We start from the raw sequence: 72089 nt of genomic DNA on the forward strand, positions 1-72089 counted from the left end.
AGAACAGGTAAAAATCACATATAAACCTAACTTAATAAGATCATCTTAGATAGTGATAGTCACATAAAAAGGGAACATGATAATATAACCGATAGACAGAGGGACCTACATCTAGTTTGTGTGGTCAGGAAAAATTATCTCTTAGGAGACACTTGCCCTGCGGCTGGATTTAGAATCCATTGAAAGATTTTATCTAAGGGAGTGAAATAACACAATTTACAGTTTCAAAAAATCAATCTGACTGCTGTGTAGAGAATGCCTTGAAGAAGTTTCAAGATTATAAGGAGAAAGACCAGTTGTTGCCTAACTCCAGGAGAGAGGTGGCCTGAGCCAGGATGATAGCAATGAAAGTAGAGAAGAGATAGATTATCTACATTTAAAAAAATATGACAGGATTTTGAGGTGAGAGAAATGGATGAATAAAGAATAGCTTCTGACTATTATATGAGTCTTGCTAACATTTTGTGAATTGGAGAAGACTCGGACAAATGTGTTTTGGGATATAAATCAATAATTCTACTTTGATCATGGTGAGTTTGAGATGCTTCCTAGATAATAGAGTTAAGTAGGCAACTGGTTATGCAATTCCTAAACTCAATCAAGAGATCAGAGTTGGAGACGAATATTTAGAAGTCATTGAAATTTTAGGCAGTATGTAAACCACAGAGTGGATATTACCCAGAATGAAAGTGTAGATAGGGAAAAGCAGTGAAGGGGATGGAACTCCAGGGTATTCCAAATTTAGAGGCCAAGTAGTAGAGGTCGAGAGGGGGAAAAAGTCTCTAGGCAGGCAGGCAGAAAACACAGAAAATCATGTTACACAAAGGAAAGCGAGGGTCTGAATAAAGAAGGTATATTCAACTTGAATGCTACCAAGAGTTTCAATGGTATGAACACAGACAAGTGGCCATTATATTTGACAGCACAAAGGTGACCTTAAGACGAGCAGTGTAGAACATAAGCCAACATGGAATGTGTTGTAACAGAGAGTATGAGTCATGAGGACAGTGAATAAACAATCACATTTTGAAGCAGGCTTTGTTCAAAGAGGAGAGATGTGTGATGGTAACTGAAGAGAAATGTAATTGCAGGGATGGATATACACATACAAATACATGTGTATATTTATATATATAGATTTTAAAATTTTTGTTCATTTTTTTAAAGATGCGAAGTATTATTAGAGCATGGTCTTCTTTCCTAAGGAAAAAAAGGAATACACTAAAGACTGTAACAGTTATCAATTTATTTTCTCTCATGTCCAAACATTCCCTTCAATATACTCTCTGCAATAATGGACAGAATTCTCTCAAGCATGCCTCCTGTACAATGAGCACATTGTTTAGCTTTCTCAAGAGAGGGCACTGGAAAGACATTAGAGGAGGAAGGTGCTATCCTGCTATTTCCAGTGGCTACGCAGTGGGTTGGTGTTTTGGGTGTGGGACCATCTGGTGGAGCTCTTCCCCAGGCTTGCTCCCAGAACCTATCCATCATTTGATTGCCTTGCAGACTTGTTCTGAACTAGTGATAATCTACCCTGGCCTTTCCTACACAGAAAATGATGCCACAAAGCTTCCTCTCTCCAAAGACCTCCTCCTTGTCTGGGCACTGATTACTTCTGCAGGTCTCCTGCACAGTTTCCCTGTGTTCCAGATCCCCACCTGCTCTGCATGCCCATGCCTCTGCTTGCCACTCACCTGCACCCTGCCCACCATCACCTGTACCCAGAAAACATACAGAAGGTGTTTTCTGCTTGCCTAGCAACAGCCCATGAACTGTGGTCTGGGAAAACCAACAATCTCTGTTACTTTCACCAACAAGGTCTGACCCTCAGCCATGGGAGGCTCCCTTCCAAGTTGCTCTTTCCTTGGATTCCCTCCCTCTAAGAGTACCATATGATTTCCTTATATGTTACAGTCACTCCTTTACCAGAGTTTGATAATTCTCTAGATGGGACTTCCTCAGTTTAGTTCACTGTATTGTTTCTACCTTCTAATTGGATCCAAACTTACACAACAACGAAAGAGTCTAACTACAGGAATTCAGCACTAAGTGGTACTTAGAAAATACCAGTTTTTGAAACATTTTCCTTGGAAAGGTCCCCATATATGTAATTAAAAAATGCTTACCTTCTCAGTTTCTTCTCAGTATATTCTTTAACACCCTTGCCCCTTGATAATGGTTTCCCTTGGAAATATTCACCTCTTTGTTTCTTTCAGGAGTAGTTTTCCATGTGTAACAATTCATTCTATCTAAAAGGCTGGGTGCCATTTTTACCTTTTCATCCCGTTGGAAGACCAACTTGCATTTCTGGGTACATACTTGGCAATCATCTCAGACAGGAAATGACCACATCTAATGTCAAGGAGACATAGCAACAGTTACTTCTATGTTTATGATGATTCAGTTTTTGGAAGAACCAAAAGTGCAAACTTCTGAGAGCTGTTCTGAATGTATTGCCCTATCTGAGCTTACATTTCTCTTAGGATTTATATGTTACAAACATATTTCTCTTTCTTTTCTTAAAAGAAATCTCTAGGTCTCATTCTAATTTTTAGTCTCTGTTCTAAAATTATAGCCCTCTGTGTGTTCTCTTTAAAAATCTGCCCTTTAACATGCCCTCTTCTCCATTCTTCCTTCACTTGAAGAGTGATTGTGGAAAATCACTTTATTAATAGAAAACAACACATGCTGTTCCAGGTTTCCATGGTTTCACAACTCTTGTTCATTCTGACCTTAGCAACTGGAACAGTCTATGGTAATGCCCGAGTTAAGGTAACCAGTCCTTCCCTCCCTTACATTCTCTTTTCTTGCTCTATTGCTCCTTCTTTCTATTTTTCCATCCCTCTACTGCCTTCCAATTGTAATCAGGATAAAATTCAAACTCCTTGCCAAAGGCTACAGAGGCCATACATGATTGGGTTCCTGCTTTCCTCTGTAACTTCTCCCTCCATATTTCCTGCATTTCCAATATTCCAGGCATAATGATCCCTGTTCCTTAAATAAACCCAGCTCCATTATGTCTCTTGGGTTTTGCAATTGTCATTTTTTCTGTCCCTACTTTCTCTCATGGATGCCTCATTTCCAGTATTTTGATCTTACTTGAAGTGCTTTCCCCTGAGAGGCCTTCTCTAACTCTACTTGTCACCTCCATCACCATCATGCCATCATTGTGCATTACATAACATTATATACTTTGTTTATACTACTTTAGCAGGTCAGAATTATTTTATATCTACATTATTCTTATAACATAAATTCTTTCATGGCAGAGAATTCATTTGCCTTTGTGACCACTTTATCACTACAGACTAGAATAGTTCCTGGCGCATGATGGATAAAATTTTTGACCATCTGAATGTGTACTGGGCACTGAACTGTGAACCCTTGTTCCTGGGCAAATAAGTAAAAATTTATTATCCTTTACCCAGAGGAAACTGGATAAATAGATTTATGATGTTTCTACTATAATTGTTCTTTCCTAGAAGTAGCAAGAGTAGGTCAGAGGCCCAGAAGTATGTGGGCATGGTTTGGAGTGAAAAATTAAGGAAGAATATGATGCCAGATTGTTTTTATGATAATGATATTTCCCCTTCCAACTTAAATTCTATCAATCATTATTTTTTAAAATGATTTTAAATTTTAAATTTTTAAATGATTTAAATGATTACGTTTTGGGAAGGTCTGTTAAAATCCAAGTGAGAGATTAAAATGTTAAACCTCCATGTGTAGGTTACAGAAACCAGTGTTTTGATTATTGGTTTTCAAACAGTTTTAAGTAGTGGAGCCTTTTCAAATCAAAACCTTCCCAGAAGTCCAGCACACATATAGGTTAACATGGCTGATATGCTGGCTGAAATGGCGTAGCAGAACTTGTATCCTGCCCACCAGGCACCTAAGTCCTGTTCCTCCAAGCAGTACCTGAAGGACCACCCATAGCACCCAGATTTGTACAGAGCAAGGTTTGAAAATCACAAATCTTGGACCAACTCCTTTATCTGGGAAATAGGCCCAGAGAGCTGAAGTTGTCCAAAGTTGTAAAATTACTGTTGACAAAAGGACTGCAGCTCAGCTTCTTGAATGCTAGGGCACTGTGCTTTCACCTGCTATTCTATATTCCTGGAGGATAAATTCTATCAAATCAGGTTAGCTCCTAGCAGTGGGAGTTCTTAAAAGGAGAGAAAAGTCAAAGGATTTTAGTATCCAGGGGACCTCACTTGGAATTCTGCTCTTCTAGGACTGAGGACATGGTGAATTACCTCACAAGACTTCTCTTGCCACTTGGCAATCATCTTGAGTTGGTCTTTCATGGTAGAAAGAAGAAAATGGGACTTTCTCCAAATATTTTATGACTTTATTGCACTGAATGTCCATGAATCAGAAATTTTAACCATTTCTCCACATTCTTGCCATTAGAAGTATTGACTTCCCATTTGTGAAGAGTGGCAGGACTCTTATCAAGAAGTGTAGGTCCCTTTCATGAGCATTAAATTTTTTTTTCTCTTAAGTAGAAGCCCAATTAGAAAGAACTGATTTGGTTGAATTGGTGGTTTATGGATTAGCCATAGTGTAGATTATTTCATGCTGATTGGGAGTGCAGAGCCAAATACAGCATCTGACAGGACAGCGAATACTTCATAAATGTTTTTAATTAAGTGAATAAATTTCAGAGATGTTAGCTAGCAAATACAGTTTAACAATATATTAATTTGATTTCTGACTACAGATTGAGGTGGGTGGACACTATTTTGCTATATGCAATTGTTATATCAGGCATCAATGATGCCCACATAGAGATCTTGAAAAATGTCCTTAATGGCAAGATACTGGATGTAACCATGAAAATCACTAAATCTTTCCACATCGGTGTTTATCTCCCTGATGTTTTCTGCCTTGATGATAACCATAGTGTCTGGGCTTCTCAGAAGAGGACGCTGAACAGCTTGGTGGACATTGAGGGCCCTTCAGATAAAAACATCAGTGGGGAAGGGTATGAAATGCTGGCCCAGAGAAATAACAATGACGGTGTGTTTATCTCCTCCAGTCTGTCAATGACTCTGGCAATGTACTCAATTTCTTTCACTGAATAGGCCAATGATCCAATCAAGGGATAACCATGTTTTTGCCACTGAATGTTGATATTCTCATCCAAGTCCACAGCAAGTTAGTGTTGAAATTTTCCAGCCTCAGGCAGATCCATTGACTTCAGTGCTGATGACAGGTAATCCCCAAAATCAAAGAAGTGTAAAATTATAAAGATCATAAAGACAGAAGAAAAGGTTTGGTGTTTATCATAAGTTAATCATGACTGATTTATTACTGGTTCAACTGAAAGAATAGCTTTGAAGACTGTTTGAATCAAAAGTGCTACGCAGATAAGAAATTATACATGCTCCCTTGTAGAACCATGCAAAAGCAAATTGGGGATGGAAAAAATTCAAGTAACTTCACTGGAGTGTGATGTAGTTAATTTTTAAGGTATTATTTTTGTACATTTTGTGAGCTGTAGATTAAGCTTATTTGAGGATAGAGAAAGTACTAATTGAAGTATACATTTCAAAAACCAAATAAACCTAATACTCTGTTTCCTTAAGACTGGAATTATATTCTCTGCTTCTGCATTTCCTTTACCTATTCTTAGAATGGGATTGAGCATGTCATCTATAATAATGGTTTTACTATCCATTTGTGAAGGGCTTCATAGTTTACAAAGCACTTATTTGGATTTATACATTCATTCACCTCAAAGCGTGCTCCTCCTTTCCACACACATGTCCCCCTTATCCATTAAGAATACATTCCAAGACCCACAGTGGGTGCCTGAAACTGCAGATAGCACTGAACCGTATATATACTAGGTTTTTTCCTATACATACATTCCTTTGACAAAGTTCAATTTATAAATTAGGCACAGTAAGAGATGAACAATAAAAAGGAGAATAATTATAATATACTGGAATAAAGTTAGATAAATGTGATCTCTCTCTCTCAAAAGATCTTGTTGTACTGCACTCATCCTTTTTCTTTTCTTGTGATGATTTGAGATGATAAAACGCCTACATGATGAGATGAAATGAGGCGAATGATGTAAGTGCTGTGACATGGCCTTTGGCTACTACTGACCTTCTGACAATATGTCAGGAGAATTATCTTCTGCTTCCAGACCACAGGTGATTGTGAGTAACTCCAACTGTGGAAAGTGAAACCATAGATAAAAGGGGGTGAGGGGGGAACTACTGTGTCTACACACACACACACACACACACAGACACACACAATTTAACTACCATGTTATAGAAAACCAAGAGATGAAATGACCTGCTCAAGATTATACAGCTAGTGACAAAATCTGCACTTGAATTTGAACTTCCTCCCAATTCTTGTGAAAACAGTCTACCCAATCTTAGAACCTATGAAAATGTAATATGAACAGAATAAAATGATGTCCTTCAATTTTTCATCCCATAAATTAGACCTTTATCAGACTATCGGGGCCAGCTGCTTTGTAGTTAGAACTTCTGAGGAAAATATATATAAGAGGATTATTAATGCTTTGTAACAAGTGCCATCTTTGAAGTAAAGGGCTACATTTAAAGTTTTAACCCAGGGGGTTTGAAAATGAAGACACTGGAGCATTAGTTGAATGAAAATGGCAGTATCATTGTCTTCATTCTGCTGCTAATTTACTTCAATATCCTTGCCCAAAGCATGCTGTAAAATTTAACTTTTAACAAAATGTGTAACACACATTTTGCTACAATTTAAAAGATTAGACAAAGAGGGAGGTAACTCAGTAATTCAGTACTTTCTATAACCTAAGAGATCCACTGGTACTGAATGTGATGCTAGAGATTACCACCAGACCCTTAATTGTTTAAAGATTACCACAAAACTGAGGTATGGAGGAGTTCGGAGGTCACAATTTAAAACTCTCCCCTTCTGGTGGGAATTCTACATACTGCTTGGAGCCAAGGCCCTACTGATTTTATAATGGGAGGATAGCTTGCCTTCTAAGTTTGAGATCACAAGAGTGGCATCATTCCAGAAAGGCCATAATGGAGCCACATGAGGTGCACTGTCCCCAGTGATGACAGCCAGGACCCAGGACACAATGGGCAGACAGTAACAGTTTTATAGGTAAGAGTGCTAAGATCTACTAGTGAGTTCTGAATTACTTTTTGTGCATCCTTGGTTTAGTAAATAGAGACCGGGACTAAGATTCTAGCCACTGGATTCTAGCCCCAACCTGGATGTTAGATAACTGCATTGAAGTTTTCTAGGCACTTTCTATGTGTCTGTGTGCCTTGCAACGTGTTAAAAATTTTATAACTATTATCTCTTTTAGTATTTATAACTACCAGGTAGTATCATGTGGAGTTGATCGATGAGGAAAATGACGCACTGACAATAAGTAACATGCCAAAGGTCATGGCTCCTAAGAGGCAAAGTTTATATATGATAATACTTAAAAGCATGTGTTTTTTTTGTGCCTAATTCTAACTGATGCAAAGTCATCACCTTGCTCCTGGCATCTCTCTTTTCATGTAATGATACAGTGATGATAGCTTATACTAAAGAGAACTTCACTATGTAACAAACAATTCTAAATGCATTGTATATAATACTTCATTTTACCAGGTGGGTACTATTTTCATCTGCATTTTACAGATGAAAAAACTGCGGGGGACACTAGTTATGTAAATTGCACCAGATTATCCAGGTAGGACATGGAGAAGTCAAATTTTGCTTCCAGGGCAACAGGATCTAAAATCCACACTCTTAAGCATCATCCCAACTGTAGAAAATGGGCAATATCTTATGGTATTTTCAGCTCTGTTAACAATTTTCTGAGCATGCTGGATACAAACTGAGGCATGTATTCTGCAGGGATAGGAATGTAATAAACCTTTTCTATACTTGCTCCCTTCCAGTCAGATAAACATATTGTTTTAAAGGAAAGGGAAGGATGTCTGGAAAAGTTTGGGTATGTTGTGATTAAGAAATATGAAGAAGAGGCATTTCTTATTGCTACCTTGAAATAAAAGTAATTTCTTTAAGAGATATAAATAGTAGCTTAGACTGTGGCATACTGCTGATACTGTTTTTGAAATATTCCATCCACTGGCAGATTGTGGAATCTCCCATTAGATATATAAAATTTCCTCTTAGGCATTCTTTCATTTTGATGATTGGAGCCAAACTACAAGAGACAGGATTCCATGTGTCTTTCCAGACATGTCCACCCGGGATTGTGGATGCCATTCCAAACTCACATTTCTTTTTCATTTGAACTGTTTTTTCTGCCAAAGAATCAGCAAGATAGGATCTTCGAAATATCACCTTATTCATCAGCATTTATTAAGAATCTATTATGTTTTCTAAGTATCCTCTTAATAGGTCATGAGGGAGGGGAAAAAGCCTATTGAAACATCATCCTTTAAATGTCATAGTTTTTTTTAGTAAAATTTTTTTCTGATATGAATTTTCTAAGTGATGCCCATTAATGTTCATTATAGAGAACATGTTTTCTCCCCTTCCCTGCCTCCCCAAGAAAAAGAACACTCTGGGTAAAATTTAAGCATTTATTTGCCTTTCTATGAAAGTTACCAATTCTTGCTTAGTAATAAAAACTCAATTATTTTATCATTCTATCCCTCTTTACCCCCAAGTTTGCTACATTCTGTCACAGCACCTTAAATGCCGTCATCAAACTAAATTCTTTGAACAGAGGGTCCAGAACGGCAGCATAGGAAGACCCTGAACTCACCTTCTCCCATGGACACACCAAATCTACAATTACATATACAGCAATTCCTCCTGAAAAAGTGAGGGCTGATTGAACAGCTTCTGCATGACAAATGATAGAGGGACTACATGGAGAAGGGTAAAAAGATGGGAGCATGGTAACAATAGGAGCCTCATTCCCAATGCAACAACCTCATGGAGGGGCACACATACAGACTTCCCCATCTAAGGGCACAGCAAAAACCAGCTATTTAAAAGGCAACTAGTTTATAAGTGAAGAAAATGCATTAACTAATCCTAGATCATCTGCTAAATAGACAAGGAGCTACTGAAACGCTTTCTGGGGCTGGAGATGCTGGTAAGTGCCATTTTTTGCATTCTCCTTCCATCTTAATAGCATTGATGGGAGCAGAGTCCAAGTGCTCTAGCCAGCTTACTAGGGCTGCCCCAAGCAAGTCCTGTGCCCCTAGTTCACAACAGCTTCAGCTGCCCCTAGAAGAACCACCCCACCCTGCAACCCCCAGTTTGTGCCCTCCCCAGCTCCAACTGTCCTGCCAAGGGGCCCCAGAGTGGCACGCCACAGTATTTCTCCAGGCCATGCTTTACCCAGCCATCCTGCCAAGGTGGCCTAGACTGCCCTGGCATGATATACACCAGGAACCCCTGGCACACACCCACTCCAGACTCAGCCATCTTGTAAGGCACTGTGTGTGACAGGATCTCCTGGCCCAGGCCCACTCCAGGTCCAGCTGTCTTACCAGGGTGGCCCCAGCACAGTACACCCTAGAACCTCATGACCCATGCCTACTCCAGCGCCAGTCATTCTACCAAAGCCACCAGGCACACAGTTTACACAGGGGATGCTCCTGCACAAGCCCACACTGTTAAGACTGAGAGACATGATTATTCTGCCTATTTCATAGAAAAAAAAAAAAGAGTGAAACAAAATGAGGAACTGAGAATTATGTCCCAAATGAAAAAACAAAATAACCCCTACCCCAAAACCTTAATAAAACAGAGATAAGTAATGGTTATAATGATGATCAACAAAATGGAAGAATGGAGAACTTTAAGAGTTAGAAAATATAAAAAAAGCAGAGCCAAAGAATACAAACTGAAATGGAAAATAAATTAGAGTAAATCAGCAGTAGAGTATATACAACAGAAGAATGGGATAGCAATCTGGAAGACAGAATAGTGAAAATCACCGAAACTGAATGACACAAACACTGAAACAAATTAAAAAAATAAAAAATATAAGGATAGTTTAAGGTAGCCATGGGATAACATTAAGCATACTAACATTTACATTATAAGGATCCCAGAAGAAGAGAGAGAAGGAAATGGGCAGAAAAACTCATTTGAATAAGTAATGGCTAAAAACTTCCCTAAGCTGGAGAATGAAATAGACATCCAGGTCCAGGAAGCACAGAGTCCCAAACAAGTTGAATCCAAAGAGATTCATACCAAGACACAGTATGCCAATCAAAATGGCAAAAGTTAAAGGTAAAAAGAGGATCTTAAATCAGGAAGAGAAGGATAACCATATACATAGAAACCCCATAAGGTTATCAGCTGATTTTTAGCAGAAACTTAGTAGGCCAGAAGAGAGTGGAAGGATATAGTTGGAGTGCTAAAAGGAAAAACTTACAATAAGGATACTCTACCTAACAAGGTTATCATTCAGAATTGGAGGAAATATGGAGTTTCCTGGACTAGCAAAAACTGAAGAAGTTAATCACCACTAGACTGGACTTACAAGAAATGATAAAGAGAAAACAGTAGGTCCTATCTGTGTGTGTGTGTGTGTGTGTGTGAGAGAGAGAGAGAGAGAGAGAGAGACAGAGAGAGAGAGAATTTCATTAGTAAAGGCAAATAGGCAGTAAAGGTACTAAAGAGTCACTTAAAGAACTAGTATGAAAGTTAAACACAAAAACAGGTTAAGCCACTATAACTACAATAAGCATTTAAGCGATACACAAGATAAAAAGATGTAAAATAAGACATCAAAAAAAAAAAAAAAACAAAACCAGATGGGGGGAACAAAAAAGTAGTATTTTAGAATGCATTTGAACTTGAACTAACAGCTTAAAAAATATATATATATATGTGTGTGTGTGTGTGTGTGTGTGTGTATGTATGTATGTATATATATATATATATGAACCTTATGATATCCATAAACCAAAAACCTATAATAGATGCACAAAAGAGAAAGGAATCCAAATATAACTGTAAAGAAAATAAGCCAAAAAATAATAATAATTAAAAAAAAGAAAAGAAACCAAAAGGGAAGAGAAGAAGAAGAAAGGAATGGAGGAAACACAGAAAGAACCAGAAAGCAATGAACAAAATAGCAATAAGTACATACCTACCAGTAATTGCTTCAAATTTAAATGGAGTGCTTCAATGGAGAAAAAAGAAAGCACAAATTACCAATGTTAGAAATGAAAAATAAGATTTTACCAAAGATTCTGCAGACATTTAAAAAGTACCAAATCAATATTACAATAAAAATGTATGCCAGAAATTTTCAAAACTTAGATGAAATGGATCAATTCTTTGAAAAATAAAACCAAATCAACAAAAGATGAAATGGAAAATCTGCATAGTCATGTTCATATTAAATACATTTAAAATAAAACACTTCTAAGAAAAAAGAAGGCATAGGGTGGCAAAACAGATAAAAAATGAGACCATTTTTAAGCTGCCTACAAAAACTCACTTCAGATCTAAAGACAAACAGGCTGAAAGTGAAGGAAAATAAGATATTCCATGCAAATGAAAATAAAAAGATAGTATAAAATACTCATATCAGACAAAACAGACTTTAAAACAGAAACTGTAACAAAAGACAAAGGAGGTATCACATAATGATAAAGGAGTGAATCCAAGGAAGGGATATAATGTTTGTACTATTCATGCAACCCAACATTGAAGCATCTAACTACATAAAGCAAATATTTAAAGACATAGGGGGAAATTGATAGTAATAGACTAACAGTAGGAGACTTAAATACTCCACACTTTCATTGATGGGTAGAACATCCAGACAGAAAACCAATAAGGAACAGTGGCCTTAAATGACACATTATAGATATCCACAGAACATCTCATTCAAAAACTCCAGAACACCCATTTTTTTAAAGATGCACATGGAACATTCTCCAGGATAGGTCTCATTAACTTCAAGAAGAGTGACATCAAAACAAGCATCTTTTCCAATCACAACAGTATGAAACTAGTTATCGATTACAAGAAGACCTGGAAAAAACTAAACACATTTATTAAACATTTTACTAAACAACCGATGGATTAAAACAAAATCAAAGGGGAAATAAAAATACCATGAGACAAATGAAAATGGAAACACAACTCTCCTAAATTTGTGGGATACAGCAAAAGCAATTCTAAGAGAGTAATAGTAATATTACTCTAAGAGAGTAATTGTAATTGCTATAGTAATATAGCAAGTAAGCAAGCAAGCAAACAAAAATCCCAAATTAACAATCCAGCTTTATACCTGAAGAAACTAGAGAAAAAGAACAAAGCCTAAAGTTAGGAGAAAAGATGTAATACAGGTCAGAATGGAAATAAATGAAACAGACTGAAAAAAAATAGGAGAGATCAATGGATTAAAGCTCATTCTTTGAAAAGATAATCAATAAATGTCAAGCCAGATTCATCAATAAAAACAAGAGAACATGAAATCCTGAAATGAAAGAGGAGAGTTTATAAAATGATACTACAGATATAAAGTATCCTAAAAGATTACTATGAACAGTCACATGCCAAAAATTTGGAAAACCTAGAAGAAATGAACAGCTTTCTAACTCTGCATCATAAAGAAATAGAAAATCAGAATAGGCCATTACAGGAAATGAAAGTGAGTCAGTAATTTAAAAATTTTCAAAAACCAAGGGTCCAGGACCAGACAGCTTTACAGGTGAATTCTAATCAACACCTGAAGAAAAGTTAATACCTAGTTTTCCCAAACTATTCCAAGAAATTATAAAGAAAGCAATGTTTTCAAACTATTTCACGAGGCCAGCACTACCCTGATAGCAAAACTAGGCAAAGACACTGCCCGCGCGTGCGCGCGCGTGCGCGCGCGCACACACACACACACACACACACACACCCCATTACAGGCCAATATTCATGATCAACTTAGATGACAAAAATCTTTAACAGAATATTAACAAATAAAATTCAACAATACATTAAAAAGATCATATAGCACAATTGACTGGGATTTATTCCAGGAATTCAAGGAAAGTTCAGTATCTGCAAATTAATCAATGTGATATACCGTATTAACCAAACTAGGATAAAAATCCTAAGATCACCTTAATAGATGCATTTTGACCAAACTCAATATACATCTATGACATGAACTCTTAAAGTGAATATAGAAAGAACAGATCTCTACGTAAGAAAGGCAATATATGACAAACCCACAGCTAACACCATACTCAAAAGAGAAAAGCTGAAAGCTTTTCCTCTAAGATCAGGAACAAGACAATAATGTCCACTCTCATCACTTTTACTCAACATAGTATTGGAAGTCCTTGTACAGCAATCAAACAAGAAATAAATGTCATCCAAATTGGTAAGAACTATTACTATTTGGAGATAACATAATACTATACACAGGTAACCATGAAAGCTTCACCAAACTGATTTAATTAACATAAATTCAGTAAAGTTACAAAATACATAATCAATATTCAGAAATCTGTTCTTTCTATACACTAATAACAAAGTAGCAGAAAGACAAATTAAGAAAACAATTCCAATTATACTTGCATCAAAAAGAATAAAATACTTAAGAATAAATTTAACAAAGGAGATTTAAAACCTATCAACTGAAAACGTAAGAAACTGATAAAAGAAATTGAAGATGACAAAATCGTATGGAAAAATATAGTATGCTCACGATAGAAGAATATTGTTAAAACGTCCATACTACTCAAGGCAATGTACAGATTCAATGCAACACTACTCAAAATAAGAATAGTTTTTAAAGAACCAGAACACATATTCCTAAAATTTGTTTGTTACCACAAAAGACCCTGAACTGTGAAAGCAATCTTGAGAAAAAAGACCAAAGCTGGAGGTATCATAGTCTGATTTCAAACTATACTACAAAACTGTAGTAATCAAAACAGTATGTTACTGGCACAAAACAACACATAGATCAATAGAGTAGAATAGAGATACCAGAAATAAACCCACACTCATGTGGTCAATTCGTGTATGAAAACAGAGCCAAGAATATGCAATGGGGAAAACACAGTCTCTTCAATATATGGTACTAGGTTTCCTTTTTAAAGATTACTTTAGCTATTCGGGGTCTTTTCTGGTTCCATACAAATTTTAGAATTGTCTGTTCTAGCTCTGTGAAGAATGCTTGTGTTATTTTGATAGGGATTGCATTGAACGTGTAGATTGCTTTGGGTAGTATTGACATTTTAACAATATTTGTTCTTCCTATCCAGGAGCATGGAATGTTCTCCATTTCTTTGCATCTCCTTCAATTTCTTTCATATGCTTTCCATAGTTTTCAGCATACAGATCTTTTACCTCTCTGGTTAGGTTTATTCCTAGGTATATAATTATTTTTGGAATTGTAAATGGGATCACTTTCTTGATTTCTCTTTCTGCTGCTTCATGTTTGGTGTATAGAAATATAACCAATTTCTGTATGTTGATCTTCTATCTTGCAACTTTGCTGAATTCATACATCAGATCTAGCAGGTTTGGGGTGGTGTCTTTGGGTTTTCTGTGTAGCGGATCATGTCATCTGCAAAGAGTTAAAGTTTGACTTCTTCCTTGCTAATTCGTATGTGTTTTCTTTATTTTTGTATGAGGCTAGGACTATACTAGGAATTCCAGTACTATGTTGAACAGTGGTGATAGTGGACTTACCTGTCATGTTCCTGACCTTAGGGGGAAAGCTCTCAGTTTTTCCCCACCGAGGATGATATTAGCTTGTGGGTCTTTTTTATATGGCCTTTATCATGTTGAAGTGTGTTTCATCTATCCCTACTCTCTTGAGAGTTTTTATCAAGAAAGGATGCAGTATTTTGTCAAATGCTTTTTCTGCATCTATTGACAGAATCCTATGATTCTCATCCTTTCTTTTTATTAACGTGGTATATTATGTTGACTGATTTGTGACTACTGAACCAGTCCTGCGGGCCAGGAATAAATCCCACTTGATCATGGTGAGTTTTTTTTTTAATGTTTATTTTTGAGAGAGAGAGAGAGAGAGAGAGAGAGAGAGAGAGAGAGGCAGAGAGGCAGAGTGAGACACAGAATCCAAAGCAAGCTCCAGGCTCTGAGCTGTTGGCACAGAGCCTGATGCGGGGCTTGAACTCATGAACCGTGAGATCATGATCTGAGCTGAAGGTGGATGCTTAACCAACTGAGCCACCCAGGCATCCCTGTGAATAATTATTTTAATGTACTGTTGAATTCAATTTGCTAGGATCTTGTTGAGAATGGTTCATCAGGAATATTGACCTGTAAGTCTCCTTTTTAGTGGGGTCTCTGGTTTTGGAATCAAGGTAATGCTGTCTTCATAGAATGAGTTTGGAAGCTTTCCTACCATTTCTATTTTTTGGAACAGTTTGAGAAGAACAAGTATTAACTCTTCTCTTTAACTGTCTGGTACAATTCCCCTGGGAATTCCCATCTGGCACAGGACTTTTGTTTGTTGGGAGATTTTTGATTACTGTTTCAATTTCCTTGCTGGTTATGACTCTGTTCAAATTTTCTAATTATTCCTGTTTCAGTTTTGGTGGTTTGTGAGTCACTAGGAATTTGTCCATTTCTTCCAGATTGCCCAGTTTGTTGGAATATAATTTTTCATAGTATTCTCTTATAATTGTTTGCATTCTGTAGTGTTGGTAGTGACATCTCTTTCATTCATGATTTGATCTATCTGGGTACTCTCTCTTTTCTTTTGGGTAAGTCTGGCTAGGGGTTACTAATTTTGTTTATTCTTTCAAAGAACCAGCATTGGGAGGCCTGGGTAGCTCAGTCAATTAAGCATCTGACTTTGGCTTGGTCATGATCTCATGGTTTGTGGGTTTGAACCCCGTGTCAGGCTCTGTGCTGACAGCTCGGAACCTGGAGCCTACTTCAGATTCTGGGTCTCCCTCTTGCTCTGCTCCTCCCCTGCTCATGCACACTCACTCTCTCAAAAATAAACAAACATAAAAAAAAAAACAAAAATAAAGAACGAGCATTTAGTTTCATTGATCTGTTCCACAGGGTTTTTTTGTTTGTTTGTTTGTTTGTTTTGGTTGTTTGTTTCTATATCAAAGCTAGAAGCATCACAATTCCAGATTTCAAAGCTTGATTATAAAGTTGCAATCATTAAGGCAGTATGGTATTGACACAAAAACAGATCAATGGAACATTATAGAGAACTCAGAAATGGACCCACAAACATATGGCAACTAGTCTTTCATAAAGCAGGTAAGAGTATCCAATGGAAAAAAGACAGTCTCTTCAGCAAACAGTGCTGGGAAAACTAGAGAGCAGCATGAAGAATGAATCTGGACCAAATTTTTACACTATACACAAAAATAAATTCAAAATGGATGAAAGACACAAATGTGAGACAGGAGGCATCAAAACCCTACACAAAAAAACAGGCAGTAACCTCTCTGACTTTGGCTGCAGCAACTTCTTTATAGACCTGTCTGTGGAGGCAAGGGAAATAAAAGCAAAAATGAACTATTGGGACCTCATTAAGATAAAAAGCTTCTATACCGCAAAGGAAACAATCAAGAAAACCTAAAGACCACTGACAGAATAGAAGATATTTACAAATGACATATCGGATAAAGTCTTAGTATCCAAATTCTATAAAGAACTTATCAAACTCAACACCCAAAAAATCAAATAATCCAGTGAAGAAAGGGACAGAAGACAAGAACAGACACTTTTGCAAAGAAGACATCCAGATGGCTGACACATGAAAAGATGCTCAACATCACTCATCATCAGGGAAATACAAATCAAAACCTCAATGAGATACCACCTCACACCAGAATGTAAATGGCTGAAACGAACAACTCAGAAAACAACAAATGTTGATGAGGATGCAGAGAAAGGAGAACACTTTTGCACTGTTGGTGGAAATGCAAAGTTGCAACCACTCTTCAAGACAGCATTGAGTTTCCTCAAAAAATTAAAAATATAACTACCCTGTGACCCAGCAATTGCACTACTAGGTATTTATCCAAAGGATACAAAAATACTAATTCAAAGGGGAACATCCACCCCAATATTTATAGAACCATCAGTAAGAGCCAAATTATGGAAAGAGCTCAAATGGCCATCAAGTGATGAATGGATAAAGAAGATTGGTAAATATGCATATACACAATGGAATATTACTGGGTAATCAGAAAGAATGTAATTTTGTAATTTGCAACAATGTTGATCAAACTAGAGTATATTATCCTAAGTGAACTAAGTCAGTCAAAGACAAATATCACGATTTCACTCAAATGTGCAATTTAAGAAACAAAACAGATGGACATAGGGGAAGGGAAGAGAAAATAAGATAAAAACAGAGAAGGAGAGAAACCATAAGAGTCTCTCAAATACAGAGAACAAACTGAAGGTTGCTGGAGGGGAGATGGGTGGGGGGATGGGCTAAATGGGTAATGGGCATTAAGGAGGGCACTTGTTGGGATGAGCACTGGGTGTTATATGGAAATGATGAATTACTGGTTTCTACTCCTGAAACTGATTGTACACTGTATGTTAGCTAACTCGAATTTAAATAAATAAATCAATTAAAAAAAAAACAAAACTAAAAAAAATAAATGGCATTTGGAAAACTGGACAGCTACATGTAAAAGAATGAAACTGGATCATTATCTGATACCATAACCAAAAACAAATTCAAATGGAACCCAATTTGACAATAAATTTCATATATTGAAAAAAAAAATTCAAAATATATTAAAAGACTTGAATTTAAGACCTGAAACCATAAAACTCCTAGAAGGCATAACTAATTTGACACTGGTTTTAGCAACACTTTCAGGGAACAATTTCCTAAGACGAGGGCAATAAAAGCTCATATATACAAATGGGATTACGTCCAACTAAAAAGCTTTTGCACAGTCAAGTAAACCAACTGAACAACACAACAACCTACTGAATGGAATCATAATCCTGTAAGTGGTTAATATCCAATATATAAAAAGAACTTATACAACTTAGTGTAACTCCTCGTACCCCCAACAATCTGGTATTGAGCACAGGACATGAAGAGATTTTGTTTTTCCACAGAAGACATAGAGATGTCTAAAAGACACATGATAACATGCTCAACATCATTAATCAATAGGCAAATGCAAATCAAAGCCACAATGAGAGAGCCAATTTGATGGCTGTGAAGTGTTATCATGAAAGATACAAAAACTAACAAGGATTGATGAGGATGTGGAGAAAAGGGAACCCTGTGCAGTGTTAGTGGGAGTGTAAATTGAAGCAGCCACTATGGAGAACAGTATGGAGTCCTCTCAAAAAAATTAGAAGGAGAAACAGCAGAAGAATCACTAATTCCACTTTGGGGTATTTATTTGAAAAAAACAAGAACACGAACTTGAAAACTCATATGCACCCCTATGTTTACTGCAGCAATATTTACACTAGCCAAGATATGTAAGCAAACTAAGGGCCTACCAATAAGTGAATGTATAAAGAAAAGGTGTGTATGTTAATATATACACACACATATACATTTTGTAAATACACACACACACAATGGAATGCAAGTGAACCATAAAAAAGAATGAGATCTTGCCATTTACAATAGCAGGGATGAACCTACAGGGTACTATGCTAAGTGAAATAAGTCTGACAGGAGAAGACAAATAAATGCCCTATAATTTCACTTATATGCAAGCAAAAACCAAGAGGGGAAACTGTAATGAACTCTTTTTTTTTTCTAATTTTTGAGAGAGAGAGAATGCAAGCACACACACATGCACACACACAAGTGGGGGAAGGGCAGAGAGAGGGAGAGAGAATCCCAAGCAGGCTTTGTGCCATCAGTGCAGACCCTGATGTGGGTTTCAAAACTCATGAATGGTGAGATCCTGACTTGAGTTGAAATCAAGAATTGGACCCTTAACCGACTAAGGTGCCCAGGCACCCTCCCCCAACTTTGTTTTAATGAACTAACTCTTAGATGGTAGGTTGCAAACCTTTAGATGGTTATTTTTAGGTTCTTAGTGATGTGGGAAGGGGATGATGGTGGTGATGTGGAGAGGTAAACACCTAGGTGTAAATTGGGAGAGAATTTTGATATTTGAAGGTGACTGTGTTGGATGATCAGGTAATTTGTTGCCTATTAATAGATTAATGGTGAGTTCCACTTCTTAAAACAGGTTTACGATAGCCTAGTGATTCCAATCATTCATTCACTTGGGTAACTGATATCTTGGCCCACCACAGAGAAGCCTGATACCCAGAGTACCAACAGGACTGATAACAATGAACAAGTCACCTGAAGAAAGAAACGCTTTAAATGGATTTAGTACTGGCACCTGGGCAGCTCAGTAGGTTAAATGTCTGACTTTTTGATATCAGCTCAGGTCATGATCTTGCTGTCCATGGGATTGAGCCTCACACTGGACTCTGTGATGACAGCATGGAGTCTGGGATTCCCGCTCTTCCTCTCTCTCTGCCCCTCCCCTGTATATTCTCTCTCTCTCTCTCTCACAATAAATAAATAAATATTGAAAAATAAATGGGCTTAGTATTAAGCACAAGTCATTAATTATCTACTGCTTCGGTTACTTCTTAATTCTACGAATTGACTACTGTACCCACAGTTCTAGGCCACTGATTATATTTCCCTTTCTTTGTTTACTAGCCCAGGGGGTGCAGATACCCAGAAGATGTGCAAGGTAATTTACAGAAGAATATACTCGAGCACTTACTTACATGTATATTTCTGATTCCCTTTTAAGTTTTTATTCTGTTTATGTACCTTTTTGTTTCAATGATAAGGGTTAAATATTCACAAGGATTGGGGACTACTGGAAAGTAAACACTGTCCCCAAATGAATTCAAAGACCTTTTCTAAAACGGCTCTTTATAGAGTCCCAAAATGGACATACTCCTAGCACTTTCACTAGATCAACATGTAGGCTAAATCATTACCATATTTTCCCAGGTAGTCTCCAGACTATAATTATTTACCTTTCGAAGAGTCTCCATTCTTGTTTGCTGAGATAAGAAACATCCTTGTTTTTGGAATGCATGTGAGTGAGTGCAGCACAGGACATGTGCTGAGGTCTCACACAGTGGAAAGCTACTTGCTCCTGCGTATCCAGGTATGCACATAGCTCAGTGCTTGAGTTTAAAACCAGGCCACAATCAGTATTGACATGGGAGGTGCCCCTGGCAAACTGGCCTGTGAAGATCGCCCTGTCACAGCCTTGGTTCCTTGCCTCCAGAGAGCTGACACCCCTTCCCTGGGGTGGATGAGCAGAAGAGACAGAGATAACTGGCCTTCGCAGGGCGAAGCTGACAAGATGCCATTGTTGAAGTCTGTCGCCTTTCCTGAAGCACCTGCCTTCAGATCTGGGGAGGACATCCCGGCCTCAGGAAATCCCCACCATACATCTTCCTGTGTCCCAAGTGGCCCCTTACCTCCAGAAGGAGGTCTAGCTGATCCCCCCTCCAGTAGGCATCTCGAGGGTGAAGGACGGTGGCTCTGCTGTGTGCAGCACTGGTGGTGGTGTTCACGTAGGTGAAAGGTCTGGGTGGGATCAGCTGGTCTAGTTTCTCCATGATTCCCTTTATTCTCAGCTCAGTCTCTGCTGATCAAACTACTGGATGCAGTAGTACTTCAGGACATGAAGGCTTCATGATAAAATTCCAGTGATAGAGGGAGATGGGCGTCTTAAGTGTAGTCCATATCTGAGGTGATAATGAATACAATAAAGAACATAATGTCTTTATGTAATATAATCATTTTTGGTAGGCTAGCCAACTTCGATCTTTTTAGAATAAGAGCAGATGCAAAACCTGAAATAAAATGATACGGAGATTTTATTATCATATATGTTTCATGGGAAAAATAAGTTTCCTCGAATTTGGTGGTGGAACTGCACTTTTCACCAGCTAATCTATTTGGGTTCTAGGATCTTCTTCCCTAAAGTGGTGATGATAAAATATACTTTTACTGGGGCACCTGGGTGGCTCAGTTGGTTAAGCGTCTGACTTCAGCTAGGTCATGATCTCACAGTTTGTGAGTTCAAGCCCCGCTTCAGGCTCTGTGCTGACAACTCAGAGCCTGGAGCCTACTTCAGATTCTGTGTTTCCCTCTTTCTCTGCCTCTCCCCCACTCTTGCTCTCTCTCTCTCAAAAATAAATGATCATTAAAAATTTTTTTTTAAAAATACACTTTTGCTGGGCAATTGTGAAGACAGGAAAAATTTTTTTTTAACTGCATAGCACACAATTTTTATTGCTGTTTTATTATTTAATCTTAAAGCTAGAACTCAGTCATTAAAAATATTCTTAAGAAAATGTTTAAGGGGCGCCTGGGTGGCTCAGTCGGTTAAGCGGCCGACTTCGGCTCAGGTCATGATCTCGCGGTCCGTGAGTTAGAGCCCCGCGTCAGGCTCTGTGCTGACAGCTCAGAGCCTGGAGCCTGTTTCAGATTCTGTGTCTCCCTCTCTCTCTGACCCTCCCCCGTTCATGCTCTGTCTCTCTCTGTCTCAAAAATAAACGTTAAAAAATTTTTTTTAAAAAAAGAAAATGTTTAAGATGCATGGGGATTTTATGTAAAATATGATTTTTTTTTCTGTTCTTTTATACTCTGCTTAAACATTTTATGCTATTAGTATTTTTCAGATTGTTCTAGTTAGGAGATAATCAACATAGGTTTATAAAAATATCTATTTTCTAATCATAAAATACCACTGATTATTAAAATGCTTTTTTTTTAAGAGTTTATTTATTTTGAGAGAGAGAGAGAGAGAGAGAGAGAGAGAGTGGGGGGGCACACATGTGAACAGGGGAAGGAAAGAGACAAGGAGAGAAAATCCCAAGCAGGCTCTGGGCTGTCAGTGTGGAGCCCAACATGGGACTTGACTCACAGAACATGACCTGAGCTGAAATCAAGGATCAGAAACTTAGCCCACTGAGCCACCCAGGTGCCCCTGAAATAACACTGATTATTAAAAATGGGAGATGTGAAACTGTATAGGGGATATAAATCAGTGATAATTATACCAACCATTGATAATTATTATTAATCTTGTGATTTTTCTTTCATTTTTCTGTATGCCATTTAACATGATTATGAACAAATTAAATATTACCAATGAATTTTGATTTAAAAATAGTATTGTTAAAAACTTCACCTTATGTCACTGGCTCATATAGTATTCCAGCCTATGGGTACAACTTAACAGTTCACCTATTTCCATCTTTGGATTTTTATTGCATTCAACTTTTACAATCCTGTGAAGAACACTTTTGGTATAAATCTTTGCAATCCAAGTTATTTGCTGAGAACTCAGAAACAGAATTATTGGTCCAAGGTGGTGAATACTGTTAAAGCTCTTAACACATGATGGCAAATAGTTTTCCAGAAATGTGGTGCTAATTTGTGCCTGAAGGAGAAGTGAATGAGAATTCTAGTCTTACAACATGCTTTCGACACTGGCTAGCTCAATTTTAGAGATATTTACCTGGATTAAAACCTAAGTCTGTCACCCACTAGTTACACAAACTTGGTTAAGTTTGTTAACTTCTCTGTTCGTCAGTTTCATCATCTAAAAAACTGAGTCATAAAGATACACACCTTATATGTTATTGTATTAATGGACTAACATGAAAAACATTGGGAATGGTACCTGGGACACACTAAGTGTTTGTATTGCCATCCCTGGTGTTTGATAAAAATGCTTTTATAAAGAAAAATATCAACATATCAAATAACAAAATGATAATCATAGTAATTATAGTAATATCTCACAATTTTCAATAAAGGCAGAATAACTTGTGTTAGACCAATTCTGCAGATAACAATAAGCCAAAAATAAAGAAAATCCTTCCCATAGCGCTAGAGAGTTACCACTAGCAGCTTGACACTGGAGGGAAGTTGAAACTTGGAATAAGGAACAGCACTGGGCTTGCATTATAAGGGGTGCTAACTCAAGTTCTTCAAACAGAAGGGAAATTCAACAAATAGAAACATGGATATTCTGGAAGGAATGAAAAACACCAGAAATGGTAACAATAAGGATAAATATAAAATTCTAAATGTTTGTTTCCTAATTTAAAATTAATGTAATTATTATTATTTTTTAAAAGTTTTTTCTAAAGTTTATTCATTTATTTTGAGAGAGAGAGAACACGAGCACAGCAGAGGGAGAGAGAGGGAATCCCAAGCAGGCTCTGCACTGTCAGCACATAGCCCGATGAGGGGATCCATCTCATCTACCGTCAGATCATGACCTGAGCTGAAACCAAGAGTCAGATGCTTAACTGACTGAGTGCCCCAAAATGTTTGCTTATTTTTGGGAGAGAAAGAGCCCAAGCAGGGGAGAGACAGGGGCACAGAGGATCCAAAGCAGGCTCCATGCTGACAGCAGCCAGCCTGATGCGGGGCCTGACCTCACAAACTGTAATTTCATGACCTGAGCCAAAGTTGGATGCTCAACTGGCTAAGCTACCCAGGCACCCCTAAAATGCATGTAATTATTTAAAGTAAAAACCAATTTTGTAATAATATGAAAACTACAACATAAAGAATGGGGAGATGAGTCAGTGGAAGTAAATAGTTGAAAGGTTATTACAGATTACATGAAGTAGCACGATATTAACTATAAAAGAGTGTATATAATAATACCTACAAGAAACACTTAAAAAAAACCCTTATAGCTGTAAAAATAATAAAGAAACTAAAAGGAAATTCTAAAAAAATTCAATTCATCCCAAAAGAGGAACAGAAGGGCCAAAGAGAAAACAAACAGCAAGTTGGTGGATTTAAATCTAGTGAATAATTTTATTAACAGTAAATTGCCTAGGGCACCTGGGAGGCTCAGTTAGTTCAGCGTCTGACTCTTGATTTTGGCTCAGTTCATCATCTCATGGTTAGTGATTTCAAGCCCCACATTAGGCTCTGCACTTACAGCATGGAGTCTGCTTGGGATATTCTCTCTCTCTCTCTCAAAATAAATAAATATAAACATTAAAAAACCAGTAAGTTGACTAAGCATATTTTTTTTAATTTTATTTTTAAGTAATCTCTACATACAATTTGGGTTTGGACTCATAGCCCCAGGATCAAGAGTCATGTGCTCTATTGACTAAGCCAGCCAAGTGTCTCTATTTGCTGTCTAACAAGAATGTAGGTTAAGTATGAAGTTATCTACAGACTGAAAGTGAATGGATGGAAATTAATATACCATTTAAGCATAAAAAAGCTAATATTAAAATAGACTTCAAGACAAAACATGTTACCAGACATAAAGATGGACATTTACAAGTGCTAAAAGTCAATTTGCTAGAAACATAGGAATCATAAATGTGTATGTACCTACACATCCATGTATTTATATGTGAAAAAAAATTGACAGAATTCAAGAGACAGATCAAGAAATTCACAATAATTAGAAACTTAAAAACCTATTTTAGTTGCTATAGGAACTAGATAAGAAATAAATAATAAACTAGAAGATAGGAACATTATCAGAGTAATTTCTTAATCATCAGATATTATCAGATAATTCTCAGAATTTTTAATTGTTATAACTTCAAATAAAAAACTTAAGTAATTTTTAGTATGACAGAATTATACTTCGTGCAAAAAACTTGTTGGTGAAAATAAATAGGAAACTCCTGATTCAAGAAGGAGGACAAGGGATATATTATATCCTCAATTTCCCACAGAAATGAAAGACAGAAAAGTAAAAAACTTAAAACTTTCTAAGTATTCTTGGAAATAGGAAGAGGTACCTTAATTAGACCAGAATTTGTGAGAAGTCTGAAAAAGAGCAGGGCTTGGCTGGCTCAGTCAGTAGAATACATGACTCTTGATCTTGGGGATCGTGAGTTCAAGCCCCACGTTGGGTGGAGAGATTACTTAGAAAGAAAGAAAGAAACAAACAAACAAAGAAATGTCAACAGTAAAATGCAGGAAAAGTAAAAGGCAGAGGAGATTAGATCAATGAAGAAAACCATGGCTCCAAATGCATGTCAGTGAGAGTTCTGCACAAGATGGAAACCACTTCAGGGCTACTACAAACCTGGAGGAAATTGATGATTGGATTAAGAGGTGGTAAAGGAGTGGCCCATAGGAGGAGTATTGGGATGGTTAATACTTCCCTATTTTTCCCCTTGTGCACGGCCAGGCAGATAGAAATGGGAACTTTTGTACTCTACTGTGAGTAAAAGCTATAGAAATTTAAGTTTGAGGGTGCAGGGTAGGACCCTGCATGTGTGGCAACACCCTAGACAAATGCAGAGCATTTGTTGCCTTGAGTACTTTCTGCAGCTGAGCTACAAACATGCTGGAGAAAATAGGTGACAGTACTCAGAGGCCTGGCCACCACAGAATCTTAAGTATAAGAATGTACACCCAGCCAAGAATTAGTGAAATTTTTATGAAAGCCAACTCATGAAAGAAAAGGTATTAAGTTCAATAAAGAGAAAACAAAGTAATAGACACAGAAAAAGCAAAACAAGACTTTAAAGCAAGTATATTTCTATCAGCAGAGAAATTTCAGGTGATCTTTGCATCCATAAATTAATGAATCAGAGACCATGGAAAACAAAATCTTGTTCAATATGCAAAAGTCAACTGTATTCCTTTACATCAGCAACAAGGAATTAGAAAATGTATTTAAAAAACACTATTTACAACAGCAACAAAAAATTATAAAATAATGCCTAGTTATAAATCTAATAAAAGATATACAAGACATATATGCAAAATTTATTAAAATTTACTGAATGATCTTAAAGACCTAAATAAATGGAGAGAGATTACATGGTGCTAAAGACCAAAATAATGTTATGAACATGTCAGTTTTCCCAAGTTGATCTACATGGTTAATATAATGCACATAAAATTTAGGTAAGATTTTTTCCAGCAAATTTGGCAGACCGACTGTAAAACATATAAAGAGTAAAGGGTTGAGACCAGCCAGGAACATTGTGAAGTAGGTTAAGCAAAGGTAACTTGACCTACAAGTTTTTAAGAGTAACTATGAAGCAAATTATTATTATATTAATTATAGCAATGCAGCATTAATATGGGGAAGATACATTAGTCAGTGGAGTAGTACAAATGGAGGAGGATCTGTACTTATCAGAAATTTTGATATATGACAAAAAATGTCATGACAAATCAGCAGTGAAGAAAACTACTACAAAGTAAGAACGGAAAAGGTGATCATCCATAAGGAAACAAAAATCAGCAAGAAAAAACTCAGATCCGTCACAGGATTAAAAGTCTAAAGCAACCTTTAAAGGTTTAAGTAGAATATTTAGATAAATAATCTGACACCGAAATAGGGAAGGGTTTCTTAATCCTCAAAAAGAATCAACTGTTTAAAAAGGCGGATTTTACTATATCAACATGAAAAGGTGTTGTGCAGAAATGTCATTAAAGAAATGAACAAACAAGCTACACATGGGGAGAAAATCATCACAGATGTGTATGTAAGTGACAGAGGAAGAATGTGTGCACGCGTGCGCGCGCATGTGCGCGCACACACACACACACACACACACACACACTATTATCCTCTCCTGTGCTCCGTAATGGTTATCAAACATGTTAGTTCTTCAAGGTTGTGTAAGCTTTTCAAATTCCCGTACTACGATGTATAACTCTGGTTGTTTGGACTTTCCTAGAACAGGTGAGGTAGGAAGTAAAATCATACTTCTGTAAGACACAGAAAGAGATTCCTTTGTGGAGTGTTGGAAAACTGTAAACGTGATCCAGGAGGCAAATATAAACAGTACTAACAGTAACTTAGGATTTTTCATACTTGTCATGATTAGGATCCCACAAGAGAGAATACAAAACAAACACACACACAGCACAAAAGAAATGCAGAAACACATAAAAAATGTCTAACTCCTGATTCTTTTGTCCTAAGTTTCTACCAGCACAGAACCCTGCCTCCCTCCCACCCCAGCATCTCTTACTATCCCACCAACGGCCACCTTTGGCTATCAACTTGTCCCTTCAACTGAAGCGCTATTCTGAGACATGAGAGCCCACCATGGACTCTATGAAACTGAGCTGTTAATGGCCGGTAAGATGCAGGATTGCTAATGTTGAGGTCAAGTCTCCTGGCTAGTTTTTCACCTAACAGGTTTATTATACTCTTCCCTTAAACACAAAATGTAGACACAGAACACCTCAGCAAATGTTGACCGTGATCGTCACATTATCCCCGGGCCCTTTTAATATCACTTGATTTTCCCAGCATCTTTATTATAATTCTTATGTTCCTTATTCTTAATTAGCCTTTTTAGTATCACTGAAGATTGAAAATATTTTAAAACTTATATTTAAAAACTTCAACGTTTTTCCATTGTTACATCTTAATTTCTGTCTTTGTGCAAGAACTTCAAGTTGTATTTTAAAAGCATATTGCTTAGTGGTTCTTGGGTAGCTCATTTGGTTAGGTGGCTGACTTTGGCTCAGGTCACGATCTCATGGTTGATGAGTTTGAGCCCTGCACTGGGCTCTCTGCTGTCGACACAGAACTCACTTCGGATCCTCTGTTCCCATCTCCCTCTGCCCTTCCCCCACTCCTGCTCTTGCTCTCTAAAAAATAAATAAGCATTAAAAAAAAGATTGCTCGAGTGCTTCCTTTCTAAAATTTTCCATCTTTTAAATGACTCTCCCCTAGAAACACCTCCTATCCCAGATTCCCAGTTTATACATAGACATTAGAAGTCTGGATACCCAAGAAAAAATGTTACCTTTTCCCTCACCTGCACAGTTGTGAAAATGTTTTCATACCTTTAAAGATTGTGTTTAATATACATAGGAACTACCATAAGCTGAGTGTTGAGGCTTTGTTCTGAAGCCACAAGAGTACAACTGGGGTGCATCTCCTCTGTGCCAAAAGAAAACACAGGCAAATTTGCCTGCATGCTTTTAATTTGGAAACACAATCTTCTGCTTATTTCAGCAAAGCTATCAGGCATGCCAACTCCACCTTAAGGGGGTGTCTGAATCACAAGCTGTGGTTATCAGTTCATGCAAAATGGGGGAGGAAAAATGAAATTCTTCGAATAATTTTAATGTCTTTAGACTTTATTAGTCTAGTTATAGTACATACACAATAAACACCTGATGAAGTAAAGAGTGGATTTAACTCAATGATTCTTCACCTGAAAAACTGTAACTGCCTAGTTTCCATCTGAGCCTTGTCATCAAGACCCAGTTGCCAGGATTCAAGTGCATATTATCTTGTACATTGTAGGTACTCAATAAAATTTGAATTGAACTGATGGAACCTCAAATACAATGTAGGCAAGACAATGATATTAACTCTCAGAACAACAGCGTAATAGCTTACAGTCATGAGTTTGAATCCATCTGGGATTTGGATTCTTAAATTTATAGAAATGGTGCCAGAAAGAGCAGGTACCCGAGGCAATTGTACCAGTGCCCATAGAAAGCAGTAGCTGATTACACTGTGGATCCCTCCACAGTCTCATTTGTGCTGTCCCACACAGGAAGTTAAGCATAAACATGTCTGTTTGTCTATTTAAGAATCAAGATCTGTTTCATAAGCACATAATAATCCTTTCAACATCTTTGATTATGCTTTACTGAACCGGCGTTAACAATACTTCTTTAGGTCTTCACATGAGGACAGTTGGAGAAGCTGTTTGAACTTAATGTGTATGACTGGGTCCAGGATTGCTCAATTCTGCCCTAGGGACCCTTTAAGAGATAAAGATTTACAGTTCTGGTTTGGTTGCTCCTTAGGAGACTAATGTTAGCAATCATCCAAGTTTACCACCCACTCTAACACACAGATTTATGCATTTTAATTTGCTCTAGTTATATTGATGTTGACATTTAGTGTCAACCTGGCATTTCTTCCTGAAGCAAGAATAACAGATATGCTGGACTTAACTGAGAGCACAGAAGAGAATTTAAATGGTTTGTCCCGATTATCTAGTATGCTTGCAAACAGAGCTGAGATCAGGATTCCTGTCACTCTGACCTCTGATTTAGAGCACTTGACAGCACTCAGCATTACTCCAACACGAATGGTATAACCAAGTTCATGTAGATCCTTGTGGTTCATATATTTATTGTCCATTATGCTTAAAAGACTCCCACCCCCTTTAACCACTCAAAAGCCTCATGTGAGCAAGATAAATGGTCCTCCTTATGTGTGCTCTCCTTGCAGTTAGTGTGTATCTTGGTCATTATCTTTGATTGAGTAGCTTCCTTTCCCCTATGTTTATGGGTCTAAATGAGGGATATAAACATGAGAGCTCAACCAGGGGAAAAAAGGGTCATGTATTTGCACAGTAAAATACAAGCAAGGAGATCATCAGTTCTTGGGGGGGTATGAGTAGGGTAAGAGTAGTGCTGGCCAGGATCTAAAAGAGCCCAAGGAAAATGGGCACATTGCCAGCATCAGCCAAGTGAAGAACAGATATCCAGGGAACGGTCACTGGAGCCTGAGCCACAAGTCAGGGAAATGGCTGCTGTGGCTCCCGCAAACAAGATGTGCCTCATTGCCAAGGTGTCAGTGCTGATAGTAGGAGGGATCCTGTCTGTGGGATCTGAGTATCCATGGAAGGATGAGAGAAAATGCAAAAAAAGACTCAGAATTCCTTTTACCTTCATAGGAAACATCTTTCACACTGCTAGTAAATAACAATATAATCATTTGTGTTTGCAATACGTGTAATCCAGCTTCATGAAATTTTGACACTTTCTCACATTTTAGAATCCTGAGAATTTTAGGGGTAAGATAAAACCCTCCCAGACCCCCTAACATGTTCTAGTGCCTTATGGAGATCTATCTTCTTTTGAAAACTGTCTGCTCATGTCTTCTGTCCATTTCTTCACTGGATTATTTGTTTTTTGGGGGTTGAGTGTGATTAGTTATTTATAGATTTTGAATATATCTAATATGTCATTTGCAAATATCTTTTCCCATTCTGTCAGTTGTCTTTTAGTTTTATCCAATGTTTCCTTTGCTCAGCAGAAGGTTTTTATCTTGATGAGGTCCCAATAGTTCATTTTTGCTTTTATTTCCCTTACCTCCACAGACATGTCTAGAAAGAAGTTTCTGCGGCTGAGGTCAAAGAGGCTGCTGCCTGTTTTATTCTCTAGGATTTTGATGATTTCCTCTCATAGTTAGGTCTTTCATCCATTTCGAATTTATTTTTGTGTATGGTTTAAGTGGTCCAGTTTCATTCTTCTGCATGTCTCTGTCCAGTTTTCCCAGTGCTACTTGTTGAAGAGACTGTCTTTTTTCTATTGGATACTCTATCCTGTTTTGTTGAAGATTATTGGCCATATATTTTAAAAATCAGTAAGCTTTAAATCTGGAAGCTTTAGAAATTAGTGGGACTTAACATTAGGAGAGCCAGAGGGTGACAGAAGTGGAGTCCTCACCCTTCAAGAGTCAGCATGTGAAAAAGCCTTGCCTGAGACAACACACAAAAGCAGCAGTTGAAAAGGGGGGCGTACATGAAGGAGATTTACTGACTAATTTTAGGACATGCGCAAGAGGGGCAGGGATTTGTAGGTGATTTGTCCAGGAACAAAAGGGCTGGCAGGTACTTTTTTCTTGCCTTCTGCTAGCCCAGAATGCTGGATGCTTCTAGGAGACCATAATAACACTCTCCATCTACTTTGCTTTCACCATGTGTCCTGCCCTGGTGATTCCCTTATGGACCTGCTTGCCCAAGTCCCTCATCTTAGCACATACTCATCCAAAGTGATTACTACCCTGCCACACCCAGCAGGAAGCCCTATCTAGGACCAGCATCCCTCAAAAATGACTCCTGCCCTGGGAAGGGATGGCAATAACTCCACACACCAGCACACCTGTAGTTCCTGCAGCCTTGGCTCTGAGCTGGCTGTGCAGAGTGCAAGCCCTGCCTTTCAGCACACAGAGAGCCAGGCTGAGGGTTGGTTGCACCCACCAGCAAGCCCATGGCAGCTACAGCCAGGCAACTCAGCAGTTACGAACAACCCATGCCCTGTACACCACAGCAGGTGAAGTGGGTCATTGCAGCCAGTTGGGCTGAGATGGGAGATGACCCAAATAGAAAAAATCATGAATGAAAATGGAATTATTACAACCAATCCCTCAGAGATACAAACAATTATCAGGAAATACTATGAAAAATTATATGCCAACAAATTGGACAACCTGGAAGAAATGGACAAATTCCTAAACACCCACACTCTTCCAAAACTCAATCAGGAGGAAATAGAAAGCTTGAACAGACCCATAACCAGCGAAGAAGTTGAATCGGTTATCAAAAATCTCCCAACAAATAAGAGTCCAGGACCAGATGGCTTCCCAGGGGAGTTCTACCAGACGTTTAAAGCAGAGATAATACCTATCCTTCTCAAGCTATTCCAAGAAATAGAAAGGGAAGGAAAACTTCCAGACTCATTCTATGAAGCCAGTATTACTTTGATTCCTAAACCAGACAGAGACCCAGTAAAAAAGAGAACTACAGGCCAATATCCCTAATGAATATGGATGCAAAAATTCTCAATAAGATACTAGCAAATCGAATTCAACGGCATATAAAAAGAATTATTCACCATGATCAAGTGGGATTCATTCCTGGGATGCAGGGCTGGTTCAACATTCGCAAATCGATCAACATGATACATCACATTAACAAAAAAAAAAAGAGAAGAACCATATGATCCTGTCAATCGATGCAGAAAAGGCCTTTGACAAAATCCAGCACCGTTTCTTAATAAAAACCCTTGAGAAAGTTGGGATAGAAGGAACATACTTAAAGATCATAAAATCCATTTATGAAAAGCCCACAGCTAACATCATCCTCAATGGGGAAAAACTGAGAGCTTTTTCCCTGAGATCAGGAACACGACAGGGATGCCCACTCTCACCGCTGTTGTTTAACATAGTGCTGGAAGTTCTAGCATCAGCAATCAGACAACAAAAGGAAATCAAAGGCATCAAAATTGGCAAAGATGAAGTCAAGCTTTCGCTTTTTGCAGATGACATGATATTATACATGGAAAATCCGATAGACTCCACCATAAGTCTGCTAGAACTGATACATGAATTCAGCAAAGTTGCAGGATACAAAATCAATGTACAGAAATCAGTTGCATTCTTATACACTAACAATGAAGCAACAGAAAGACAAATAAAGAAACTGATCCCATTCACAATTGCACCAAGAAGCATAAAATACCTAGGAATAAATCTAACCAAAGATGTAAAAGATCTGTATGCTGAAAACTATAGAAAGCTTATGAAGGTAATTGAAGAAGATATAAAGAAATGGAAAGACATTCCCTGCTCATGGATTGGAAGAATAAATATTGTCAAAATGTCAATACTACCCAAAGCTATCTACACATTCAATGCAATCCCAATCAAAATTGCACCGGCATTCTTCTCTAAACTAGAACAAGCCATCCTAAAATTCATATGGAACCACAAAAGGCCCCAAATAGCCAAAGTAATTTTGAAGAAGAAGACCAAAGCAGGAGGCACCACAATCCCAGACTTTAGCCTCTACTACAAAGCTGTCATCATCAAGACAGCATGGTATTGGCACAAAAACAGACACATAGACCAATGGAATAGAATAGAAACCCCAGAAATAGACCCACAAACATATGGCCAACTCATCTTTGACAAAGCAGGAAAGAACATCCAATGGAAAAAAGACAGTCTCTTTAACAAATGGTGCTGGGAGAACTGGACAGCAACATGCAGAAGGTTGAAACTAGACCACTTTCTCACACCATTCACAAAAATAAACTCAAAATGGATAAAGGACCTGAATGTGAGACAGGAAACCATCAAAACCCTAGAGGAGAAAGCAGGAAAAGACCTCTCTGACCTCAGCCGTAGCAATTTCTTACTTGACACATCCCCAAAGGCAAGGGAACTAAAAGCAAAAATGAACTACTGGGACCTTATGAAGATAAAAAGCTTCTGCACAGCAAAGGAAACAACCAACAAAACTAAAAGGCAACCAACAGAATGGGAAAAGATATTTGCAAATGACATATCGGACAAAGGGCTAGTATCCAGAATCTATAAAGAGCTCACCAAACTCCACACCTGAAAAACAAATAACCCAGTGAAGAAATGGGCAGAAAACATGAATAGACACTTCTCTAAAGAAGACATCCGGATGGCCAACAGGCACATGAAAAGATGTTCAACGTCGCTCCTTATCAGGGAAATACAAATCAAAACCACACTCAGATATCACCTCACGCCAGTCAGAGTGGCCAAAATGAACAAATCAGGAGACTATAGATGCTGGAGAGGATGTGGAGAAACGGGAACCCTCTTGCACTGTTGGTGGGAATGCAAATTGGTGCAGCCGCTCTGGAAAGCAGTGTGGAGGTTCCTCAGGAAATTAAAAATAGACCTACCCTATGACCCAGCAATAGCACTGCTAGGAATTTATCCAAGGGATACAGGAGTACTGATGCATAGGGGCACTTGTACCCCAATGTTTATAGCAGCACTCTCAACAATAGCCAAATTATGGAAAGAGCCTAAATGTCCATCAACTGATGAATGGATAAAGAAATTGTGGTTTATATACACGATGGAATACTACGTGGCAATGAGAAAAAATGAAATATGGCCTTTTGTAGCAACGTGGATGGAACTGGAGAGTGTGATGCTAAATGAAATAAGCCATACAGAGAAAGACAGATACCATATGTTTTCACTCTTATGTGGATCCTGAGAAACTTAACAGAAACCCACGGGGGAGGGGAAGGGAAAAAAAAAAAAAGAGGTTAGAGTGGGAGAGAGCCAAAGCATAAGAGACTGTTAAAAACTGAGAACAAACTGAGGGTTGGTGGGGGGGTGGGAGGGAGGGCAGGGTGGGTGATGGGTATTGAGGAGGGCACCTTTTGGGATGAGCACTGGGTGTTATATGGAAACCAATTTGACAATAAATTTCATATATTAAAAAAAATAAACTACAATAGTTTTGTAAAAAAAAAAAAAAACCCACAATTTCTTTATCCATTCATCAGTTGATGGACATTTAGGCTCTTTCCACAATTTGGCTATTGTTGAGAGTGCTGCTATAAACATTGGGGTACAAGTGCCCCTATACATCAGTACTCCTGTATCCCTTGGGTAAATTCCTAGGAGTAAATTTAACCAAGATGTTTACTCTGAAAACTAGAGAACATTGATGAAAGAAATGGAAGATGATACAAGTGGAAAAATATTCCATGCTCATGGATCAGAAGAACTGATATTATTAAAACATCTATGCAACTAAAAGCAATCTACTGATTCAATGCAATCCTTATAAAATACCAGTAGTATTTTTCTAAACATGAAAGTAAAGAATCCTAGAATTTATATGGAACCAAAAGATCCTGAATAGCCAAACAATCTGGAGAGGAGGAATAAAGCTGCAAGTATCACAATCCCAGATTTCATGATATACTCCAAAGCTAAAGTAATCAAAACAGTATGGTACTGGCACAATAGATACATAGATCAACAGAACAGATAAAGAGCCCAGTAATGAGCCCATACTTATATGGTCAATTAATCTATGACAATGGAGGCAAGAATATGCAATAGGGAAATAACTATCTCTTCAACAAGTGTAGCTGCATGGACAGCTATATGCAAAAGAATTAAACTGGACAACTTTCTTACACTCTATGAAAAAATAAACTTAAAATGGATTAAAGACTTAAATGCGAGGCATAGAGCCATGAAACTCTTAAAAGTAAACACGGGCAGTAACCTCTTGGACACTAGCCTTCACAACATATTTATAGATATATCTCCCCAGGCTGGAAAACAAAAGCCCAAATAAACTATTGTTACTACATCAAAATAAAAAGCTTTTGCACAGCAAAGGAAATAAAATAACAAAATGAAAACGTAACCTACTGGATTGGAGGAGTTATTTGCAAATGATGTATCTGATAAGGGATTAATATCTAAAATATATAAGGAACTTATATAGCTCAATGCCAAAAAATTGTAAAAAATTAAAAATATAAAAAAATGGGCATAGGACCTAAATAGACATTTTTCCAAAGATGACATACAGATGGCCAACAGGAACATGAAAACATGCTCAACTGTGGGAAATCAAATAGTTATGTCCTGGTTAAGAAGATTACAGGGAACCTATTACACTGCTTTCTGAACCTTCTGAAAACAGCTGACCGGTATCTCATTAATGCATATTTAGGGGTTGGGTCCTGCCTGTGCTCATTAATTCCTTAAACCATGTTATCTATGGAATATCTTATCTTGTCCTCCACCCTGCTTTCAGCATCTGCTCTTTTGTAATCTTGGGAACACCTTGTTTTTCTTTTTTTTTTTTTTTCATGCTTTCTGTATGTTCTTACTGGCATATCGCCACTGACATATTGTCCAATGTTTTCCCTTTAATGTATGCCTAATAAATATGGGAGCTTGAGAGCAGCTCTGAGAGACTTCCCTCAGCCTTCCTCTCACCTCTCTTGACTTGAATGGAGTCTTGAGTAATCCTTTATGCTGTCCTCAGTTTTGCTGGACAAAGCCAAAAGCCAAACCCATGCCCCACGTTACTAATCATCAGGGAAATGCAAAACAAAATACAATGAAATATCACCTCATAGCAGTGGGAATGGTTGTATCAAAAAGACAAGGAATAACAAATGTTGGAGAGGATGTGGAGAAAAGGAAACACATGTGTACTGTTAGTGGGAAGGTGATTGGTATAATCTCTGTGTAAAAGAGTATGGAGGCTCCTCAAAAAATTAAAAACAGAAATACCATATGATCTGGTAATTCCACTACTAGGTAAATAACCAAAGAAAATAAAATAAAAACACTATTTCAAAAAGAGATAGGCAACTCTATGTTTATTGAATCTTTATAATAGCCAAGATAAGGAAGCATCCAAAGTGTCCATTAAGAGATGAATGTATAAAGAACATGGGATGGATGGACATACACACACACACACCACACACACACACACACAAACACACAGAGGAATATTACTCAGCCATAAAACGAATGAGTTCTTGCCATTTGCATCAATATGGATGAACATAGAGGTACTACATGAAGTGAAATAAGTCAGAAAGACAAAGTGTTAGGATTTTACTTATATGTGGAGTCTAAAAACCCAACCAACCAACCAACCAACCAGACCAACCAAAAAGAGAAACAGACTCATAAATATGGAGAGCAAGCTGGTGTTTGCCAGAGGGAAAGGGGAAGACAGGTGAAATATGCAAAGGAGATGAAGAAGTACACACTTATAGGTGTGAAGTATATAAGTCAGAGATGGAAAGTACAGGACACAGAATATAGGCAATAACACTGTAATAATAACGTATGGGAACTACACCTATTATGGTGAGCTTTGCGTGATGTACAGAATTATTGAATCACCATGTTGTACATCTGAAACTAATATAACAGTATATGTCAACTATACTTGAATTTAAAAAAAAACATGATCCTGAAAAACACGGCAGGACTAAGCAACTTTCAGAGATTGGAAGAGACTACAGAGATGATTACTAAATTTAATGTGGGATACTGTCTTGGGTTCTGGAACAGAAAAAGGACATTAGTGGAAAAAATGGTGAAATTCAAATAAAGTCTGCACTTTAGGTAATAGTCACTAAAGTACCAATGTTAATTTCTTGGTTTTGTACATTGCACATTAATTCTACAAGATGTGGGGTGCCTGGGTGGCTCAGTCGTTTAAGTGTCTGACTTCGGCTCAGGTCATGGTCTCACAGTTCGTGAGTTTGAGCCCTGCGACAGGCTCTGTGCTCACAGCTCAGAACTTAGAGCCTACTTTGGATTCTGTCTCTCTCTCTCTCTCTCTCTCTCTCTGTCCCTCCCTCACTGTGCTCTCTTGCTCTCTCTCTCTCAAAAATAAACATTAGAAAAATTTAAAAAAATTATACAAGTTGTTATTATGTAAAGTTGGCTGAGGCCTATATAAGAACTCTCTATGTTAGAAACTTTCTATACTTATAAAATTATTTCAAATTAAAAAATTTATAAACTGTCTTAAATGGTAGAAGTAATATATTTCTCTATGAAATGTTTCATTTTCCCCCTATCATCTACCAAACAAATGTAGCAAATAATTGAACATGTCCACACAGATCGGTGCCACCACTTTCATCATTTCAAGTTGCCATCTGTACATGGTATAGTTCAGGGCTCTTCATCTTGCTTGGTATGTTTTTCATCTATAAAAGCTACACTGCTTTTTTTTTTTTTAATAACATGTCTTGGTATATCTTATTTTCTGGGGAGTGGGTGGTACATCTACTTTTGTTGCTCTAAATTTTCCAAATTAGCTACCCAATGGCCTTTTTTGTTCACATGTTGTTAGGAATCAGTGTGCCTAGAGTAAGGCAGAAAGATGGAATACTAACAAGATGCTGGTTCCTTCATTTGACCCAACACTGGGTATACCCCAGAAGTGACAAGATGGTACATTTCAGGTAATAGTAAAAGCTCTAAGAAATTCCTAGGAAGTCCAAGATAATTGCCTTCTGATGTACCTGATGGAGGTTAGGGTTTAGGAAGAGGAAGCCAAGCCAGGACAGGAGAAAGCTGGTAGCCATCAACAGGGAAAAGATTGAGGCAAGCATTCTGCATCCTTTGAATTTCCTTCTAATGCCCTGGTTAAACATTGATTGCTATCTTGCGACTCCAGAGGAGAAGCAGCAACATTTTTCACTACCTAACTTGTAGTACAATACCATCAGCCACCACTAGAGAAACCTGAGGGTAGAGAGGAGAAACCTACATGGGCAAATGAATCAGTTAGTCCTAGACTTTAACTCCTCCCCTACTGCCACACATGGGAATGCTATTATCGTTTTATTTGGGACAGTACTTTATTGTGTGGCACTTCTTCACGCGTATAGCGTGTTTAGTATTCCCAACCCTTTGCCCTAAATGCTTTAGCAACATGGTGTCATTACAGAAACCCCTAAATTTCCTTCACAGATTTCCAAATACCATTTTTGGTTGAGAAGCTGTGGTTTAGAGGATTAGATCACAAGAAGATGAGAGATCTTGGGAAAAACTGTGCTTGGGTGGAGGTACAGCAATGTCACTTGAGATCACTGTCACATTATGTCTGTGGGACAGACGGGAAATTGGGAAGGATATATCAAAATAGGCTCTTAGCCCTAAAGAACCCTTCTAAGAATCTCTGTAAACTCGCCACACCAAGGGCACAAGCTACAGCTTAGAATTTGGCTTATTCTCCTAGGGAGATATTACTGTCGATAGTAACAGATAATCTCCAAGAAATGTGACATCACAGGAAAAATGAGACATCTGAAGACACAACCATTACATAAGAAAGGGAAAAAAAGATAAACAAGAATTAGGTTTATCACATCATTAGAGAGGGAAAAGGGGAGATACTTATTATCTCACTGTAAAGCAGAAACAAGCAGTCATAAAAAAAGAACCAGTTAAAGATTCTCAGTCTGAAATAAATAATACTTGAAAGTAATAGTCTGGTGCAAGAACAGAATGCAGATAAAAGCCCAATTAGTAAACTGAAAGATCAGGTTGAGGGACTCCCCCAGAAATCATCAAATAGCAAAGAGTTTAATGAATATGAAAGACAAGTTAAAAGATATAGACAAAGAAATAAACATGCCAATATCCATAAGAATGCCAGAAAGGTAGGGTAAAACCAAGTAAACAAACTGAGATGCCACATTACATTCAAGTACATAGGAAAATCACAAGTAGAACACATACTGGGTCATAAGGAAAACCTCAGCAACATTCATTATTTAAATGTAAGTTACAATGAAATCACGGAATTTTGAGTGAATAAAAATGAAATTACTTTTATCTAATGGTGTAGCATGCCATCAACTTACACTGGTGGAAATATGCAAATGTAAACATAGATATTACATACTAGTAAGAATTAAGACTAAATGAGCTAGATGTCAATGTCAGGAATAGAAAAGAAATAACACAGTAAACCTGAAAAAATAGGGAAATTATAAGTAGAAGAACAGATCTTAATAGGAAATAAAACAAAGAAACAATAATCAACAGCTAATAAAAACTAATTCTTAGAACAAAACTAAAAAGTGAGCAACTTTCCAATAAGTTTGATCAAAGAGAAAGGATAAATATACAGATAATTCATTTAGAGAATAAAAAAAGGTATACTACAGCTGATACAAAGACTTTTGATATTATGACTATATCAATATATTTGCAAAGCTTGACCTAAGAACTATTTTCAAACTATATGACAATAAAACTGATGGGAGAAAATCTAAACTCAAAAAAGGTAACTATTCTGTGCACAGTGCCTTCCTTCCAAAGACTACAGCATGGGAGTAGGGGGAGACTAACTTAAACAGTAGAGAAACATGACAAACATAACCTCAGACAGGTGATCAAGGTCAACATCAATAGTGACAAATCATATGCATCCTTGATATGCGGTGATACAAAGGACACTTCACCGCTGTAGTCTTCTTCTCTAAAACCCATAAATTCAATCTAACCGTGAGAAAAATACCAGATAAATCCCCACTGATGAACATTTTATGTAAAATACCTAATCAATATTCCTCAAAACTAAGTCATTAAAAACAAGTGAAGTATGAAAAACTATTAAAGCCAAATGGAGTTTAAAAAGACATATCAGCTACATGTCACATGGGATCTTGGACACACAAAAAAGACATTAGATTAAAACTAAAGAAATATGAATAAGTACAGTTTTAGTTAATGATAGCATATCAATATTGGCTCATTATAACAATATACCATAGAATAGGTGTTATAATAGTAATATATACCACATATATTTATATAAATGATGATGTTAATAGAAAAGTGCAAAGTATTTGGGAACTTTGTACTATCTCCCTCTTTTTTCTATAAATCTAAAAGTGTCTTAAAATTTAAGATGATGAAAAATTTAAAAATGTAATTATTAAAGAACATGAATTCACAATTAAAAAAAATCCCTCCCCAACCTGTACCACAAGGCACAAATTTTACCTGATTTTTACCTGATTTTATCTGTTATAAAAATTATTCAGAAATAGAGAAAAGGCTGAAAATTCCTCAAACTATTTTCTGAGGAAAGTAAAGAAAGAAAAAATTAATTTCACCAAGGGACAAAGCTGAATTATCTTTTTAAAATTTTGTTAAATGTTTTTTTTTTAATTTTTTTTTTAACGTTTTATTTATTTTTGAGACAGGGAGAGACAGAGCATGAACAGGGGAGGGTCAGAGAGAGGGAGACACAGAATCTGAAACAGGCTCTAGGCTCTGAGCTGTCAGCACAGAGCCCGACGCGGGGCTCGAACTCACGGACCGCGAGATCATGACCTGAGCCGAAGTCGGCTGCCTAACCAACTGAGCCACCCAGGCGCCCCTGTTAAATGTTTTTTTAAATTTTTTTTAAATATGAAATTTATTGTCAAATTGGTTTCCATACAACACCCAGTGCTCATTCCAACGGGTGCCCTCCTCAATACCCATCACCCACCCTCTCCTCCCTCCCACCCCCCATCAACCCTCAGTTTGTTCTCAGTTTTTAACAGTCTCTTATGTTTTGGCTCCCTCCCACTCTAACCTCTTTTTTTTTTTCCTTCCCCTCCCCCATGGTCTTCTGTTAAGTTTCTCAGGATCCACATAAGAGTGAAAACATATGGTATCTGTCTTTCTCTATATGACTTATTTCACTTAGCATCACACTCTCCAGTTCCATCCACGTTGCTACAAAAGGCCATATTTCATTCTTTCTTATTGCCACATAGTATTCCATGTGCCCCAAAGCTGAATAATCTTAAATAGATTACTATCCAAGTGAATTCTGTTAATATATAGGAGAAGAAAACCATGATGGTTTAGTTTTGTCCCAGGAAGACAATGATGGACATCCATTGTATTTTCCGAGGAGGGACCCACTCAGAATCTCAGGGTTCACATGGAGGTGATTTTAAGCTGAAGACATTTGAGATTTGATAGATGCAGACAGAAACCTTCTTGGAGCATCCCTTATCTGACTAAAGGCAGCAACTTCTGGGAAATGAGGCTACCACAAATGTCCCTCTAGGGAATTTTAATGGCCATGAAAAGGACAAAGAGCACCTGCATAAACCAACATTATCACAAACTTTCTTCTATCCTATTTGTTCTCCTCAAAAACAAATGGTCTTTTCTAAAGAAACCTTTTTGTTCTTCCCAAAGAGTCTGCTCTCCCTCCTCCCCTTTCTCTAATAAATTAGAAAGATAATCCTCTAACTTTAAACATTTGAGAAGACTGCTACTTTTTGTTGGTTCCCATATACACATATATAAACCTTTTCCTCATGTTCTTCTGTCTTTTGTGAGTGTAATTCACAGGACTCTAGTTACTAAATATGAGACAATAGAGAAACAGTTTGTCCTCCCTGACCATCACATTCACATTTAGATGGAGGAAATGTGGTCATTTCAATTGATGCTTAAAAAGCATCAATAAAATGCAGCACTCATTTATAATTAAAAAACAAAACAACGTAAAAACGACCTCTCAGAAAACTAGAAGTCGAAACTTGACTAGTATAATAAAGAGTATTTATTAAAGCCCTACATCCAATGCGTTACACTTACCTGTAAAATTTTACAAGGATTTATAATAGCAATAAATTAAAATTGTTTGTCATCACAACTTTTACTTAATATTTCCCTGGAGTTGTAGCAAAGGTAGGAAGACCTAAAAAGGAAGAAAAAAAAAAAAAAAACAATGACAGATAAGACAGGAAATGAGAAAATTGCCTGTTTCATTAAAACACAGAACTCTATATAGAGAATCCACAAATTATTAGAAATAATAAGAAGATTGATTAAATTATTTGATACAAGATTATAAGTGAGTTGAATATTGTCTCCCCCAAATTCACATCCACCCGGAACCTCATATGGTGACCTTATTTAGAAATAGAGTCTTGGCAAATATAATTCATTAAGGATGTAAAGATGAGATCATTCTCAATTTAGGGGAGGCCCCAAATTCACTGAGTGAGATCTTCAAAAAAGAAAAGACAGAGAAGGAGATCCTGTCAAGTCTGAAGTAGAGATTCGAGTTATGTTACCACAAGCCAAGGAATGCTTGGGGTCACTAGAAGCTGAGAGAGGCAAGGAGGAGTCTTCCGTGAAGTCTGCAGAGGGAATGTGGTGCTTCTGACACCTAGATTTCATGCTCCCAGCTTCCAAAACTATGAAAGAATAAATTTAGGTTGTTTTAGCCACACAGTTTGTGGTACTGTGTTATGGCAACCCTAGGAAATTAATCCACATATAAAATCAATCGTATTCCTAGGCAGTAATAATGACCAATTGAAAATTTATCAGTAGCAATTCTATTTGCACTAACATATAAAATTAACACCAGATATAAAAGATTCTTATGGACAACACTATGAAGTGTTAAAGGACATAAAGGAAGGCATGAATAAATAGAATAGTAAGTAATGTTTATTAATAGGGGGAATATAACCAGTAGTATTTACCAGCACTTCCTACCCCCTACCACTATGTGGACAGTTTCTTCTTTTATATTATAGTTGTACTTTTACTTTTGTTATTTCTTTTAAACTTGGATTGGGCTTCCAGAGCGACCTCTCCAAACCCCAATTTCTGTGCTAATGCACAAAAGGTGTCAGTTCACTGGGGAACTGCCCCATATGTGGAACGCTTCATGAATTTGAGTGTCATCCTTGCACAGGGACCATGCTAATCTTCTCTGTGTCATTCTAATTTTTGTCTGTGTGTTGCCAAAGTGAGCACTATAGTTGCACCTTTAAATTTTTTTAAGTTTGTTTGTTTACTTATTTTGAGAGAGGGAGGGAGGGAGGTCATCCTTATTTCCATATCTTGAACTATTTATAAATTTTCCCTCTTCAGTAAAATGCTGTAGAATTTTGGAAGATAGTTTTTTTTTTTTAATTTTTTTAACGTTTATTTATTTTTGAGACAGAGAGAGACAGAGCATGAACGGGGGAGGGTCAGAGAGAGAGGGAGACACAGAATCGGAAACAGGCTCCGGGCTCTGAGCTGTCAGCACAGAGCCCGACGCGGGGCTCGAACTCACAGACTGTGAGATCATGACCCGAGCCGAAGTCGGACGCTCAACCGACTGAGCCACCCAGGCGCCCCCTGGAAGATAGTTTTTGAAAACATAAATGCTCTTTTCTATTTCAAGTATTTTGGGGAGTTTTTATCATAAATAACTATTATAAATGAATATAAATAACCTTATCAAATGCTTTTGTGCATCTATAAAAATAAGCATTAATTTTTCTTAAATCCCTTATTGGGATTTCAATGAATTACACTGATAGATATTTTATTTTTAAAAGATCCTGAGAGAAATCACATTTGGTCACAAGGTCACGATTACTTCACCTTATAAGGGAAATTTATTTATTTATTTATTTGAAAAACCTGGGGTATAAAAGTGAACTCTCATTAAATAATATAGTTACTTAATTTCAATAGGAAGATACTTTAAATATTTTTAGCATTAAAATGACATCCATTTTTACTATAATGATACCAAATACCATTAAAATAGATGCAATTACTTCAGTAGTTAAAATTCATTTTGGGAATATAACCTGCCAAGGCATTTTTCTCTATATTAATTATATAATAGTTCTTATCTCCTCTCATCAAGGAATTTTCTTTTTAAACTATTACACATTTACCCTTAGGAATATGCTAACAAAAGAGGTGTTATACATGATTCTCAACATTTGTGTAATTCAAACTTTAAGGGGAAAAAAGAAAATCCAAGAATTAAAAAATAGAGCAAAAGAACTTTGTGGAAACAAGGCAAATGATATCACACTCACTGCAAAGGTTGGCAAATAAGGGGCATCAGTTCTGAGATTATGTGTGCTGTAAACCAGCACATGTGCCCCGAAATGAGAGGCACCAATAGAGGGTTCATCTCATGGAGCACACCTGCTGCCAAGAGGTCCTAAATTGAAAATAGCCCTTATAAAACCAACTTTAATATCCCTAATCAAGTTGGATTCTTATAACACGAGTGGTTGTTCATCACTGTTAGAGATGTCTTATCTTATACACTGATAGATTTGGCTAACGTTTTACTTAGGACTTCCATATACCTATGTTCCCAAGTTAAATAAGTCAGTAATTGTCTTTTATTGTATGGTCTTTATCAGCTTTGGCATAAGGTTTCATAGGATAAATTGTAGGTTTTCCCTTTGTTTTCTAAAACAACTTGTGTAAGATAGGATCATCTCTTCTATAAAAAGTTTGATAACTGTCACTTGCAAAAACCATCTAAGTCTAGTGCTTGCTTAGAGAAGAAAGTCTTTAAATACCATGTGTATTTTCTTAATGCTTACTGTTCTAAGCTTTTTATTTCTCCTTAAGAGAAGTAAAATTATGGAATTTTATGTTTTTCCAAAAATGTATCATTTCCCTTAGCTTTCAAGTTTATTGGTTAATAGGTTTATAACATTCTCTCTTAGCTTCTGGAATGTGTGTGTGTGTGTGTGTGTGTGTGTGTGTATTCTCATTCTGTAGTTCATTAAGACTGTCAATCAATTTTTAAGAAACATTTTTTTTAGTCTTTTCACAAAAACCTTATTTTAGTTTTGTTAATACTCCCTATGGCATAGTAAAAAATATATTGGTTTCTGTCCCTGGTTCTTGAAACAAAGTTCCTAAAACTTCAAATTTCTTGAGTAAGTGCTTTTTAAGAAATTTTTTTCTTAATGTTTATTCATTTTTGAGAGACAGAGAGAAACAGAGCGTGAGCTGGGGAGCATCAGAGAAAGGGGGAGACAGGATCTGAAGAGGCTCCAGGCTCCGAGCTGTCAGCACAGAGCCTGATGAGGGGCTAGATGACATCATGACCTGAGCCGAAGTCAGACTCTTAACTGACTGAGCCACTCCAGGTGCCCTGAGTGTTTTTATTCATAATGAGCCCCTTTAGACCACAACTGAGCTTATGATAACAAGATGATTCAGGGTAAGGCCCATAGATAGCCTCAGGATGAAGACTAGTCACCACAAAGCCTAAACACATGATTAAAGAATGGGAGCTTACAGTCCTCCTGGGGAGGGAAAAGGGCTGAAGACTGAGTTATAAAAACTCCTGAACAACATTTGTAGAGCTTCTGGGCTGGTGAACACATCAGAGTGCTGAAAGGGTGGTACATCCAGAGAGGGCATACAAACTCTGATCTTCCTTCTCATATTTTGTTCTGTGCATTTCTACCATTTGTTTCTTACTTGTATGCTTCATAATAAATAGGTAATAGTAAAGTGCTTTCCTGAGTTCTGTGAGGGGATAATCAAATAAGGGGGGGTGGGTGTTGTACGAACTCCCAAATGTATACTGGTTGGTCAGAAATACAGGTGGCCCTCGAGACTTGTAACTAGTATGTGATGTGGGAGCTGCCTTGGACTAAACCCTTAACCTGTGGGGTCTGTGCTAACTCTGGACAATCAGTGCTAGAATTGAATTGTCAGACACCTAGTTGGTGTTGGAGAAGAGATTGGTATGTGGGTGAATGACATATTTGGTGTCAGAATAAAACCATACACTCTCCATTGCTTTTTGGTTCTCTATTGATCCTGTTTTTTTTTTTGTTTGTTTGTTTTCTGACTTGCTTGTTGGGAATGTCTTCTCCGATTTCTTAAATTCAAGAGTTATGTAATTAAAACTTCCTCCTTTTAAATGTATTCAAGGTAAATTTCCTTCTAATTTTGTTTAGAGGTAGGTTACAAATTCTGACATATATCAATTTTGTTGTCGTCTAAACTAAACCATATTAACATCATACTTAATGGAGCAAGGCACAGTGGATTCTAAGACCAGGAGGAAGTCTAGAATATCTGTTCTTACTCATCTTACTGACAGTAAACTTGAGATTTAGGAGCAAGGCTGAGAGAGATTCCAAAACATGGAAAGCCTGCTGAAGCTGTGGAAAGGGTAAGAAAGCTGAGCAACATTACTTGGAAGCAGTCCAAGCATTCATCAAATTCACTGCAGTGGCCTGCCAAAGTGAGGGAGATGCAGAGATGGGGAGGACTGAGAGAAATCCTTCCAAAGCTCTTCAGGCTGCATTCATCTAGTGTTTATCAGTGATCTCCAAAGGTTAGAGATGAACCCCTTGGCTATAGAGGATTCTATTAAGGGGCAATAACCTGAGAGTGAGACTGGAGAGCCAACAGAAATCCCCAGAGACCCAAAGAAGCTAGCATCATGAAACAGAAATTAAATGGCTGGTTTCTAAAGCATGGAGGGATCTATGGAGTCTTATGCATGATCAAGACCAACCTGTATTAAAGAGAAATCTCTGATCCTGCCCTCAACATTTCTAAAGCAAGTGATGAATGGACTGAAGCTTAAAGTGTAGCAAAGCCCTGGGGTGTCTGGATGATTCAGGTGGTTAAGCATCTGACTCTTGGTTTTGGCTCATGTGAGTTAGAGCCCCAAGTTGGGTTTATGTTGACAGTGTGGAGCCTGCTTGGGATTTTCTGTCTCTCTCTCTCTCCCTCCCTCTCTCCTGCCTATATGGTCATTCTCTCTCTCATAAACAACAAACAAAAAAGGTGTAACAAAGCCCAGATATGGCTCAACTACAGATTAAATTGACTCAATCCTGCATTCTGGTAACTTGACAGAAGGAGCATGCCGTTTTTAGAGAGGGAGTAAATATAATTTATTTCAATATCTACTATTTATTTATACAAAACGTCTGATACAGAATCAAAAATTACAAGTCACATAAGGGAGACTCAAAGAAGGTCTGTTTGTTGGAATCATTAGATAGGTATTTTAACATAACCATGGCAAATACAGTAAAGAATATAGGGGAAGAAAATTGCACAATGTGAATAGATGAGGGAATTTCAGCAGAAAGATATAAATTATTAGAGAACCAATTATTTTGATGGAACTAATAGATGGAAATGTTAAAAATGAAAAAAATAATGCAGACATGAAAATTTATTTGGAATTATAGCAGACTGGACTTAGAAGAAGAAAAGAATGGCAAACTTGAAGACAAGCCAATAGCAATTATACAAAATAAAAAACCAAAATAAGAAAAGCAAAAAAACCCAAGAGAATATCTAAGATCTGTGGGGCAGTATCATCTGGACCAGTATACAATTAGAGGACTAAAAAAAGAAAACAGATATTGGCAATAAATATCTCTGAAGGGATAGTGACTGAAAACTTTCTAAAACTGATGAAGTACTTCAACTCACAGAAATAAACAGCTCAAAAATCTCCCAGGAAAACAAAACAAAGACTTCCTTAGCCAGGCATATCATGGTCAAACTGTTGAGAAGCGAAGATGTCAAGTCTTATAACAGCCCCCCAGAAAAGACACACTACATACAAGGTGTATTAGGTCTCCTGAGAAACACAATCTATAAGAACACAATCTATAAGAAACACAATCTATAATACATTGTAGAGTTTATAGCAAAAATAGATAACTGGATAACAGCGCACAAAGGGTAACAGGGAGTAAATAGAATGAGACTGCTGAAGGTTCCTACATTAATCATGAAGTAGCATATTCCTAGAAAATAGACTGATAAATTAAAGATTCACTTTAGGGGTGCATGGGTGGCTCAGTTGGGAGAGCGTCCAACTTCAGCTTAGGTCATGATCTCACAGTTTTTGAGTTCAAGCCACAAGTCGGGCTCTGTGCTGACAGCTCAGAGCCTGGAACCTGCTTCGGGTTCCGTGTCTCCCTCTCCCTCTGCCCCTCCACTACTCATGCTCTGTCTCTCTCAAAAATAAACAAACATTAAAAAAAGATTTACTTTATAGAGTAGGGGTGAACAATTTCTTTTGTTATAAAGGATCAGATGGTAGATATTTAAGGCTCTACAGGACAGAGTGTCTCTCTCTCAAGTATTCAACTGCTCTGGTGTTGTAGTGCAATGTGCGAACAACCATAGATCATATGTAAACAATAAAATTTTATTTAGAAAAACAAACTGGGGCCATTTTTGGCCTGTAGACCACAGTTGTTATAGATGAGCAACCACTGATTCTAAAATAAAGAGGTATAGCTAGAAATTCAATGAATCATGCAAAGACTTGCAAATGAATTTCATAGCAGCATTATTCCTAATGACTTCAAATTGGAGACAATCTAAATGTCTGTTACCTGGAGAATGTGGTATAGAAAAAATGTGGTATATCTATACAGTGAAATAGTATTCAGCAGTAAACAGGAATGTACTGCTTATACATCCTAGGACCTGGCTGAACCTCAAAACTACTGTGCTCAGTCAGTGAAAGAAGGCAGACACTGGAGATCACCTTATTCCATGATTCCACTTGAAATATGAAAAATTTGAAATGTCCAGAAAAGGCAAAGCTATAGAGACAGAAACTACATCAGTGGTCGCTGGGGTGGGGACGAAGATGAGAGGAGAATGGAGATTAATGGCAAATGGGCATGAGGGATTATCTTGGATATCTAGTATAATGTATGGAGAAATTGAATCACTATGTTATACACCTGAAATGAATTTAACATTGTGTGTCAGTTATATTCAAGTTGAATAAAAAGTCTAAAAAATAAAAACAAAATAAAGAGGGATAAGCCCCTTCAAGAAGAGATGAGATATACAAACCATTTTATCTTTGATGGAGCACAGAAAAAAGAGAAGAGAATGATAGAAAAAGGAAAAAAGAAAATTGTTTAAAGACCAAATGTGGTCTAGTGTGCTAATTTGAAATAGTTGGACCTATCAGAAATGAGCAGGCCACAGTCACCCACAAGCTCATCCTCATGGCTCTTCACAGGTATTCATGAGGAGGACTGAGGTCTGAGCAGGAGACTGAGACGGTACCACTATTTGGTGCAGACCTGAAGCAAGATATTGGCAGCTGCTGAAGGGTAAGCATAAAGCCTTGTAGACTTCTCTTCCAACCCTTAAGCAAAAGCCTTAAACTGCTTGAGGAAAGGCTAACAACTCTTTAGCTCCCAGGGCCCAGACAAAACTTCATTGTTGAGAAAGAAGGTTAGAAATACAACGTCTGCCTTGGAAGATAGACAGGTAGCTTTCCTGTTCCCAGGACACAAGCAAAGCTCCGCAGCTGCAAAGACAGGACTTAAAGGAATAAGCTCTCTACTTCTAGGGAAGGGGCAGGAAGCCACATTGGAGCCAGGGTCTACACTGATAGCAAGTGAAGTTCTGCTACCTCTGCGAGTAGGGCAGGAAACTCCTGCCCAAGACCATCCATGGATCCAAGCGAGAGAGTGGTTGCCACGAGGAGGAGGAACAGGAACTCAGAAAGTCTCTCTCAAAGACTCAGGCTCACAGGACTTCCCTAAGACTGGGGCTGGACCAGGAAAACCGAGAATCTCTCATGCCTCCACTCCAGGCTTGATACCCAGTAACAAAGGCACAACATCAGCCTGTAACTGGTAAAGGGAAAACACAATGACATTGGCCTCAAAGATGGCTGAGAGCACAGGGGGCAGCAGGAATTCTGAGCAAAGACCCTCCTAACTCTCAGCCCCCACCTGAAGCATAGGGCAACAAAGAATTTGAATCTAGAGGTGCACTCAAGGTTGATAACACAACCAAGAAAATGTTATTATGGTGGTGCTAGGATAGCAACAGTGCTCCATCTTTCTGTATCCCAGCTTGAAGTGGGATTTGAAACTGGATTGGACCTCAAAAGGACTGGTTACCCAACTGAAAAAGCTATTCGTTTTTCCCAACAGATACACCAATATTTCCAACTGTCCCTTTGTTTACTATCTATAGTGGTTTACACTCTGGGGCAATGCACCCTAGTAAGATTCAAGAAGGGACAGGGATCATCAGGGAGAGATCGGTCATGTTGAAAAGGGACTCTGAAACCTCACTTTAGTAGGCAGATCCATTTTATAAAAGACTATTTATGGAAGTTGAGTATGTGGAATAGAAAGCTATTTTGTAAAACCTTTATTCCTTTTCACCCTTTGGAAAGGCTTGTAGTCACCAGGGTTTCCTGTACCCAAGCTTGAAGCTATCTACAGGATTTATCTGTAGGATTAAGAGTATTTTTTTCAAGAGTCAGACTGCCACACTTAGAGGCTGTGGGACTTTGGACAGGTGCATTAAGTTTCTAGTGTCTCAATTTTCTGTATTGTAAAATGAGGACTGTGATGGAATTAATCATATAGGGTTGTTGTGAGCATTAAGTGAGATGGCCCATGTAAAGTGCTTAGCAAAATGAGTGCTCAATGTATGTTAGTTATAATAATTCTCACCATGAGGTAATAAAGTCCTTGCATCATTCTTGAAGTCAGAATGAAAAGAAGAAGATAGAAGTCAAGGATATTGTACAGACAAAATCAACTTGTGGACTCATTGAACACAAAGAATGAGAGAGAGAGGGCAGGTTGGAAAATGACTCTGCATTTTGGGACTCCCAAATCCTGGCAGAATGATGGTGTCAGTGGTACACTCGAAAGCATGCATCCGGTCTGTAAAAGGTTTGGCTCCAGCCCATTCCATTTGGGATTGCAAGCTAAGTCACTACTTTTTCAGTTAAAGCCAGAAATCCAGATAATTATGCGAAACCTCCTTAATTTTTTATACTCTTAAAAATATGGAGGAGATAAAACATGACTGTGAGATGCAAATTTGCAACCTCTGTGTAGGACCTTAGAGGTTCACTGCTGTGGAACTCATTAAATGTCCCATAGTGCCTTGCACATTTTTAAGGGTTCTCATTAAAAACTGGTTGAATAAATGGATTTTTGATCACAGTGTTTTACATAAAGCATACATATCAATACTAACTGGTTTTTTAAGTTTCAAATTTATAAAGGTATTTGAAGAAAGGAATTTTAAAACATAGTATTGTGTGATATTTAACACTTTAAGATTAGAGATGCAAAGGAAACAAACATTATAAACATATTATGTAGGCTGAACCCCAGGCAGAATTGTTCAAGGAAGTGGTAACCTTTTCAGTCAGTATATGTTACTTCTATTTTTTTCTATAAGAAATAGATAATACATTATCTTGTTATATAGATAATAAGCCATCTAATTTTCCTCTTGATTCCTCTTCTGATGTCCCATTTTTTTTTTCTGACCTAGAAGACAAGTTCAAAAATGTTTTAGTATTTGCTGCTCATACTCCATATCATATTCTTTTTTCTTGTTAGGGCTGCCTTTACCATGGCTTTCTTCTCCACCTGCCTATAGAAAGCTTTCCTAATGACCGGTAGCCTCTACATTTGTGAGCTCCTGATGCAGGAACTCATTGGGACACCTGGGTGGCTCAGTTGGTTAAGTGTCTGACTTCTGTTCAGGTCATGAGCTCTTGGTTTGTGGGTTCAAGCCCCACACAGGCTCTGTGCTGACTGACACTTTGGATTCTGTGTCTCCGTTTCTCTCTGCCCCTCCCCTACTCATTCTCTCTCTCCCTCCCTCTCTCTCAAAAATAAATAAACATTAAAAAAGATTAGAGAAGAACTCACCGTAAAGTCTGAGTTCCAGTTAGCCAGGAGACAAAAACATAACCTGGAAGAGGGTATGCAAGGTGTTGAAACAATCTTGTACAAATCACAAAGGTAGCCAAATCAAATTATGTTTGGGAATGATAGTGGTGTAGGGTGATTAAGGAAAAGGTGAAGAGGCAGGAGATGAAGCTGGAAAGTTGGTTTTCAGGATACAATGTCCAGTCCTTCAAGACGTCATCCCTAAGCATTTCCAGACTGAAATGCCTCCCTCCCACAAAGATGAAGACACAAGCCCCTCCCGACCTTTGAATGAAAGAGATGTAGGTTTAAATACATGCTCTGTAACATATGAGCTACTTCACCATAGGAAAGTTGTTTAAAACCTTTAGGTCCCAGTCTTCTCATCTGCAAAGTGGGAATCAAGTATGTTTACCTGAGAGAGATGTTTTGAGGACTTAATTACATGTAAAGTGGTTTTTTTGTTTGTTTGCTTTTTAACCAAGAGAGAGCAAAAGAGAGAGGGTGCACATACATGCACAAATGGGCAGGGGAGGGGCAAAGGGAGAGAGAGAATCTCAAGCAGGCTCCATGCCCAGCACGTGCTGGGCACGGAGCCTGACACGGAGCTTAGTCTCACCAATGGTGAGATCATGATCATGACTTGAGCTAAAGTCAGGAGCCAGTCACTTAATCAACTGAGCCACCCAGGCGCCCCTTAATATACTTAATACAGTACTTGGCATCTAAAAAGGGTAACTAGTAGTAATAATAGTTGTGTTCCAAAATACAAAATTTCTTTGAGTTCCCTGAATGTGCTACACTCCTGCTCAAGTGCATATTTTGGTAGATGTGATTTCTACCTGGTGTCTCTCTAAAGCCTTCTCTGACTTTCCTCCTTCTACCTCCGATTGCCTTTTTGTTTTAATTCCAGTATAGTTAACACACAGTGTTTTATTTACCTCTGATTGCTTTTGATGGTTCTCTGCTTCAGCAAAGAGGTTGCTTAATCCAGTGTTCCCCTTGGGGGGATCCACAGACAGGAATCAAAGGAGAATTGAACACAGATGGAAAAAAGATTCCGTCTTTATTTTCACCAATGTCTCACTAAAATTCACTACTTAAAAAAATTTGAATAGACAGTAAAGTACCATAGTATTAGCAATATCTAACATTCAAATTATTAGAAATCACAAATGTTTCATATCATGTCACAATTGTTGCAGATATCATGAAATATCATTTACTCTCACTAGTCCTTTGAAATTACAGTAGTTGTTAGACCTAACGGTAGATATTTTTATTTCATGTGGTAGATAGGAAGGATGTATATTTCTACATATTTTAAAATACTTTTAAAACTATAATTCCATAGAATTGGTTTTCTTTATAATCCTATATATTTTAATTCAGGCATTTGGTAACATTTAATAACAGAAAAGGTTTGTAGATTATGAAAGGGTTCTATGGCACACACAAAAAAGAAAGATTAAAAACCCCTGTCTTAGCATTTACTATAGTGTACTATGCACTATTAGATAAATATACTGTTTTCAGTTAAAAGTTAGCCTTCAGGTTCAAATTTACATTCTGGGCAAACCTTCTCTTAGTCTCACTTAACGCCATCATATTCCTCCATCAAAAAGGAAGACAGCACACAGTTACTTTCTTTTAGTTGTAGACAATTAGTGCCCAGTCAATTCATTGAGCATGAGTTTTTCTTTAAATTAGGGTTTTCTTCTCTCATTCAAGGGCCTTGTCTCCCTAAAAATCCTTTAATATAAACCTCAGAGGATGTCTAACTTCAGCTTAGGATGTAGTTAGCCAGCAGGAACTTTATAACTCCCAAAGGAACAAGAAAAATCCAGATGATCTACAAATGATAACTGTTGCTTAACTTACCAGAAAACTGGGGTCATAGGGCCCAAACATCTAACTTAAAATCTAAGGAAAGACAGTACTTCCCAGAACAGAAGGGCAGAAGGGACACAAACATAGACTTTTGAGGAAACAATGAAGAAGATGAATTTAGTTATTTTTAAAAAAAAGCCAACTGCTAAAAGCTGAGTGTGGGCTAGTGTGAGAGTACAGAACTCCTAGGAGTAAAGGCATTGGGAACATTGGTACTTACCAGCAGCTCTTCCCCTTGGTCTCCACCAAACACTCATGCGAAAGACTGGGGTCAGTGCAGAAGACTGGATAAAGCCTCATCAGTGGTACAGGCCTAGAGGAGAGAAAAGTTTCTTGATGAGAAAAGGCACCAAGTCACCCCTGCATCCTCCTCCACTGAGAGCTCAGGCCTTATGCCATTGGGTAAGGACCGTAAACCTTGGCCTTTCTAGAGCACATGTGAAGACTGTCTGTGGCTGGGGAACTGCAGGAGAAAGAAAACGGTGTGCTCCTGGGGGTGGGGGCGGGGACAGGAAAGCGACCTGGACCCATACTATTCGAGATTTCCTAATGCTGTGGGGAAGGAGGCAGGCTCACCAAGAAAGCCATCCCCAACCCCCATCCAGTCTAGGGCTACAAAACCTGCCTGAAGATTGAGGTTGAGCCAGAACACCAGAGGATCTCACTCCTCCCCAGCAGGGTAGGGTAACAGGAAGGGTGAAATAGGAACACTGAGGAAAACCCTTTGACAAAAAGATACCCACCCCACGCACCAGGCAACTCCAGACAACTTTGAAGCTGATGGTGAACCCAAGGTCACCATAGCAATAACAAAAACCCAAACCCAGCCAACTCCTCACTAAACTGAGTGAACCCCCTTCTGCCAACACACACACTAATGGCCTAGGAAAAGATATGTAACTTTTCTGTGCATAAATACTATTTATTTCAGTCTACAGTTTTTCAACTTTATGTTTGGCAATGAATAAAAAAAAAACTATGAAACACACAAATATATAAGGAAAAATAATCCATGGTAAAGAGCAAGACAAACAATACAATCAGGTAAACAATAGAAATGACCCGGATATCGGAATTATCCGACAGCAACAGTCAAAGAGGTGAACTACATCTGTGGTAGCTGTGATGGTTAATTTTATATGTCAGCTTGACTGGGCTAAAAAAATGCCAAATAGCTGGTAAAATATTATTTGGGGAGTATCTATGAGGGTGTTTACAAAAGAGATTTATGATCCTAGGTAGACTGAGTAAAGTTCACCCTCATCCTTCACCAGTGTGGACGCACATCATCCCATCCATTGAGGGCCAGAAAGAATACAAAGATAGAGATAGGGTGAATTTGCCCTCACTACTTAAACTGAGACACCTATTTTTTCTTACCCCCAGATGTCAGTGCTTCTGGGTCTCAAGCCTTCACACTCAGACTGGGATGAATACATATATATATATTCATACATATTTTCTCAATAAAATAAGCAATCCAGTTAGGGAGTGGGCAAAAGTTTATTAATTTCACCAAAGAATATATACAGGTAGCAAATGAACATACCAAAAGATGTTCAATTTGTATTAGGGAGATTGGACATTACGAGAATAAAAATTAAAATTATAACCAGATACTACTACACATACATTAGAAGGTCTTAAAAAAAAAAGTGGACAGGACCAAGTACTGTCAAAAATGTGGACAAACTGAAACTCTCATATATTGCTGATGGAGTATGCAAAAATGGTGCAGACACTGTGGAAAACAGTTTGGCAGTTTCTTATAATGTTAAAATAGACTTACCACCAACCACCCAAGAGAAATGGTAACTTGTGTCCACACAAAAATCCATTCATGCTTGTATGCAGAAGTTTTATTCAATAGTGCCCCAAACTAGAAATAGCCCAAATGTCCTTCAACTGGGTAAACAAACTGGGATGCATCCATATAATGAAATATTACTCATCAGTAAAAATGAACCAACTACTGATAGAAACACAACATGAATTGACCACAAAGGAACATGAGATAAAGTCTGGGGTAATGGAACTGTTCTGTATCTTGATCGTGGTAATGGTCACATCCTGTCAAAACTCAGAACTATATACTAAAAATGTTGAATTTTACTATATATAAGTTGTACCTCAATAAACTGACTTAAAAAAAACCTGGGCAGAGTATCATTTTCCACACTAGCTGTCAGACGCGTTTGCACACCATGATGGAAAGGGACTCCTTAAAAGGTACAGATTCCTTACAGGACATACATAGAAGTTTGTACATACTTAAACACATGGTATTATAAATTATCTTATATACTCATTTTCCAATAAAAACATAGAGTTTTATTATAGACATGTAAAATAGGTTTGCCATACTCTTCCTACTTTTTTTTTTATGATAATGCTATTATCTTGGTAAAATACAGAACATAGTACCTATTTAAGATAAATTAGAAAATGTCAGTGGGGCGCCTGAGTGGCTCAGTCGGTTGGGTATCCAACTTTGGCTCAAGTCATGATTTCACAGTTCATGAGTTCGAGTCCCACGTCGGGCTCTGTGCTCACAGCTCAGAGCCTGGGGCCTGCTCTAGATTCCGTGTCTCCTTCTCTCTCTGCCCCTCCCCACCCCCTCACACTCTGTCTCTCTCAAAAATAAACCCTAAAAAAAATTTTTTTTAAATGCTGGCTATTCACAAAAATATTTTCTTATCCAGTTATATGCTAAAGAGTTTTAAACGCTGATTCCCCCTACCCCAAATATCTTCAATTAGAATATTGTGGTTGTAAGCTGATTTCACTTTGATGATCTGTTAATGAAAAGGTATGCCCTAAGCTTGTCCGAATTTTTAAAGATTTATGAACCTGGTTGATGATTTTTACCCCATTGGTAGTCATGCTTTACTAAGGGTTGTATCAGTATTCAATTTATCAATTTTAAACATGAAGGAGTTTGAAAAGTCTGAAGATCTCAAAGCATGCAAAGAGACTTGTACCTTTTAAGATATTCCGACAACATCTCTGAAGCCCACATAGTTAACATTGTGTGGTAGGACGGGACATGGAGAGCCAGAACAGACTGTTGGAGTCTGTGTAGGTGGGAGATAATTCAACCTATTAAAAATAATTTAAAATCTGGAATCAGAAAGGCAGAGTGTGTAGGTGGCAAACATGGAGATAAAGTCAAGGTCAGAGTCCAGGGACTCACAGGAGAGCTGAGAGTATCAAAGTTAGAAACTCCCTCTTGCAAGTGTTCTCTCCTCCATGGCCTGAATAACTGAAGCTACCATTTGTCCGACGTTAACAATGCACAAGGGCCTTTACCTGCACTAAAACCTGTATCTTCATGACAAACTCCTGTGCAGTTATTATTATTCTCCTTTCGCCAGGAAAGAGACGGTGCTAGTGGCAGAATCAAGAATTGAACTTCTAGCTTTCTGATTCTGATTTCTCTGCTTGTTGCACACTCTCCAGCATCTTACGGAAAACCACCCAGCGGTCCATCTTATTTGGCCCGAATGCACATTTTCCAGATTCTCAAGACGCATTCCCCACCTTCACACAACAATACCATTCTTCCCATTGGCCCTATCTCCTTCTTTATGATCTGTGTTGTGCTCTAGACCTCAGAACTGGCCCCCTCTCAGTAAGGCCCTGACAGTTTGCTTTTTTTTGAAACTGAAACACCTGTTTTGCCTGGTAGCAGGTGCCTTCCTCTTTACAAGATCTTCTTCCTGATACACAGCATCTTCAGGTTGACAACATTCCTTTCTCACCTGCAGCCTGTATCAGGATTTCCTTTATAGTGAAAGTCCCATAGCTCCACAATTACCCTTAATTTGGGGATGGGAAAATTTCCCGCCTAAAAATAATTGATTATTTCTGTCCTAAGTGCATTGTTTAATCAGCTATGTCGTCTTTAATAAATCATAAAACCACTTTGAATTTGAGTTTCTTGATCTCAAAAATCAGGCATACTTGCCAAATAATTTCTAAAGAGGTCCTAGAGACCCAAATCTCACTCTAGCTTGTTACCATATGCATGGGATAAACTCATGGTAGCTGGAGTATCAGCTCATCATGGAGAGCTCTCAATATACTTGTGTTTTTCTTATATTTATAGTCTTTGTGTGAGCTGAATTCTTGTTCTATCATGAGGGACCAAATTACTAAAGGAAAAACAAGCACCATTCCTCATTCACGATATGCATACCTATAGAGAAGATATACCTAAAACACATCCATACACATATCACATACCCATTTCATAGTGTAAACCCTGAGTGTTTGGTTGTAACACAAGTGCCTGATTTAAGCTTTGATTGCCGAGACACCCACTTCAAAGATGGTTGTCTCTAATAAACATATTGGCAGCCACACAACCAGATAAAAAATCAGGCCACCTTCCCCCACTGAGCCTTCTTAGTTTTAGAGATCTTGCTTCATTTCAGTAACTGACCATTTGGGCCACTTGTTTTTTCTCTTCACACACTTTACATTCTCATTCTTATATTTTAAATTCACCAATGAAGAGTGAGCCTGTGAAACCTTAGGTCCCTACCCTCTCCCCCAATAAAAGCAGAACCCCAGATCCCATCTCTCTCTCCCCACTTCCCACGATCTCACTGGGTGGCTGAGGTGTGCTGTATAATGTCCAGATTCTATACATAATCAACCTTTATTTTTTTCAAGGCTTCCTGATGGTTACTGCTAAAGGGGGTTTTACAATCGTAATAAGAACCACAAGGGCCGGTGGAACACCAACATTGGTTATTGGTAGGCTGATACTGGAGTGAAACAATTGGGATTAACTAAGGGGAATGCCCTATACCTGTAACTTGCTTGACTAGCCACCTAGCCCAGGTGGGTACTACCATCTGGAAAGTTGCCACTACTTGCTGGGGATGATTCGCATGCAACCTCTGTAGTGTACTGCCTGCTATATCCAACCCAAAGGTCACAGCTGCCATAATAATTCAACATCTCCCCTGAGCAGGGTGATCAAGGCCACACAGTCTAATGAAACTATCATGCCACTAATTATAAAGGCCTTAGTTGACTTTTAATGTGTGTAAGCCTCCTCCATGCCTCAAGGCCAAGGATAGATAAAGAGGATATGTGGATTGCAAGGCTATTGTGACTGCCTCAGAAGAGGCTCTGGGCTAAAGCCATAAAGAAAACATTCCTGTGGGTGAGGAGGACAGGAGACCTCCACCTGCGGCCACTGAGTCAGTGGGTCATGCTTGGACTGGGTGTCCTAGCACAAGAGTGAAATAGCCTTGCAACCAGAAACCAATGGCGGCACCAGAGGGAAAATAAAACAGAGGATTATGGTCTCTGTCACTATTTCACTCACTACTATTCTCTTCATCTACTGATCCACCTGGATATTATGGGTCCAAATCCCTGGTGTGATACTGCTAAAAAATTAATGGACAAATATAAATGTCCTGAACATCTGGTGCCAATGCCTCCTAAAAATCATGAGTAAGTATGCCAGCTTTCTGATAAATGCAAAAATCCCATGATTGCTTCCTGGATATTACTCAGTGCTATATACTAACATGCCAAAACTGTAATATTTACACTATAGAGACCTGGGCTCTATAGTGTTTTAAAAATTTTTTAAACAAATATTTATTTATTTTTGCAGAATGCAAGTGGGTTAGGGGCAGAGAGAGAGAGAGACAGACACAGAATCCAAAGCAGGCTCCAGGCTCTGAGCTGTCAGAACAGAGCCTAACCCGGGGCTCAAACTCACGGGCTGGGAGATCACGACCTGAGCTGAAGTCGGAGGCTTACCGACTGACCCACCCAGGCACCCCAAACCTGGGTTCTTTAATACACTGTGCGTATCATGCTAGTGGAGACAGAATTCCAGAGAGATCTCTTGGGACATGCTGGAAAGGAAAGCAGCCACCTATAAGGAAGGGCCACAGTGACATTATCCAAAAATTTCTGGTAACAACATGTAAGATTAAGGTAACAGGATAAAAACAAGAAATAGAAACGGAGATCAAAAACTCTGCCTTAACTGAAATTTATACCTTTCTTAAAGATTTTATGCAGCATGAAGCAGAGAGGGGAGCTAATTGGCTATTGTGGATTTTCTCTTTTGGAACAGAAATTTTTACTTACAGCTGACAAAATGTATTACCTGGACAGTACCTCTAAAGACCCTACAGTCTAAAACCTTCTTAAAGATCAATCTGGGCTTGATGCTTATTTCCTCCAAGATACCGCAGAATTCCAAGACTCTGGCTTTCCCCTGACTGGAACAGAAGTGAGCAGCATGTCTCATGAGGCATTTCTGTTCAAGGGAAAAGCTGACAGGGTTAGTGAGGCACCCGCTGAGGGAAAGGGGAAAAAAGGAAGGCAAAGCCCTCCAGGGCCACTGATACTCAAACCAGAGTGCCCCCACTCTTCACTTGGATATTTATTACCTGGCCCCAAGCCCACCCTTCCATCACAGTCATCAACAAACAAGGCTTGCAGTGAATAGGAAGCATTAAAGTGAAGCTGCACAAAATTGACATGGTCCAATGGATTTTATCATTTCCCCAAATAGTGACCCAAATGACCCCTTTGTTTTTCACCCTGAAGATGCCCCATTTGATCCTGAATCCAGAGAATTATTCTTCACATGGGACTCCCCCTAATTACAGGATGGCACTAACTACATTTTAATTGGGGCTGCCAAAATAACCCAAAATGTACTAAACCTCCTAGGATAAAATTTGCATTTTCTTTCTCTGTCCCTTGAAGATGTAAATCTTACCACGCTTTGAAATGTAAACACCCCGGGAGATAACTAAAACTCTGCTCACAATCGCTTATGAAGGAAAAAAATGAGAAGGGAAGAAAAAAAAAACCCACAAAAAACCCAAAACAGAAAGAGGCCTTTTAAAAATATAAACTGCTAAAAAAGCTCTTTTGCCCAAAATCTAGTCCGTAGCCTCAAGATTACTTGTCAAGGACAAATACAAATTTTTAAAGTAAAAAGCTTTAGCTACTGGAGTGGGTAATCTTTATTTTTTCCTCTGCCAGAGAGCATTTGGATTCAGCTGTTATTTATGAACCAGTGAGTTTTATATTGCGCTGACTCATGGGTAAAATTTTAGAATGAAAGCTATAAGGTTTCCGTTTGAATTTGTTTGTATGTGTCTATACATGTATGTTGCAGATGTGTGCAATTTTTCTCCCTCTAGATCGAATTGCCAAAATTAACTTCTAAAAGAGCTTTATTTAATTAGCTTAAAAATAAGCACATAAGAATTAAGTGTTCTAAAAATCACAAATACAGAATCCCAAATATTAAAAAAAAATTTTTTTTTTTTGAGAGATAGTGAACAAGCATGAGCAGGGGAGGGGACAGTGAGAGGGAGAGAGAGAATCTCAAGTAGGCTCCACACTCAGTGCAAAGCCCTACACAGGGCTTGATCTCATGACTATGAGATCATGACCTGAGCTGAATTCAAGAGTTGGAGGTTTAACAGACTAAGCAACCCAGGTGCCCCTGGATATATGTTATTAACTTAAGTGTTCCAGAAAATGTATCAAATTCCTAAAAATCAGATGTGTAATGTTATCAGTCATAATTCCACTTGTCATCTTAAGTTGTAGGTCACAGAAATAACTATATTTCTTTGTTAATTGCATTATAATGAACTCTCCTCAGATCTTGACATTTTTTATATCTTTTATATCTTTTGTCATTTATAAACAGTTATTGTTTTACTCTGCTGCTTTTGCAAAAGTGCTTCATCTTCAAAGAAATTCAAAGAGGGTTCTCTAACAAGTACAGATTTCTGATAACTTGGAGGTCATAACACTGAACTGGGTAAAGATTCAGAACTCTAAGGAAAAAGTGGGTTCATAAAACTAACAAAAGATCAATAATTAGTTACATAGGACTGGGTGAACAGATGAGGATGATTATAATTTTTCATGACTTTTGTTTGAGACCTTGCTGGTTCTTTAATCTTTTGTTCTTCAGATTTAATGAAATTTTCTCTTACGCTAACTGTGACTTCCTGCAATCTGGTAAAGTATACCTTGATGAACAAAGAAGAAATAATTATTTTTTCTCCCTACTTATTAAATACCAGATGCAAACACTTGCACCATATAGACCTAACTTAGGTGAGGTCACCACCTCCTGAAATAAGATACAACCCTCTAACTGAATTGACTTATTCTCAAGACTAAGAGACTAATTCAATGAGATATGGAGCAATCTACCAACACAGGATAGATTCACACCTACTTATACCAGATGACCCAAAATGTTACAGTTTGTCACAATATTCTCCAAATCTTTGGACAATTTCTAGGGCCCCTCAGATTACTGACTTGGTTTCATCATGGGACACTTCAAGCTTTGGATAAGCAGATGGATGTTATGCCAACAGATCAAGACAGCTTAACAGAGAGATCAGCATAAGAGACAAAGAGAACCATGATAGAACTATGGTCATCTCAGGGTGGTTGCATCAATGCCCAAGGTTACACTTTCTGAGGAGTAGCATCAGGGTCTGCATACCCCAGAAGAAATTGACTTTACTAAAGTGTCCAACCAAGTCACTAAACAAATAAACAAGCAGACAACATCATCAAGATTCTTAGGGGTAGATTAGCACATAGAGTTACTGCAATATGTTATCTGAAATGTCCAGTTTTCAACAAAAAAATATGAGGCATACAAAGAAACAGGGAAGTATGACTGGGAAAAAAAAAGCAAGCAACACAAACTGCCTAAGAGAGGGTCAAGGTGTCAGATCTAGTAGACAAAACTTCAAAACAACAACTATCAATATGTTTAAGGAATTAAGGGCAATTTTGTTTAAAAAGATAAAGAAAGGTATTCTGACAGAATCTCAACAAAGAGAGATCACCAATTCAGAGAAATTACTTAAGAAAAAAACCCAAAAGATAATTTTAGAGTTGCAAAGGATAATAACTGAAAGGTTCACTAGTGGGGCTCAATATATTTGAGTGGGCATATCAGCTTATTTGAAGATAAATTGATACAGATTATACATTCTGAAGAATAGAGAGGAAAAATAAAAAATATAAACACATCATAGGGATGTGTGGTACAACTTAAGCACATCAACATACATATAATAAAAGAACCATAGAAGAGGAGAGGGAGGAAAAAATAGAAAAAAATATTTGAAAAAAATAATGGCTGAAAGTTTCTCAAATTTGATTAAAAGCACTCATCCATACATCCAGGAACTCAACCCATTCCAAATATGATAGCATAGAGAGAGCGACATCTAGACACATAATAGTAAAAAATGTTGAAAGACAAACTGAAAATCTGGAACACAGAAAGAGAAAAATGCCTAGTCATGTGCAAAGTACTCACACAAGATTAACAGCTGATTTCTCATCAGAAAAAATGGAGCAAGAAGGGAGTAGAATGACATATTTAAATGACATATTTTAAGGAGGGGAAAAAGAAAAACAACAAAACTCATCAGCCAGAATCTTTTATCCAGCAAAACAGTATTTCAAAATTGAAGGTTAAGAAATAAAAGACATTCCCAGAGAAATAAAAATGGAGAGAATCCAATGCTAACAGACCTTCCTTAAAAGAAATAGTAAGGGGAATTCATCAGGTTGAAAATAAGTGACTCGGTAATTTGACTTGACACACATACATGTACGTGCATGTGTGCGTGAGCAAGCCCATGTGCGTTCAAAGAGTAACTGTGGAACATAACCACCACACGTCACCAGAATCTACTATATATGGTAATTGCAAGAACAACCATTAAAAATTTTTAAATAGTAAAAATATTACTAAATTAAGAGTTGCTGCAGGAAATGTTCATTTAATGCAAAAGAAAGCAGTAAAGAAGGAACAAAGGAATAAAAAAAAAATGGGACAAGAGTAGATGGCAGAGGAGGAAAATCCTGAGCTGAACTCATTCCATGGATATGCCTAGGTAACACCCACATCATAAACCCATAAATATCTTGAATACTGGCAGAAGAGACTCTCCACAGCTATTTATGGATTAGAGGCCACATAGAAAAACTGTAGAAAGGGCAGAGACCCATTTGGGAACCAAATTAACCTTTAAGACTAACCACAAAAGAGACATTGAAAGTATGGAAAAGGGAAAGGAAGAGACCCCACATCAGGCACCCCAGGCACAAGGGAGGTACACTAGGAAGATAAATCCCCATAACATTTCGCTATGAAAAGCAGAAAGCTCAACTTTGTAAGTTTTTATAATTACTAGGGTTTAACACTAGGAATTTTATAAGTCAGTGGGTTTTACTCTGGGAGAACTGGAAGGAGATAGGAAACAGAGGCCCTACCCTTAAAAAGACAGTATAACAAACAACCACACATAGATACAGCACGGAACCATCAGTTTGGAAAATGCCTGGGGTATACAGAAAGGGGATTTATTTACTAATGTCAGAATGGGTACAGGAAGGGCAGGAAATCTGTAGGAAATTTCTCCAAAAAACCAAAGAGCTAACAGGCATGATTTCTTTTTCCTACCCACAAGCCTCAACATATGCACACCTAAGGGAACCAGTACAAATACCGTCCACCTGGCTTGATAATAATTCACCCCACCCGCACATTCTCTTGTGAATCCACCCCCATCAAACCTGCCCCATTCAGCAGGAATTCTGCAAAAGTGGCACTCGTTCCCTTCCAACAAGCAGACCAGTGGGTACATTGCTAATGAACCCCAACCCACACTCCTGTGGATTCGCCCCACCCAATCGGCTGCACTTGGCAGGGATCATTCCAAAGTGATGTCACAAGCATGGCAATGTGCAAGCAATGGCCACCACCACTCCCAAGTGGTTCCTACCCTCTCCCGGGGATGATAACTGTACTCAAGTTTAATTGGAGCCACAGCAGTGGGCCAGGGGCAGATATCTGGTCTGACTACAAGCCCCACTCGTCAACAAACACCGTAAAAGGGGCAGCACAAAGAGACAGCCTGGTAATTTGGGGTCACTGCAACCTCAACAGATAGAATGCAGGCAGACATGAAGTCTGATTTCAGGCCCTGCCCACTGACAAAAGCATCTTAGGGGATAATTCAGGGAAAGAACTCTGCAGTTTTGTGCGACTGCAGTTCTGGCAAACACCAGGTCTGACCAAACTCAAGCCCAAAGCAGCCTTATACTGGCCCCTTAGCACAGGACAAAACCCTGCCCACAACAATCAAAGCAAGTCATTGCAGATGGCTGGTTTGAAGGAAAAAGCAGCTCAGCCTCAACAGTAGGGCACACAGAACGCACATAGGAGACACCTCTAAAGCAACACATTGTGGGGAACAGGGGACAGTGCACTGCAGGGGAACCAGAGGACCTCTTCTGCATAAGGCCACTACTTTAACAGCAGGAGATATAGCAGACTTTCCTAACAAATAGACACCAATAGTTAGATACAATGAAGGGACAGAGGAGTATGTCCCAAATGAAAGAACAGGACAAAATCAAACCAAGAGAGCCAAACAGAATAGAGGTAAGTAATATAATTGATAGAGAAGTTAAAATAATGGTCATAAAGATACCCATTGGACTTGAAAAAAGAGTGGAATCTTGGGGTGCCTGGGTGGATCAGTCAAGCATCTGACTTTTGATTTCAGCCCTGGTCATGATCTCACAGTTTGTGTGATTGAGCCCTGCATCAGGCTCTGTGCTGGCAGCATGGATCCTGCTTGGGATTCTCTCTCTCTCAACCTCTCTCTCTCTCTCTCTCTCTCTCTGCTCCTCCCCTGCTATCTCTCAAGATAAACATTTTTAAAAAATAAAAGTAGAATTTCAGTGAGATCTTCAACAACGAGATAGAAAATATCAAAAAGAACCAATCATACATGAGCTCAATAACTGAAATTAAAAATACATTAGAAGTAATAAACAGACTAGAGGCAGGAGAAGAATTTATCAGTGAGCTGGAAGATAGAGTAATGGAAACAACTAGGCTGAACAACAAAAAGAACAATAATATAGGAGAATAAGTTAAGGGAACTTGATGACACCATTGAGAATACTAACATTTGCATTATTGGGAACCCAAAAAGAAAAGACAGAGAAAAGGGGACAAAACATTTATATGAAAAAATAATAGCTGAAAACTCCCTAACTCTAGGGAAGGAAATAGACATTCAGATCCAGAAGCCACAGAGAGCCCCAACAAAATCAGACCAACGAGGTCCACACCCAGACATAGTAATTAAAATGGTGAAAAGGCGTAATAAAGTGAATTTTAAAAGCCACGAGAGAAAAGAAAACATATACGAGGAAAACCCCACAAAGCTATTAGCTCATTTTTTCAGCAGAAACTTTTAGACTAGAAGGGAGTGGCATGATATCCTCAAAGTGCTGAAAGGAAAAATCCTGCAAACAAGAACACTCTATCCGGCAAAGTTATCATTTAGAATAGAAGAAGAGATAATGAGTTTCCCAAACAAAAGTTAAAGGAATTCATCACCACTAAACCAGTCTTACAAAAAATATTAAAACAGGTTCTCTGAATGAAAAACAAAGACGAGGGGTGCCTGGTGGTTCAGTAGGTTGAGCATCCAACTCGATTTCAGCTCAGGTCATGATCTCATGGTTTGTGGGTTTGAGCCCCACATCAGGCTCTGTGTTGGCAGTGTGGACCCTGGTTAGGATTCTCTGTCTCCCTCCCCCTGCCTCTCTCTGCCCCTCTCCCACTCACATGCACATGCTCTCTTTTGCTCTCTCTCAAAAATGAATAAATAAATAAACATTGAAAAAAAAAAAAGCAAAGGAAAGACCACAAGCATGAGTAAGAAAAATAGGAAAGGAAAAAAAATTCACAGGCACATATAAACATAATAAAATTATTAATCACTTACAAAACCAGTATGGAGGTTAAAGCACAAAAGTAGTAAAATCCAGTATATCTATAAAAAATAAGTCATGGGTTCATGAAATAAAACGATGTAAAAGATGATACCGTATACCTAAAAGGTGTAGGGGGTAGCAAAAGTTTACTGCTTTTAGAATAGATTCAAATGTAAGTGACCATAATCTTAGTATAGACTGTATGCATAAGAAATTATATATAAACCTAATGGAAAGCACAAGTCAAAAACCTGTAATAGATCTACAAAAACTAAAGAGAAAGTAGTCTAAGCATATTACTAAAGAAAGCCATCAAACCACAAGAGCAAGAGAAGAAAGCAACAGAGAAGAACTACAAATACAACCATAAAACAAGTAACAAAATGTCAATAAATACACACCTACCAATTATTTTGAATGTAAATGAACTAAATGCTCCAATCAAAAGATATAGGATGAATGAATGGATAAAAAAGTAAGACCCATCTATATGCTGCTTACAAGACACTAATTTCAGACCTGAAGACACATGCAAATTGAAAGTAAAGGGATGGAAGAACATTTACTGTGCAAAGAGAAGTGAAAGGAAGGCTGGGTAGTAATACTTATATTGTATAAAATAGACTTTAAAACAAACTGTAACAAGAGACAAAGAACCCCACATAATCAAAAAGGGAATAATCCAACAAGAATATTGTAAACATTATAAATATTTATACACTCAACATGGCAACACCCAAATACATAAAGCAGTTATTAACAAATATGCAGAAAGAAATCAATAGTAATACAATAGTATTACAATAATAGTAAATCTTTAACACCCCACCTATAGCAATGGACAGATCATCCAAACAGAAAATGAACACAAAACAGTTGCTTTGAATGACACATTAGACTAGATGAATATAACAAATATATTCACAACATTCCATCCAAAACTAGCAGAATGCACATTCTTTCAAGTGCACATGAAAAATTCTCTAGAATAGATTACACTAGGCCACAAGTCAACCTAGAAATAAACCATAAGAAAAAATCTGGAAGGAATACAAATCCATGGAGGTTAAATAACATGCTACTAAACATTAAATGGGTCAACCAAGACACAAAAGAGAGAAAAAATACATGAAGACAGGTGAAAATGAAAATACAATGGTTCAAAATCTTTTAGATGCAGCAAAAGCTTTTCTAAGAGGGATTATAGCAATACAGGCCTACTTCAACAACAAAAATCCCAAACAACTTAACCTAGCTCTTAAAAGAACTACAAAAAGAAAAACAAAACCCCAAACCAGTAGAAGAAAGGAATAATGAAGATTAGAGCAGAAATAAGTGAAATAGAAACTAAAAAAATTGAACAGATCAATGAAACCATGATCTGGTTCTTTGAAAAGATCAACCAAATTGATAAGCCTTGAGCCAGACTCATAAAAAGAGAGAGAGAGAGAGAGAGAGAGAGAGAGAGAGAGAAAGAGATCTCAAATAAACAATATCTGCAATTAAAGAAGACTATTAACAATCAACACCACAGAAATACAAAGGATTATAAGAGAATATTATGAAAAATTATATGCCAACAAACTGGACAACCTGGAAGAAATGTATAAATTCCTAGAAATATCCAGTCTTCAACAAACTGAACCATGAAGAAATAAAAACTTTGACTAGACTGATAAGTAATGAAATTAAATAATCAACCCCCCGCCAAATAAAAGTCCAGGACCCGATGGATTCACAAATGAGTTCTAGTAGACATTTATAGAAGAATTAATACCTATTCTCTTCAAACTATTCCAAAAATTGGAGAGGAAGGAAAGTTTCCAAATAGTTTCTACAGGGCCAGCATTACCCTAATACAAAGTCAGACAAGACACCACAAAAAAAGAGAACTACAGGCCGATATCCCTGATGAATATAGATGCAAAAATCCTCAACAAAATATTAGCAAACTACATATAACAGTACATTAAAAAGATCATTCACCATGATCAGATGGGATTTATTCCTGGGATGCTAGGATGATTCAAAGTCTGCAAATCAATCATCATGTACCCCATTAACAAAATGGACAAAAATCATACAATCATCTCAACAGATGCAGAAAAAGCATTTCACAAGATTCAATATCCTTTCATTATAAAAACTCTTAACAAAGTGGGGATAGATGGAACATACTTCAACATAATAAAGATCATATATGAAAAACTCGTGGCTAACATTATCCTAAGCAGTGAAAAACAGAGTTTTCCCTTTAAGGTCAGAAGCAAGACAGCATGTCAATTGTCTTCACTTTTATTCAACATAGTACTAAAAATCCTAGCCAAAGCAATCAGAGAAGAAAAAAAAATAAGAGGCATCCATATTGGTAAAGAAGTTAAACTGTCAGTATTCACAGATGACATGATGCTATGTATAGAAAATCCTAGATTCCACCAAAAAACTACTAGAAGCAATGAATGCAGTCAAGGGGCATGTAAATTCAGAAGTTGGCAGTGTCTTTATACACTACAACAAAGTAACAGGAAAGAGAAATTTAAAAAACAATGCCATTTACAATTGCATCAGAAAGACTAAAGCATTTAAGAATAAATTTAACCAAAGAGGTGAAAGACCTCTACTCTGAAAAATATAACACACTGATGAAAGAATTTGAAGATGACACAGACAAATGGAGATAGTCCATCCTCATGAACTGGAAGAATATTATCAGATGTCCATATCACCCAGGGCAGTCTACAATTTCAATGCAATCTCTGCCAAGACACCAATAGCATTTATGGCAAAACTAGAATAAAACTAAAATTTGTATGGAATCACAGAAGACCCTGAATAGCCAAAGCAACCTTGACAAAGAACAAAGCTGGAGTATCACAATCCCAGACTTCTAGATATATTACAGAGCTGTAGTAATCAAAAGAGTATGGTATTAGCACATAAAAAACACATAGATTAACAAAACAGGATAGTGACTCCAGAAATAAACCCACATATACATATGGTCAATCAATCTATGACAAAGGAGAAAAGAATATCCAACAGGGGAAAACACAGCCTTTTCAATAAATGGTGCTGGGCAAACAGGACAGCTAGATGTAAAAGAATGAAAAGGGACTGCTTTCCAACACCACACACAAAAATAAACTCACAATGGATTAGAGATCTGAAAATGAGACCTGAAACCATAAAAATCCTACACGAGAAAACAGGCAGTCATTTCTCTGACATCAGCCAAAGCGACTTATTTCTGGATAGGTCTCCTAAGGCAAGGGAAACAAAAGTAAAAATAAAGTACTGGGACTACATTGACACTTTTTTTTTTTTTTTTTTTTGCATAGCAAAGAACACCATCAACAAAACAAAAAAGACAATTTACTGAATGAGAGAATATATTTGGCAAGTGATATATCCAATAAGGAATTAATATCCAAAATACATAAAGAATTCATACTACTCAACACCAAAAAAACCCCCAAACAATCCAATTAAAAATGGGCAAGGACCTTAATAGGCAGTTTTTCCAAAGAGGACATACAGATTGCCAACTGACACATGAAAAGATGCTCAAAATCACTAATCATGAGGGAAACAAATGAAAGCCACAATGAGATATCACCTCATACCTGTTAAAATGGGGAAAAAATCAAGAACATAAGAAATAACAAGTGTTGGCAAGGATGTAGAGAAAAAGGAACACTTGCATACTGTTGGTGAGAATGCAAATTGGTATAGTCCCTGTGAAAAACAGTATGGAGGTTCCTCATAAAAAAAAAAATACCATATAGTCCAAAAATTCCACTACAGGGTATTTACTCAGGAAAAACGAAAACACTTAAAAAGATATATGAACCCCTATGTTTATTGCGGCATTATTTACAATAGCTAAGACATGGAAGCAATGTAAGTGTCTTTTAATAGACAAATGGATAACGAAATTTTGGTATATATACACAATAGAATATTGCATAGCCATAAAAAAGGATATTGTGCCATTTGAGGCAACATGGATGGACCTATAGGGTTTCAGGTAAGTGAAATAAGTCTGACTGTGAAAGACAAATACCTTATGATTCCACTCATAAATGGAATCTAAAAAAAAAAAGTAAGAATCAGAACTATAAATACAGAGAATTGGTAGTTGCTAAGAGGGGACAGGGGTTGGAGTTGGGCAAAATGGAAAGGAGAGAGGGAGATACAGGCCTCCAGTAATGGAATAAGTCATAGCGATAAAAAGGTAGAGCATAAGGAACACAATCAATGATATTGTAACAGCGATGTAAATGGGACAGATGGTAGGTATACTTGTGGTGAACATAACATACTGTATACATGTGTCAAATCATTAAGTTGTACACCTGAAACTAATGTAACATTGTGTCAAATATACTCAAAAAAATACAATCATCTCAATAGATGTGGAAAAAGCTTTAGACAAAGTGCAACATCCATTCATGATAAAAACTCTCAGCCAAGTAGGTTTAGAGGGAACATACCTCAACGTAATAAAGCCCATGTAATAAAAGCCCACAGCTACCATTCTCAATAGTGAAAAGCTGAGAGGTTTTCTACTAATATCAGGAATAAGGCAAAGCTGTCTACTCTAACCACTTTTCTTGGTGGTGTAATTATGTTTTATTCTTAATTTTTAAATAACATCTTTGTTTTTATTCAAAATATCTGAGCAATTTTGACATTCTTTTTTAAAAAAATAATTTTAACAGTTTTAAAAATTTAAATCCAAGTTAATTAACACAGCGTACTTATGGTTTCAGGAATAGAATTTAGTGATTCATCACTCTGCATATAACACCTAGTGATCATCCCAACAAGTGCCCTCCTTAATACCCATCACCCATTTAGCCCATTTCCCTGATCCAACCGTGGTCCAGCAACCCTCAGTTTATTCTCTGTATTTAAAAGTCTCTTATGGGGTCACCTGAGTGGCTCAGTTGTTTAGGCATACAACTTCGGCTCAGGTCATGATCTCATGGTTCCTGAGTTCAAGCCCCACATAGGGCTCTGTGCTGACAGTGCAGAGCCTGAAGCCTGCTTCAGATTCTGTTCTCCCTCTCTTTCCCACTCTCTTCCTCGTGCTGTCTCTCAAAAATAAAGAAAGAAAACATAAAAAAAAATTTTTAAAAGAGACTCATATGGTTTGCCTCCCTCTCTGTTTTTATCATAGATTTTTGTCTCCATTTTCATTCAACATAGTACTGGAAATCCTAGCTAAAGCAATCAGACAACAAAAATAAATAAAAGGCATTCAAATTGGTAAGGAAGAAGTAAAACTTTCACTATTTGCAAAAGGCATAACAGTACACATAGAAAATCCAAGACTCTACCAAAAATTACTAAAACTGACAAATTAGTTCAGTAAACTATCAGGATACAAGATTAATATACAGAAATCGGCTGCATTTCAATACACTAATAATGAAGTAGCAGAAAGAGAAACTTAGAAAACCATTTTGTTTACAATTACACCAAAAAATAATGTTTCAAGGAATAAAGTTATCTAAGGATGCGAAAGTCTTGTGCTCTAAAAACTATGAAACACTGATGAAAAAAACTGAAGATGACACAAATAAATGGAAATACAGTCCGTTCTCATGGATTGGGGGAATATTGATAAAATGTTTCTACAACCCCAAAGCAATCTACAGATTTAATGAAATTCTTATCAAAACACCAACAGCATTTTTCCACAGAACTAGAATAATCCTGAATTATTCTGAATAATTCAAATATACAACTTAATGACTTTGTAAGTTTACATATTATGCTATGTTCACCACAAGTATAGCTACCATGACCCTGAATAACC

General features: G+C 37.6%; 1 protein-coding gene, 1 long non-coding RNA gene and 1 other non-coding gene across 4 annotated transcripts in view; all 3 read right to left on the reverse strand.

The window, feature by feature from the left end:
* LOC122231361 overlaps positions 1-2638 on the reverse strand; it is a 7104-nt gene extending 4466 nt beyond the window's left edge. For both annotated transcript variants that reach the window (XR_006208565.1, XR_006208564.1), the window contains exon 1: positions 2130-2638. This is a non-coding gene — a long non-coding RNA (uncharacterized LOC122231361). The remainder of the gene's footprint in view (positions 1-2129) is intronic.
* A 2041-nt stretch (positions 2639-4679) lies between these two features.
* NXPE4 (neurexophilin and PC-esterase domain family member 4) lies at positions 4680-29105 on the reverse strand. The gene is given in 7 exon segments (XM_042958932.1): positions 4680-5041; positions 5044-5211; positions 8091-8200; positions 19987-20236; positions 20239-20385; positions 20388-20709; positions 29007-29105. Coding segments are annotated over 7 exon segments (1458 nt in total).
* A 13612-nt stretch (positions 29106-42717) lies between these two features.
* On the reverse strand, positions 42718-42824 carry LOC122231551. Its single transcript, XR_006208821.1, has one exon. It is a non-coding gene; the product is annotated as a U6 spliceosomal RNA (small nuclear RNA).
* Between the last annotated feature and the right edge of the window lie 29265 nt (positions 42825-72089).

The sequence above is a fragment of the Panthera tigris genome, chromosome D1, assembly GCF_018350195.1.
Source record: "Panthera tigris isolate Pti1 chromosome D1, P.tigris_Pti1_mat1.1, whole genome shotgun sequence".
NCBI lineage: Eukaryota > Metazoa > Chordata > Mammalia > Carnivora > Felidae > Panthera > Panthera tigris.